We start from the raw sequence: 72,089 nt of genomic DNA, 5'->3' as shown, positions 1-72,089 counted from the left end.
GGAGATTGAGATCAGTCTATAATTAACCAGATCTCCTTGATCAAATTGGGCTTTTTAAATTAAGAGTTTAATTGCTAGTTTGACAGTTTGAGACATGATCTGAAGTGAAGAGTGAGCAATATTGAGAAGGCTTATCAAATTACTTTCAGTAGTTTAGTGGGTATAAGATGGATTTGATGCTTTTGTCACGGGGCAGGCCCCTCAGGCTGCAACCACCCCTAAACCCGTACCACCCTTGGGGAGTCGGACAGCGGCCAGACAAGGACGACAGACAAGGCTTCAAGTAACACCGTATTTTATTGAATATAAAAAGGGAATCTAAAAATAATGAGTCTTCTGGGCAGGGTCGTTCCGTCCTGCGGACCCACAGAGTGCGATATAGGGGGGTGCTCTAGGGAATGGCTTCGCTATCTTCCAATGGGAAAGACGGGTCAGGGCTCACACTGGGAGGAGACTGCTGTAGGACTGTTCAGGTACGTATTTCAGGTGACGTACTCCCTTCTTCCCAAGGGGAGGATGGGTCAGGACTTACGACCGGAGGGTCTGTGATGGGACAGTTAAGGTACGTGTTTTAGATACGTACTCTTCTTCTGCAGATGACAGGCAGAAAACTGACGGCTGAGGAGCTCCACTACCAAGCAGTCCGGGATATATTCCAATATGAAATCCTCTTGATGGGCTGGCAGACACAGAGCTTACAATAGGGGAAGTTCACTGCAAAGCAGACAGGTGAATACAGAGATACGTAATCCTCTTCTTCAGCAATGACAGACAGGGAACTTACAGCTGGAGGAGCTTCACTGCAAAGCAGTCAGGTGAGTATTCAGGTATGGCTTCCTCTTGAAGGAAGCTGGAGGAGCTTCACTGCAAAGCAGTCAGGTGAGTATTCAGGTATAACTTCCTCTTGAAGGACTGGCAGACACAGAGCTTACAATGGGAGGAGTTCACTGCAAAGCAGGCAGGAGAATACACAGATACGTAATCCTCTTCTTCAGTAATGACAGACAGAGAACTTACAGCTGGAGGAGCTTCACTGCAAAGCAATCAGGTGAGTATTCAGGTACGACTTCCTCTTGAAGGACTGGCAACCACAGAGCTCACAATGGGAGAAGTTCACTGCAAAGCAGGTAGGTGAATACACAGATACGTAATCCTCTTCTTCAACAATGACAGACAGAGAACTTACAGCTTGAAGGGCTTCACTGCAGAGCAATCAGGTGAGTATTCAGGTATAACTTCCTCTCGAAGGACTAGCAGACACAGAGCTTACAATGGGAGACGTTCACTGCAAAGCAGGCAGGTAAATACACAGATACGTAATCCTTCTCTTCGACAAGGACAGACAGAGAACTTACGGCTGGAGGAGCTTCAATGCAGAGCACTCAGGTGAGTATTCAAGTATAACTTCCTCTTGAAGGACTGGCAGACACAGAGCTCACAATGGGAGAAGTTCACTGCAAAGCAGGTAGGTGAATACACAGATACGTAATCCTCTTCTTCAGTAATGACAGACAGGGAACTTACAGATGGAGGAGCTTCACTGCAAAGCAATCAGGTGAGTATTCAGGTATGACTTCCTCTTAAAGAAAGCTGGAGGAACTTCACTGCAAGCAATCAGGTGAGTATTCAGATATGACTCCCTCTTGAAGGACTGGCAGATACAGAGCTTACAATGGGATAAGTTCACTGCAAAGCAGGCAGGTAAATACACAGATATGTAATCCTTCTCTTCAACAAGGACAGTCAGAGAACTTACAGTTGGAGGAACTTCACTGCAAAACAATCAGGTGAGTATTCAGATGTAACTTCCTCTTGAAGGACTGGCGGACACAGAGCTTACAATGGGAGGAGTTCACTGCAAGCAGGCAGGTAGATACACAGATACATAATCCTCTTCTTCAATAATGACAGACAGAGAACTTACGGCTGGAGGAGCTTCAATGCAGAGCACTCAGGTGAGTATTCAAGTATAACTTCCTCTTGAAGGACTGGCAGACACAGAGCTTACAATGGGAGGAGTTCACTGCAAAGCAGGCAGGTGAATACACAGATACATAATCCTCTTCTTACTTCTTAGAACGTGACAGAAAGCTCAGGTAAGTAGTGGACACCCGGCGGGTTTAAGTTCACACTTCACACATCAAACAGTGCATCACATCACTTCATCACTGCAATTCAACACTCAGTGGGAAATACATATATAGATGGCCGTCGCCCATTTCTGACCTGGCATTCACGTCAGGAAGTCCCATAAACAAGGAAGAGGATGGAGATCAATTGAACTACTCACAGTCTCTCCCAAACAATCTTACTGTCCAGCGATTTCCTCCTTCCGATTGAGTCAACGTGCTCTCTCTCCCAAACTCACAATGCCGTGCCTGATTGCCAGTCCCACTTCCTCTTCTCCACTGCTCACTCTTCCTCCGAGATTCACAGTCCCCCAACAAAAGAAACAAAAAAACGCCCCTTTCAGTGCATCCTCTCTCCTTTTATCCTACCCTAAGGGCAACGTGTTCCAATGTGCACCGCTGCCGGCAATCTTCACTAATCACCCCATTCGCGGGGATTTTTCGCTAAACCGGAACTAGCCTGGTGTTCCGTTGTTATTGGTCCGGCGGGAGGCAATCGCGGCGAACATTAGTTCCGCCTTGACAGTTGGAATTTTTGTCACCTCGTGACACTTTAGTTGGTTTACATGTATAAATGTTTTGATCTGTTGTTTTGTGCCATTAAAGTGGCATTCACTTTTTTGATGTCTTTTTTCACCTTAGACCTGATGGCACTGAAGGAGGAGAGTGAAGTACTGAATGAAATAGAAGATAAAAATCAACATAATCATCATGATGTCTTTGCTGGAGAAAAATTGTGTAGTTGCTCACAGCCTGAAAACAATTCCTCACAAAATATGGCTAAAGATACAGGTACTAGAAGTCATTTCAGCTGCGAACAGTGTGGAAACCAGTTCAAACTAAAAGGAAGCTTTAACAGGCACATGAAAATTCACACTGAGAAGCCTTACACATGTCCTCAGTGTGGAAAGAGTTTCAATCAGAAAGGACACTTTATAGACCACTTGAGAATTCACTCTGGAGAGAAACCCTACACATGCCTTCAGTGTGGAAAGAGTTTTGATCAACATGTAAACCTGAAAGTCCACATGAAAATTCTCACTAGACAGAAGCCTTACACCTGCCAACAGTGTGGAAAGAGCTTCAATCAGAAAGGACACTTTAAAGACCACATGAGAATTCACACTGGAGAGAAGCCTTACACCTGCCAAGAGTGTGGAATAAGTTTCACTATTAAAGGAAGCCTTAACAGGCACATGAATATTCACAATGAATCTAAGCCTTACACATGCCAGCAGTGTGGAAAGAGTTTCCCTGAACATGGAAGTCTTGTAGTCCACATGAGAGTTCACACCAGAGAGAAGCTGTACACCTGCGAACAGTGTGGAAAAAGTTTCACTCTTAAAGGAAACCTTAACAGACACATAAGAAATCACAATAGAGAGAAGCCTTACATATGCCTTCAGTGTGGAAAGAGTTTCACTGAACATGGAAAACTTGAAGTCCACATGGGAGTTCACTGGAGAGAAGCATTATACATATTCTCTGCATGGAAAGACTATTATTCAAGAAAGGAATTATAAAGTCCACATGAAAGTTCACACCGAAGAGAAACCCTACACCTGCCAACAGTGTGGAAAGAGTTTCACCCAAAAATGAAACCTTGACAGGCACATGAGAATTCACACCGGAGAAAAGCCTTACATGTGCCCTCAGTGTGGAAAGAGTTTCATTCAGAAAGGACACTTTAAAGTCCACTTGAGAATTCATACTGGAGAGAAACCCTATACATGCTCTCAGTGTGGAAAGAGTTTCAACCAGAAAGGACACTATATAGACCACATAAGAATTCACACTGGAGAGAAACCTTACACCTGCCAACAGTGTGGAAAAAGTTTCAACCAAAAAGGAATCCTTAACAGGCACATGAGAATTCACATTGGAGAGAAGACATTTATATGTTGTCAAGGTGCAAAGAATTAAAAAAAAAAAAAAAAACACGAGTACCCCACAGGGATTAATTTTTAAGAGAACTGTTTTATATGTCTTCAGTGTGGAATGAGTTACACAGACAGGATTCAACTTAGGAATCGTGTAATAACTCACAGTAGAAAAGCCTTTCATGGGCCATCTCAGTGGAAAGACTTGGCAAACATCCCAAGTGGTTTTTAGATAAATATATAAATATGTGTTGCATTTTTTTTCCTTTCAACAAAAAAATAAACTTGATCAGAAAACCAATGTAGTTTTTTGCACCGGCTAGAGGTCTTCAAGTGTCCACTTGAATCCGAAAACCTGAGGTCTGACCTGAGACCCAAGGAGGTTTGGGTCCAAAACTTCGATGAGTGCCTTGGGCACGGGTCAGGTTCGGTACTGCGTGTTTAGGCAGGGCTTTTCTTTTTTTTTTTTCTGTGTGTGTGCTGAAGCCCTTTGCTGGAGATGAGGTAAATAGCGTTGCAGACAATCCTAACGAATCCATGATTTATTAGGCCATAGATTTAATTTGAACATTTTTCCAATTCAATGGTCACAATTGAAAGCTGAACTCAGAAATAAGTAAATAAATAAATGAAAGTTATGGAGCAGTGGCCAAATAAGTCAGCGGGACAGTGGGATTTTTTCTGACTGACTGTGGGGCTGCAGGTTGTGCATACGTCAATGCCATTTACGTTTAGGTCCAGTCAGCTTCTACAATAAATGATGTCAGACTCAGGTCTAATTTCATCGGGTCTGTCTTAGGTCAGGTTTTTCTTTTAAAAAATGTATTTATGCATGTCGGGTTCAGGTAAGATGTGGGATCTGAGAAGACCTCTAGCACCAGCTCTGCAGTTCAACACTGTAGTCAACTCATGTTGCATTTATTTATATCGCAATTTATAGAATTGATTTATTTAAAGCAAGTTTCTTTACAGCATTAAAGGTGGACTCAGTAGGATTTCAAAAACACTAAGTTAGTCGTGCTGACAACAACTACAAACGTCTAACCAATCAGAATTAGAGGACATTTGATGCAGCTGCTGTGCTGTTGGCGACTAACAGTGAACATTTTGTATGTACTCCTGTGTACTGTGTGTTCAATTTTTGTGCTTCCTTGTCGTTTGTTCATCAATTGCACTTTATTTTTCGTGAAGCAATTTGTTGTGTGACAGCTGTGATAAACAGACATCCACTCTCTATTGCATGTGTAAAAGTGGCCAGATAATGAGAGTTTTGCTGTTAAATCACGGCACACTGACGACCTCTAGAGCATGAGGTGTTAAGCATCATTGATAGTGTATTCGCCTCGCATGCCAGCATCGATCGGGCCAGGGTTCCAGACCGACACAGAGCAGGGTGGTTAGGATTGGAGTGTGAGTTTTGGGGGCAGAGCATTGGGGGCAGAGCAATGAAGAGAGGGGTGGATTTGTTTGGGTTGATTTCAAATATCAACAAAGCCCAACAGCGTTGTTCAAAATCTACTTACCACACTTTTAAACATGGAAAAACAGCACCAGTGTCACTTTCAATTAGAATTACAATTTCATTTTCTATAATAAAGAAGCTCTCATCAAAGAATTTGGAGGCCACTAACCTATTGAAGGGTCACCCTCATGCCGTTCCACACCTGTAAGTCCTTTGTTAATCTTCGGAACACAAGTTGAGATATTTTTGTTGAAATCTGATGGCTCCATGAGGCCTCCATAACCAGCAATGACATTTCTTCTCTCAATATCCATAAAAGTACTAAAAACATATTTAAATCAATTCATGTGAGTACAGTGGTTCAATATTAATATTGTAAAGCGACAAAAATATTTTTGGTGTGCCAAAAAACTAAGTTTGTGTTTAAGGATCACGTCCTTGTCTTGCAGAGAGACATATTTAAGTTTATCCCAATTAAAAAGCAAGAGCGAGTTTTCTGGTTGTGTGGAAAATGACCATGCACCTAGGAGAGAAAATTTTGGGAAGTTTTAAAATAGCTACATAAAAAACAAGATATGGCATAGTTTGTTATTCACGCACCATCTGACAATGAGCCTCTCTCAAAAGTAACAAGCTTCAATCACTTCGAATCTTAATGTGTCTCTTAATTTGGGGCTTGTAATATGGCAACCCATCTTTCACAATGTTTTTTGATGCTCGTCTGACAGTTCTCTTCCTGTATCTGCTTCTTTTGATTGTGTCCAGATGTAAAAGCCATTCTTAATGTAGTGCTTCACTTCAGTGTGCATCTCAAATTTTGCCATATCTTGGTTTTATGGTGCTATTTTCCAGTTCTGGTTCTCACATAGTTTGGCAGCTCCACTCCAAATGCCTGCACAACATGCTTCAGAACCAGGAAACTTCCCACAATCTTCTTCAAAGGGGCATGGTCATTTTCCACACAACCAGGCTCCATGGCCTTTAGCCTCCTGACAAACTTGTTAAGGTTCTCTTTGTACTCTTTGTAAATACTTTGAATGTTGCAATCCTATTGGACTTATGATGGCTACCTGAATCGTAACAAAGCACTGTTCGCCAGAGGAGAACTGTGAACAATTGTATTGTCTCATCCTTTGGCCTTGCATCCAGGCTTGACCATTGTTGTCAGGCAGTCAGACTGCTGAACAAACACTGTCCCCCTCTCCCCCTCTCAATCACTTAAAGTATAGTAGTTAAGATGCACCATCTTCCAATAACCGCAATAACTATGAACTGGACTTTGCATTGCTGCAGCACACTCAATTACACACTTTTTCCGGTTATTATATTTTATTTATCTTATATATTACATTCCTTGTTTGTTACATGTTTTACTGTTCTGTATCACGCACCACCCTCCAACAACTGCAATAACTGAAGATCTGGACTTTGCATTGCTGCAGTACTCTTAACTATCAACTTTTTCTTGGCTACTAGAGGTTATCTATCTTATGTTTTATATTACTTGTTTGTCACATGCTGTCTGGGTTATATATTGTGCTATTGTAGATCTTTTGCACTTTATGAAATCAATTGATGCTCTAATGTAATCTCGTTGTATTCTTACAATGACAACATCTTATTCTGAACATTGTTTAAATCTTTGTTTTTAGCTCATTTTTATTGCCTCTTTAAAGTGATAGTTCACCCAAAAATGAAAATTACTCCATGATTTACTCACACTCAAACCATCCTAGGTGTATATCTTCTTTCAGATGACCACAATCGGAGATATATTTAAAAATATTCTTAGTCCTCCAAGGTTTATAATGGTTGTGAAGGGGTGGCCACATTCTGAAGAGAAAATAATGCATCCATCCATAAAATTAATCCATATGACTCCAAGGGGTTAATAAAGGCCTTCTGAAGTGAATCGATGCATTTGTGTAAGACAAATACCCTTATTTAAAACGTAATAACTTTTAAGACAGCCATACGCATTCAACGTACATCCAAAAAGCATTAACTTTTGTAATGTAGTACACAATGACATGATGCGTTTAAGTGTAGGATGTCATGTCATTTTTAATTAGCTTTGGATAAAAGCATCTGCTAAATGAATAAATGTAAACATAAGCCTGTTTGGAACAATTATTTATTCAAAATTGTCAACTATGTGTGTATTTAAATTTAGTTCAAATCAATTGATTGCAACCACTTGCCTTAAAGAATTAAATAAAATCAGTGAACCATTTTTTATTGAGTATATGAAAATATTTTTTATTTGAGCTAATGCACAGCACTTCCTGATCCTGCAGGTGCACATTTGAAAAGTCTCCCAGAACTGGATCCAGTAGTGACTCGTTCTGGAGATCTGGCAGGAAGTCTAAAAAACCCCCCAAATTTTAGTTTGACGTTCCATTTAGTGACAGACAATAGATGACAATTAAGACAAAATAGCCTAAACAACACTTACCCAGCAGCCCATTCAAGAAGTCTTCTGGAAAAGTGCGTTCCATCACTGGGGTGCCCTCTGTATAAAGAAATAATAATAGTAAATAAATAAAATTCAAATTGAAATAACATTAAAAGACTGCACTGAAAAGAAAAAAAAAATGACCCAAATGACAGCTGAATTCCTCCTCCTGTTTAGTTGTTGGAGGCTCTAATTGGATGCTTTGCTCATCAAACATGGAGGACCATGGGGACAGTAGGGTTTGTGGCTCATAGTGCTTTTAATTTCTCCATGGTCACCAACCACTCCATGTCCCATGTCAGCTTCTTGACCTTCTCATACTAAAACTTAGTATGAAAAGTTACCAAATGATGTAGAATGATGTGACATACAGCAACAACAGAGACATTGTCAGTGATTTACATCAATTGTATATTATTAATTAGATTTTAAACTTTTTTATGATTACTTACTTTTCATTCTTTGGGACCCTTCTTAAAGTGTATCTCATTGTGAGAGATCTTCTGGAAGCAAACAGGGCATTTCCTTCCTCTCAGTTTCACCCTTCCTCTGGCCAAGTTTAGGAGAATCCTCCGCTCTTCTTTGTTCAGCATCTTGTGAGACAAGCACAAGTGTTGTCCCAATTTGATCAGGCTGGTGGGACACAGTGGGCAGTCCAGCATTTTCTACAAACAAGTGGAAGCATTAGTAGTGCTTTTGTTGTTTTTTTTTTTTTTTTGTAAATTTCAGGCACACAGAAGTCTCAGCAAATCAACTGAACTTTATTTGAGGTACAACGGGCTAAAGGCGCACTGGGGTAAAAGGCGTATTTGACTTTATTCTTTTCTAAGCCACTAGATGGCACAAAAATTCAGCTCAGCACTATTCTTAAAGTCTGTTTTTAATGATGCAAGTGGAAATTTGGCTGATTCTTGATGCTGATTCTGCACTAATTTGATTTAATATACAATGTTTTTTTTAATATTGTAGATTTATGTAGAGTGGTGGAAATTCACCAATTGAATATATATACAATGCAAATATAGCCTATATTGATACCTTTTACTTTTAGAAGCATTCACTTAAACTTACATTTAATTTCCTGTAGATTAAATGTTTCTTGATTTATCAGGTGAATGCTACTACATCTGAATACATTTTCACGATCACTAAAAGAGTTTGTGCTCTTAATGTGCCTGTAATTATTTGTTATAAATAATAATAATAATTTTAAGCAAAAAACATTTTCCGTGGAGTCGGCCATTTTCTCAGTCGCATTAAGTTGTTGAGGTGAATGGTAGGTGTAAAATCTCTCTCCGGTCGAATCGAAATAAAGTCATCTATGTTTTTATTTCTCTTTAAGGTCAAAATTGTTCTTTTAAAAAGTACTGTATTTCATATTTGAGTCATAAGACGGATAACTGATGTTTATACTGTATTCACTGTTGAGTGCATTAGGAGCACCTGGTATTCGTTGTGTTTCTGTCTCTGTGTTTTCTCGTTGCTTATTTCCTCATGTATGTTTATTTTTGACAGTTATGTGACCAGATGGGGAGTATTTCACGTCTGTATGGTGTCATTTCATATATTCCAGTCCAGTAAACATAATGAGTGAGCTCAGTTTACGTCTCTGTGTGGTCCTTTCCGCAAGGGTCGAAACAAAAAAGAACCAGAAAAGGGGGGTACACTATAAAGACACAGGAAATGTGCACTCGTGGGACATATCTGGCATGGGGCAAAGAATTTATCCAAGATGATTGCTGCGGCAATTTGTCATTCTTGAATCTTTTAATTTTGCTGGTATACATCTAATATTGTGTGCATACTTAGACAGCACAGCAATCTGGACAAAAGACCCTTCTGCACTGGCTGAAAGACATTGTGAATCACTTCTGGTTCTGTTGTAAGATGGCAGACGTGGAGCAGCAGCTCCTTGTAAGTATTACACAGCCCTTTTCTGAGTGGTTCAAAAGCTCACAAGGAACTGGAAGCTATAGTCCTCAAGAAGAGGTAGCTCAAAGATGTCTCCCGACAGGAAATACCCTCACTAGTGTTTCCAAACTGATATTTGATTTTTATTAGTCATCAGAACTGATCAGATTTCCACTACTCATCAATGTTCAGAATTTTATCAGTTAGTAATAATTTAGTTCTTTTCAAAAACATTTGGTATTCAACTCAAAACATTATTTTATTAGACATGCTGATTGTACTGATTGTATAGTAGTACATGTTGAATAAATCTGTGTATGAAGATATAAATATAAATTCTACAACCAGCATAAAGACAGACCACCACTGCTAAACAAAAAAGGCCAACAGATGAAAGATTATCAAAATTTATCAAGGCATGCTTCCACAACAGGCTGTAGCACATTGTGATTGTCAAATCCTCCAATTTTGCCTTACAAATTTGTACACAACTATTGCTATGTTTGTCATATTCATATCGCCAAAATCATATTTACAACCTAAATATGTTGGTAACACTTTACAATAACAGTACATGAATAACCATGAACTAATACCTGAATTAATAGTTACTTCAACATGAACTCATGATTAGTTAAGATATGAACTAATGAAGAGTGATCCTTAACTACGACAGGAGTCATAGGGATTCATGCATGAAAACAGAAGCCTTAACTACGCGTTAATACATGTTTGATAATTAATGCATTAATTAACATTTAGGGAAATCTAAATCAAACAGTCTCTATAAGAAGGAATAATACATTTTTGGACTTTGAAATAAATTTAAACAATTTATTATTGTCAGAATTTAAACTACTGACATCAGCAGCTTCATTATAAACATTACTGAAAGGCACATGATTAGTTTGCCATTATTTTCACTTATCCTCCTTATCAAACATATAAAATACTAAATACACTATTTATCTTAAAAGGTCTTAATCTGTTTTGTGATATTCTTTCCTATTAAACTAAACTACTGTGACTTACATCAGTTCCTGAGGAATCGGTTCCCAAAAAAATAACCAAACAGGAAACATGAACTAAGGTCAGGGAGCGTTTGCTGGGATCAGATTCAGAAGTTCACTCTCCATCCAGACGCAGGCCGTGATCATATACTGTACCTCCATTCTCTGACTTTTTGAAAAGTCACACAACATCACTTAACTGGGCTGATTACTTATATAGTTGTGTTAGTACATGTGTATTTGATAGTAAGTTAATGATAATCATGAGCTGAATTTGGTAAGTAGTTAACAGTGAATTAATTATGATTGTGCCCCCTGAAGTAAAGTCATGACATAAGTATACATTAACAAACCATTAGTTGATGTTAGTATATGCTTAGTTAATGAGTTAATTATGATTGTGCCCCCTCAAGTAAAGTCATGACATGATGCACATATCACACATCATTAACTAATATATGAATAAATACTATAGAGTGCCATCCTTATTCCTTTACATCCTAAACAGTTTCTGTTTCTGTACAAAAAAAACTAAAATAAAAAGTATTTGTCTTTTATTTTTATTTATATAATTAAACATATATGGACTTGAAAGCAAGCCATAAACATACCTGTAAAGACACACATAAGGCACATTTACATGTAAAATAGCACGCGACCACAAGCTAACGCTAATCAAAGCATATACATTTAAATGACAAAAATACAAATACAGTTAATAACTGCACATAACCTCCTGAAAATCCCAATAAAACATACATGTAAATATGTCTTTAATTATTAATTCGGCTTACCAAAGCAGTCAACATTTATTAGTTTAAAATGCCAGCAACACAACAAACGCGGCAAGAGAACACCTAGCGTGCGCCACTAATGAGTGTCCCGCCAGAAACAAACCTTACATACTTTAGTTCCGGGAATAAACTATGACTATTTATCTATGACTAAATATAAATGAACTGTAAAAATCAGAAAACAGTTTAGATCAAATTAAATTTATTAGTGGTAGTTAGTCTATTTTCCACATTTGATTAGACAGATCTATGTAATTAATGGCTAAATAATCATGTGCCATTGCAATTATTTGTCACAAAGCTGCAGATGGCAGATTATGATATTACAGTGTAAATTATGACAGTATTAAATCACGTTTAATTCAAATTCAGAGTACTTCTTGTTTACTCTTATGGGGGCTGATTTATTTAGTTTACCCCTAAATGTTAATTAATGCATTAATTATCAAACATGTATTAATGCGTAGTTAAGGCTGCTGTTTTCATGCATGAATCCTTATGACTCCTGTCGTAGTTAAGGATCACTCTTCATTAGTTCATGATTAGTTCATATCTTATCTAATCATGAGTTCATGTTGAAGTAACTATTAATTTAGGCATTAGTTCATGGTTATTCATGTACTGTTATTGTAAAGTGTTACCAATATGTTGATATTATTATAATATCATACTTTGCTTTACAGCTTTAGCTGAGTGATTCAGAAAAAAGCAGGAGGATGAACAGTATATGCCTTGAAGTTAAAGAAGGACTACAGTTACATACCAGATCTGCAGGCAGCAATTGTGCGTGAAAGACTAAAGGCTGACAAGAGGATGCCTTTCTCTAACCTCTTCGCACAACCTCTCATCTATGTCGGCCTCCATTGTCACTGTAGCTTGCATGCGTTACGGTGTCATGAGAAATTGAGTTCCCCCAGACATCGGGTCTCCTTCAGGACTTTTAATGGGTAGTATTTTTAGCGCCTGATTACAATTTCCACAAAATAACATCATGATTTATTACATTTAAAATGTGTTAAAATGACCATTAATGTTGTTTAAATTACCTGGTTCATATATTACTGTATAACTGAAGCCATAGGTTGTGAAATCAAGTGTAACAGACACGTCAGGTTCCACCTCACTGCCATACCCACGTACCCAATCACCGGAGTACTAATCACCACCACCTGCCACTCATCAGCACTGCAATCAACACCACTACAAAGACTCTCCACACACACACACACTCACTGTCCGGTCTCGTTTGCACTACTACCTATGTATGCTAACCTTAAGGACTCCTAACGCCATACTTACCTGCTCCAGTCGTCTCATCCATCTCCTTCGTCTCCCGTCCTCCTTGTGTGATTACCTGCCTGTGTGTGTGAGTGTCTCCGCCAGCTTCAACCATCCCATCTCTTCAGCTGCATCTGCAAGACATTATCAGGACAGTATCATATTCCCTTCATCTCTCCAGTACTCATTATCTGCTTACCATAACCCAGTGCTCTGCTTATTATTAATAAACTCACCTGGATTGTTTATACCTCTGCCTCCGTGTCTCTGTACCGTAACAGAAGACCAGACCATAACAACTTTACAGCATGAGCACCAACGACCCATTTCAAGAGCTCGTGGACGCACTGCGCCGAGCACTCACACCACAGCCATCCTCACCATCAATATCCACCACTTCAGCTTCCGCACCTTCTGTCACCTCTCCTTCTCCAGCATTCACCGCCAGTCCCATGGCCAAACCGGCGCCCTACTCAGGATCGGCGGAGGAATGCAGCGGATTCCTTCTCCAATGTGAACTGGTCCTGGAGATGCAGCCGCACCTCTACACTTCCGAAACAGCAAAAATTGCGTTCATCATTTCGCAACTGCAAGGTAAGGCCCTGCAATGGGCAGATTCCCTGTGGACTCAGAAAGGCCCTGTTGTACAATCATATTCGGCGTTTGTCTCTCACTTCCGTGAGGTCTTCGGGAAACCTCTGAAGGATTCTTCTACTGGTGAGAAACTCTACAATCTAAAGCAAAGAAATCTCTCTGTGAATGATTATGCCTTGCAGTTCCGAACGCTAGCCGCCACCAGCGGATGGAATGAACAAGCCCTCATCACTTCTTTCCGTCAAGGATTGGAACCCAACGTGCAGCTGCATCTCGCTGCATACGAGGACTCAATGGGACTTGAACGCTTCATCCAACTCGCCATCCGCGTGGGTTCTCGTATGCAGTCGTGTCTCCTCGAGCACCAGGGCCAGTCACCTGCCACCAACCTCCTCCGCCGGTCTGAACCCGTCAGCTCCCCAGAACCAGCCACCGAACCAATGTTAATCGACCATTCCCGTCTAACTTCCAATGAAAGACAAAGAAGATTGACTCATAACTTATGTCTATATTGTGGATCTCCGGGGCATGTTCTCTCCACATGCCCAACCCGTCCTCCTCGGCCCGTGGTGAGTGCGATTTTCCCTTCCATTCATAAAATGAAACCACTCACAACTGTTGTAATCCTTACTGCTGCAAATACCTCTGTTCCAGTGGTGGCGCTCCTCGACTCAGGGTCTGCAGGAAATTTCATCTCCGGCGCCCTCTGTCGACAACTCAAGCTCAAGATCTCCCCATCTCCGGTTAGCTATCAAATCCACTCCATCACGGGCAAACCCCTGAGCCGTAAGCACATCCGTCATTGTGTGGGACCACTTCAACTCAGCGTGGGTATTCTACACTCTGAAAGGATTCATCTGCTGGTTCTGGAGGAGTCCACCGCTGACGTGGTTCTAGGGCGCCCGTGGCTCGAACAACATAGCCCCAACATCTCTTGGCGCACGGGCGAAGTCCTGAAGTGGGGCGACCACTGCTTTCCAGATTGCTTCCCAACGCTTCCTGTTCCAAAGTCTCCATTCTCCAAGTCTCTCTCCATGAATGCAACCTCTATCGAAAGCCCTGTCGAAAAACGCTCCGTGGATGTTCCCCCGGACTACGCCCCCTTCAGTGACGTTTTCTGCCCGCAACGCGCCTCCAAGCTTCCTCCACACCGGCCATGGGACTGTGCCATCGATCTGCTACCGGGTGAACCAGTGCCCAGGGGACGCATTTACCCCCTGTCAATACCGGAGGAGAAGGCCATGGAGGAATACATCAAAGAGGCCCTCAACCAAGGTTACATCCGCCCGTCTACTTCCCCTGCTGCTTCAAGCTTCTTTTTTGTGGCGAAGAAGGACGGAGGCTTGAGGCCCTGCATTGATTACCGTGCCCTCAACAAAATCACCATCAAATTTCGCTACCCGCTTCCCCTCGTCCCAGCGGCCCTGGAACATCTCCGTGGTGCCACTGTGTTCACTAAGCTGGACCTCCGCAGCGCGTACAACCTCATCCGGATACGCGAGGGGGACGAGTGGAAGACCGCCTTTTTCACGCCCACTGGACACTACGAATATCTTGTTATGCCGTATGGCCTGGTCAACGCCCCCTCCGTATTCCAGGATTTCATACACGAGGTGCTCCGGGAGTTTCTCCACAAGTTCGTTCTGGTGTATATAGACGACATCCTCATCTACTCCCGGAGCTTGGCCGAACATCGCCACCACGTTGCGGAGGTCCTCCAACGCCTACGGCAATTCCACCTCTTCCTCAAAGCTGAGAAGTGCTCCTTTCACCAGCCCTCTGTCCAATTCCTGGGGTACGTAATAGATCACAGTGGCATCCGGATGGACGAGGGGAAGGTCTCCGCCATTCAGTCCTGGCCCACTCCATCTTCAATCAAAGAACTCCAACGCTTCCTAGGTTTCTCCAACTTCTACCGCCGGTTTATCAAGAACTACAGCACCATCGTCAGTCCATTAACCAACCTACTCCGTAACCAGCCCAAGTCTCTGTCCTGGTCCCAACAAGCCACCAACGCCTTCGAGACCCTTAAAAGAGCCTTCACCACCGCTCCCCTCCTCGTCCACCCTAATCCAGAGCTCCCATTCATCGTGGAAGTGGACGCCTCCACCACCGGAGTGGGAGCGGTTCTTTCACAGCAGCAGGGGACACCTAGTAGACTCCATCCATGCGCCTTCTTCTCCCGCAAGCTCAACCCGGCGGAGGTCAATTACGACATCGGTGACCGCGAACTCCTGGCCGTCAAGCTTGCCCTCGAGGAGTGGAGGCATTGGTTGGAGGGGGCTACTCATCCATTCCAAGTTCTCACTGATCACAAAAACCTTGAATATCTAAAAGCTGCCAAAAGACTCAACCCTCGCCAAGCTCGCTGGGCCATGTTTTTCTCAAGGTTCAATTTCTCTATCTCCTACCGCCCTGGTTCTAAAAATACCAAAGCTGTCTCGCCTCCATTCCCCGGAGGAAAAGCCTGAAGACCCAGAAACAATCCTGCTGGAGTCCATCTTCGTGAATCCCATCCAGTGGTCCGAAGAAACCATACCCTCCTCCAATGCCTCCACACGCACTCCGCCGGGTTGCCCCCAAGGCTTGCAATACGTCACCCGGGCACGTCGCACTCCACTTCTGCACAATACCCACTCATCACTTGGCACTGGTCACCCGGGGGTCAATGAGACCCTCTCGTTGCTCAAACAACGCTTCTGGTGGCCCAACATGGCCAACGATGTCAGAAGGTACGTGCAGGGCTGCAGGGAGTGCGCCATCTCTAAGAGCCCACGCCATCTTCCCACCGGCAAGCTCCTACCTCTGCCCGTTCCTGAGAGATCCTGGTCACACCTGGGAGTGGACTTCGTCACAGATCTCCCTGAGTCTGACGGTAACACCTGCATCCTGGTGGTGGTAGACCGCTTCTCAAAGTCCTGCCGCCTGATACCCCTGGAGGGTCTACCTACCGCCATGGCAACTGCTAAGTTGATGTTTAATCATGTTTTTCGTCATTATGGAATACCTGAAGATATAGTCTCCGACAGAGGACCCCAGTTCGTCTCCCACGTCTGGAAAGCCTTCTTCTCCCTCCTGGGTGTGACCGTCAGCCTGTCATCCGGATACCATCCTCAGTCGAACGGGCAGACGGAACGCAAGATCCAGGAGATAGGCCGCTTCCTGCGTACCTTCTGTCACGGCCACCAGAACTCCTGGAACCAGTACCTGGGTTGGGCCGAGTACGCACAGAACTCCCTCCGCCAAGCCACAACTGGACTGACACCCTTCCAGTGCGTACTCGGCTACCAACCCCCACTGTTCCCCTGGGATGGGGAACCTTCCAACGTCCCCGCAGTCGACTACTGGTTCCGGGAGAGCGAGAGGGTTTGGGACTCAGCTCATCACCAACTGCAGAGAGCCCTGCGCAGACGCAAGATGACAGCCGACCTTCGGCGCTCCGAAGCTCCCGTCTACCAACCGGGGCAGAAGGTCTGGCTGTCCACCCGGGACATCAGGATGCGTCTGCCCTGCAAGAAGCTGAGTTCCCGCTTCATTGGCCCGTTCCCCATCATCCGGCAGATCAACCCCGTCACCTACCGTCTTCAACTCCCAGCACAGTACAGTAGAATCCATCCCACATTCCACGTATCACTGCTCAAGCCTCACCACCCTTCTGTTGTTCCCTCCACAGAACCTGACGTGGCAGCCGCCGAGCCCCCCCTTCCACTCATCCTGGAGGACGGCACAGCCTACGTGGTTCACGAAATCCTGGATTCCCGGCGCCGTGGTGGTCGGCTGGAATACCTCGTCGACTGGGAAGGCTATGGTCCCGAGGAACGCTCATGGGTCCCCAAGAATGATATCCTTGATCCTATCCTATTACAGAACTTCCATACCAATCACCCTGACAGACCTGCCCCACGCCCGAGAGGAAGACCACCACGACGTCGGGGTCCGCGGCCCTCAGGAGCGGGCCGTGGGAGGGGGGGTACTGAAACAGACACGTCAGGTTCCACCTCACTGCCATACCCACGTACCCAATCACCGGAGTACTAATCACCACCACCTGCCACTCATCAGCACTGCAATCAACACCACTACAAAGACTCTCCACACACACACACACTCACTGTCCGGTCTCGTTTGCACTACTACCTATGTATGCTAACCTTAAGGACTCCTAACGCCATACTTACCTGCTCCAGTCGTCTCATCCATCTCCTTCGTCTCCCGTCCTCCTTGTGTGATTACCTGCCTGTGTGTGTGAGTGTCTCCGCCAGCTTCAACCATCCCATCTCTTCAGCTGCATCTGCAAGACATTATCAGGACAGTATCATATTCCCTTCATCTCTCCAGTACTCATTATCTGCTTACCATAACCCAGTGCTCTGCTTATTATTAATAAACTCACCTGGATTGTTTATACCTCTGCCTCCGTGTCTCTGTACCGTAACATCAAGTATTTCTCATTCTTATTGTTTGTTTGTTTTTTAGTTAGCTTAAGCATTAGCATAGCATACATCTACCCGATTAGCCTGCTAGCTTTGCTTTAAACTTACTCTACATGTGTTAAATGTCCAAATATTTCATTTATTATAATAACTCTGTAACTTTACATGTCACTTTTCGTATTATTATTAACATGTCATCTAATTAAATAATTTACATTATATTAGGCATCACAGTGTTTACTTATCACGAGAATTTATTTATTCAAATTTTATTATAGTATTATTACTGTCCACCACATTACTATTATTGTGTGAAATTAATATTAAATTACTTTTACAGAACATTGTGTGTTGCAACAAACATGATTTTTTGGTTTATGTTATATCTTTATTCTTAAATAAGATAATAATAGTTTATTAAGTGAAAAAAATACCTTGCATGGTTGTGTTTCCAGTTGTTTAGTCTCAGTAGTCCTAATGAAACCGTGTATGTGTAAGAATCATAATAGATTTTATTTTCCTTTAAAAATAAAACAATGCAATGTTCAAGTATTTGCTTATTATCATTATTATTATGATCATTAACAAATAGTTTGTCAATTGGTAGAAGTTACACTATGATAAGTTATATTATGCACTTTGTTTGTACTTGGTATAACTATTAAATGATTGTTGATAATTACAGTTTTTTCCAATTGCTAACACACAATTTTTCAAACTAGTCTGGTTTTATCAAAACACTTAACACAATTCACAAAACCACACACCCAAACTGCAAAATACCTCATATATCCTGCAAAATGAAGCACTGCAACCGAAACTACACAGAGCATTATCAAAATCAAACTTTTGCATGAAATGGCACACACTTCATTCATATTACCAGATTTTTGCCTAACCACCTACACACTGTTGGGCATAATGAAAAGCACCCCCATCTTTAGTATGCTTTGCCATAATACTAAAATATGTATCAGATTGTTCACATGCACAGAAATATTTGCAGATACACACACATGCTGTTGCAACATTTTTATTTTTTTTCCTTCACTACAGTAAACAAGTCAGTACAACATAAGCACAGCAGATATATTTACATGGGACTGAACAAAAATATTCTTACCAAAAAAAGTAAACTGAAAAAGAAAATTTCTGAAAAAAAATATATATATATATATTACAGTAAAAAAAAACAAAAAACAAAAAAAGGCAAGAAAAATAATTAGGCAGCATCTTGCCGCACAGCCGGGTCTGGCCACAACGCCTCGTCAACATCACAGGCAATATCTTCCCTTGCCAGACATCGAGGGAAGAAGCGCCTTGAGTGCCTTATCCATCCCTGAATTGCACCCACATCAATCTCATCACATGCCTCTTCCATGGCCTGCACAAGAGGCATGCGCACAAAGGGCTGCCGGTCGTATACCTTCCACCGCCATGCCGAAAAGAATTCTTCTATGGGGTTCAGAAATGGTGAGTATGGTGGGAGGTATTGCACGAGAAATGTTGGGTGGTCAGCAAACCAGTTTTGGACTGGGGCTGCACGATGAAAGCTCACGTTGTCCCATACTACAACGTACCGGTTTCTTTGATGGTCTGCATCATTCATACGCTCTGGTGGTATGAGAATGTTGTGAAGTCTGTCCAGAAATGTGAGAATATGGGCTGTGTTGTATGGTCCAAGTTTGGCATGACGGTGGAGGACACCATGCATATTGTAGATGGCAGCGCACATTGTGATGTTCCCACCACGTTGGCCAGGAACATCTATAATGGCTCTGTGGCCAATGAGGTTTCTCCCTCTTCTTCTGGTCTTTGCTAGGTTGAACCCAGCCTCATCTATAAAGATGAACTCATGTGGGATTGCATGAGCATCCATTTCCAGTACTCCCTGAAAACAAAGAACAAAAATCACTCAATATGGTGTTATCCAGTACACTGGGAAACAATGTTGTGTGTAGTGTACTGCAGTCAATATAGTACTTACATCCACATATGCTCGTCTGAACTCTTTGTTTCTTTGAGAGTTTCTCTCAAACGGCACCTTATAAAGTTGTTTCATTCTGATTTGGTTTCGCTTGAGAATGCGAGCCAATGTGGACAGACTAACTCGTTGAATGTTGTTGAATAAGGTGTTGTCTTGGATGATGTGGCTTTGAATTTCTCGTAATCTGATTTCATTATTTTCCAAAACCAAGTTTACAATGGCAGCTTCCTGTACCCCGGTGAACATTTGGCCCCTTCCTCCACCATGGTGTCGTCTCTCAGTCCTTTAGAAAAAATAAAATAAAAATATATATAGGGCTTGGACAATGCAGCCTAAATATTTTCCCCCACAGTAGAGTACATTGTACAGGAAACTTGTACAGTTCATGAATGGCTGATGTCATACACTAAGTAAACAGGTGTCACCCAACTGATACACTATGACATGGGGTATACTACATGTGTACTACATGAAATTTTGGTTACATACCTGTTCTCCAGTCTAAAGGTCCGGATGACAGAGGCGACAGTAAAACGGCTCAAGTCTGTCCAGCCTCACGCATTGTCAACCCATGGTTGATGACATGATCTACTAAGGTTGCTCTGATTTCATTTGAAAGTGTTTGTCTTCTTTGGCCATGAACTCCTCTACCTGCTCTACCCCTACCTCTCACTCTTCCTCCCCCTCTTATTCTCAACCTCCCTCTTCCTCTTCCTCTTCCTCTCTCTGCAATGTCTTCCATTGTTGTTGTAAAAAAAAAGGTTCTCACCTGTGGTCTTTTCATAGTGCTTACATCCTGATTGAAGTGTTAACAATTAACCACTGAGGTGTTTGGCCAGGTGGCACATGTAATTGGCCAATTAGCTCATGTAGTGTCATTTTGAATGGCAGTGTTTTGAAATGGCAAACATGTGACTTTATGTCAGATTGTTGTGTCTTATGCAGAGAACTGTATTTAGTGAATTTAAAAAGTGCTATTTTGAAATGCAAAATGTGTGTAAAACAGAAAAGGTGTTTAGACTTTTGGAGACTTGAGAAGAAGTTTTGCTCTGTGTGTCAGTTTAAATAATTGTGCTGTGCATGTCATTTTAGTGTGTTAGCAATTGGAAAAAACTGTAAAAAAAAAGCTTATTGACAGGCCTATATGGGTCCTCTCTAGGGAGACTGGAATTTTCATTGTTTTTTCTAACGTTATTTGCCCCGCGATGGCACTTATATATGTTGATTAAGTGTTCTGTTAACTGAATGTATCTGTTTGCCAACATAATAGCTAAAAATACCTAAAATAGTACTATAACAGTTATAACGGAGCATTGGTGCCACCCAGTGGATGTTTTTGGTATTACACCTCATAGTGTTCTCGGTAGGTGGCGACCCTATTATTTTCTTTTTTATATCTTTTATTTAATGTAATAAACACGAAAGATAGTTGTAAACAAATAGTCAATCACGGCAGACATTTGACTCTGAAGAAGTTCTTTGGGTAACTATGGCAGAGCAGTTTTGGTTTGTAGCATACATCAAGTAATACTGAATGGACCATTGCTTTAAAACTGTTTATTTTTACAGATTGCCTGTGATTTAACATGTCTTAATGCTTCGTTTTTTTTTTTTTTTTTTTTTAAAAAGCCGTATTTTTCATGATTTACCTTTATTCTACACCTCTGTTTCCATTGTCATTTGAACGGCTCATTTGACTTCCTGCTTCTATGAACCCGCTCCCTCCAAAATACGCAATGTGCTCAGATTGGTCAGCTGGCCCAGTGTATTGTGATTTGCTGAAGCATCCGGAAACGCCACACCCCTTACCATCCGTTGTTACATGTGCTTCAGTGGAAATGTAAATAATGGCATCTATATTGCTGTATCAAATTGAGCAGAATCAGACCCAGATGAAGAGGGTCAATCGTGGCCTTTAAAGGACATTTATGAATGGAAAAGTGTTTAGATATGCTGTCACTGCTGTTGGTTAGCTTTTAATATACGCTTTTATCCTGATTAAAGCTTTACTGTAGCCGAATAGATGACTGAGTAGTTGCATTTTTGTAAAGGTAGTGTTTGTTCGAGAAGTATGCAATAGAATTTAGCTAACTGGCTAGCGAAGCAGAAACGCTTTGGTCTTTGTTTACATCCTTGATGCAACCTAAAAATGGCAACAGAACTATACATTTAAAAGACATGTACAAACAATAAAACGTACTTAGAGTTTGAAGCCAATAAACAACAGCTTCTGCTTTTAAAGTGGGAACTACTCCATCTTTCAGTAATAGCCTTTGTGCATTCAGTAATAGCCATCCAGCATTAAACTCGTGTAGATTCTGGAAGCTGTCTTCAGCACCGCATCCAGTGTATTAAATATCACAGATTATAATGGGTTCTATATCTTTTGACACGTCGCGTCGCGCAGCTCGCGTTCGGTGTAAACAACTCTTCCACTTCCATTATGCTGCGCCACATGGCCTCGCCCACTTTGTTGCGTGTTCCCGGGGGTGTTTTGCAGGGTTTATGATGTCACCAACTCGGGAAGAAGCTCGTTGTAGTCCAAACCAAAAATTAAACTGCCATAACTTTATAAGACAATATCTCCGTTTGCATTGAACTTTCAGTGCTGTAACTTTGCAGATACTATTTATGCTCAAGCAGCAACATTACACACTAACTAAAGTTAAAAAAAGTGAAATCGCATTGAACCACCCCTTTAAAGCCATACCTGATTGGCGTAGCAGCATTAAAGCAATCTCCATTATGAACCGTGTTACGTCTTGTCGCTCACTGGAGAAGTTAATTGTAGAATTTTGCGGAATGTGTTCTGCAAACTGAAGTAATAACAAGACAAATTAACTTTAAAGTATTGTACCATTTTAATGAACATTTAATATGTTTATATAATGCTATATCACACTTTCAAAGTGAACATGCCACATGAAATAGCGTCCCTCTGAAGTGGGTGAGCCAGGCTTTCACACACCCAGTGTGAAACTGAAACATCCTTTGCCATCATCAGGGCTCTACAAACAAGATAGTAGAGTTTTCTTTCAAGCATACATGTTTCACAATAACACTATATCTGATTGTGGTGCATGGAAAATACCTTGTTGCCTCCAAACACTTTTTCTTCTTGATGCGTGACTCTCCAAGTGAGTCAAGCAGAATGTTTTTTTGTTGGAATGGGTAAATAGCCTAGGTTATATGGGAAAAATATCCAGACAACATGATTTTAGAGCAAATCAACATTGAGGGAATAAGAAAACTTAAGGGAAACTGATCTATACCACAAATACTTAAAACCCGGAACCAGTGGTTGCGCTCATTTACAATGCCCACTATTACCTCATAGTTTGCTGGGTCCAACTGGGGAAAAACAAACAAAAAAAACATAAAACATTATGATCTATACCTTGCTAATGAAAACCTTAAATACCAACAACAAATTTACACACAGCCAGAAAAAAAATAGGCATTAGCACAAGTAATAAAATGCAAAATAAGAGCATTAGAATTTGCAGGACACATTGAGCTTCTCATTCTCTGTCATGGCAAATGTGTCCATGTGGTATGCTTTGCCCAGACAGGTGATATTGTGCTGCCTCACCTTTATAACTTTATAACCTTGACAAACATAACAGAATTATAAATAGATTATCTCCACTGTCTAAAGAATAATTTAGAATCATTTCTTACCATCAACTTGGAATTTGGAGCAACTCCTCTTTTTTATGCCAATTGGGAATGAGCCCTGAGTTTTATAAATCATTTTCCTCAAACATTTTTGGATCCATTATTTAAATGTGCCAGCAAGAATAGAAATTCTGGTGACAACGTTGTGTCGTTACCTTCCCAATTTATAACACCATTTATTGATTTAATTGACTGATTGATTGATTTCATTAGTGCCCTTTGAAATTATATGTTAATTATGTTAAGAATGTTATATTGCACCCTTGCATCTTGCATGTGAAAAAATATTAAAGAAGGCAACATATAGTTTTAGCCATATTTATTTATTCATTTTTATTTCATATAAGGAACAAAATATAACATAATATCTGTTTCACTTGTGACAATAATTTGAGGAACTCAAATTTTATCATGTGTACTTTGGTAACAGTGAACATTGTAATTTTTTTTTTAATTTTTATTTATTTTTTTATTTAACCCTTATTTAACCAGGTAAAGACTCACTGAGATCAAAAATCTCTTTCACAGGAGTGACCTGGCCAAAATGGCAGCAGTACAAATAGTTTCATCACAAGTTTACATCATACATACAGAATTAAAAAACACAGAATTAAAAACAATTACATTTCACTGCATCATCTTCCATTTGCCGGATAACTGTTTTAATTTGATCTAAAGACAGCCAATTTTTAAAGTTCAGTTTCGATTGAAGGTGATTCCAATCAAACGGGGCTGCATACACAAAGGCTTTCTTACCAAATTTCGGATTTAACAAATGGAACAAAATAATTAAAACAATTTTGTGAATGTAGGAAATATTTCGTAACAGATTTCTGTTGAAGAAGACAAGAAAGATACGAGGGCAGCATCCCCAAGATGGCTTTGTAGATGATTAAGTACCAGTGTATTTTTCTCCTACTAGGCAAAGATGGCCAACCCACTCTACTGTACAAGGTGCAATGATGAGTTGAAGATTTACAATTAGATATAAATCTAAGAGCACCATGGTAAACAGCATCTAAAGAAGAGAGAAGATATAATGGAGCAAATTGGTACACTACATCGCCATAATCAAGTACAGATAAAAAAGTGGCAGAAACTTAATTGCTTTCTTGCAGCAAATGACATACAAAATTTGTTCCTAAAATAAAACCCAAGCTTAATTTTCAATTTTCTCTTCAGCTGTGTGATATGAGGACCAAAAGATAGAGCATCATCAACATCATAATTCCAAGATATTTGTACACTTTTACTAATTCAATCTTGGTACCTTGTGTGGTCTGTAGAGAAATTAAATTACCTTCAAATTTTTTTTAACCTGAGAATACCATGTACTTGGTTTTATCACTATTCAAAACAAGTTTTAAACTGGAGAACCGTGACTGAATAACATCAAAAGCAGACTGAAGTTTATACAGGGCTTGCTGCCCAGAAGCACTACAGTACATAATCGTATCATCTGCGTAAAAATGAAAGTTAACATCTTGAATGTCATAATCGAGACTGTTTATATAAATAGTAAATAACAGAGGCCCCAGCACAGATCCTTGGGGAACACCTTTAACAGTCTCCAGTGAGTCGGACAAATTACATTCAATTTGTACACGTTGGGTTCTTCTACATAAATATTCTTTGAACCAGAGGATAACAGATCTTGATAGACCAACGCTTTTCAATCTATGCAGCAAAATTTCGTGATCCACCGTATCAAAAGCTTTTGATAAATCAATAAAAAGAGAGGCACAAAATTCACGATTATCAGTTGATCCCACAATATCATTCATAACTTTCAGGACAGCTGTTGTAGTACTGTGTTTTTTGCGAAACCCAGATTGATTAACAGACAGCACTTTGTTTGTCAGAGGTACTAGAAGAATCCGTATTTATACACGAAGGAAACCTAGAGATATTTTTACGGCCTGTTAACAATTTTATATTCTGCCAAAATTGTTTAGGATTATTTGAGTTAACAGCAAAATAATCAGCCTTGGCTTTTCTGACAGCAACTGTACATCTATTTCGAAGCTGCCTAAAGCAGATCCAGTCAGAGCTTGAGTCAGTTAGTCTAGCTTTGGCCCAAGCAACATCACGCTCACGAATAAGAGCAGACAGGGCTTCAGAAAACCAAGGATTGTCCCCACCTTTGATACGAAATCTTTTAAAAGGGGCGTGCTTATTGACAGACGATATAAAGCCATCATAAAAATATTTCCAGGCAGACTCAACGTCAGGGATGAGAAAAATCCTATCCCAATTATAATGTGCTACATCGAAAAGAAAACCTTGCTCATTAAAATGACGCAAACACCGTCTTGTGATAATACGTGGCTTATGTTTAGGTAGTTTGGTATCTCTGACTATGGCAATGACGCAGTGATCACTAACATCATTCGCAAATACAGAGGCTAAAGAGTATTTATGGGGAGCATTAGTAAAAATAAGATCAAGTAATGTGGACTTTTTGTGATCCTTTAAGTTAGGTCTAGTAGGTGTCTCTACTAACTGAAAGAGGTTCAGTGTGTCACAAATTGATTTAAAACTATCAGACCCCGACTGAAGCCAATTCATATTAAAATCTCCTAGAAGAACAAGCTCCTTATAGTTTAAAGAAGTCACCGCATGCATCAGCGAGGAAATGGCATCTTTACTAGCTGATGGAGGTCTGTAACATCCTACTACAGTAAGATGTAAGGTTTTAGAGACAATAAGGTTTAAAGCTAGTAGTTCGTATTTTTTAACTACAGATTCAGAGAATAATAATGTAACTTCAAATCTATCCTTCACGTAAACTGCTACCCCTCCTCCTCTCTTAGGTCTATCAGCCCTGAAAACAGTGTAACCATTAATGTCTATTTCTTTATCCGAAATCGTCTTATTAAGCCATGTTTCAGATATTACTAAGACATCAGGGCTTGTATTTTTTGCCCAAATGCGCAACAAGTCCAGTTTTGGAAGCAAGCTTCTCACATTCATGTGAATAAAACCCAGGCCTGATCTAGATTTAAAATCAGCAGGAACTTTAGAAGTGAGATCGAAATCATTATAAGGACCAGGGTTTGGTGAAATATTTCCAGATATTAATAACATAAGAATTATAAAACTCCGTTGTCTTACTTTATCACTTATGCATCTAACAGACGAATTTAAACAAGTGAAGCGGTTAACAATGCAGTACTCATTATTTGTTAGAGCAGATGCAGAATCATCATACACAAAGTTTGAGAACGTTAACTTCAATTTAAAATCCCAAAGGATATAAACATTTGTGTATACACCATAACCTGACCAATTTGTCAGTTTTAAAACAACGGGGATTTCGTGATATGAAGAGGAGACTGGGTCATACCTGTGACTGATGTTTCCCTGATTAAATATCAAGACAAATAAAACCACCAGAATATTGCAGCTCAAAGTTACACTCAACATTGTCCGTCGAAAATCCACAGCTATCAGCCTTGATAGTAGTAAATTCAAGTCCTTCCTCGCTGATGTGTAATTCAAGGTACTTCAAGTCATCCTAATCCCACGAAACGCTGCCCAGCGCCACGATGCGATAAGAGGGATCCACGCCAAAACCAGACCACAATACGCGGGAGAGACAAAAAGAGGATCACCATCAAAACGACAGTAGCCAGGTAGCAAATGGACTAAGCCACTTGGGCTGTTGAAAAAAAAAATAAGCACTTTCCTTTAATGAAGAAATGGAGAGAGACTCAATCCAATAAACCCGAATGGGCCTGCGTCTTCTCTTCGTTCAGAGTGACAACAAATCCCAGCGCAGTCGGCAGAGAAGGCCTTCACCACGTCGAGTCTCTCGCCACTTAAAATATAAAGAGAGCGATCCTCGGAGATAAAAGAACCATTTTCAGAAATAAAAGACCAACTAAAAACAACTTAAGACAGGCGTACACACAGACACAGACACAGATACACACGTGCTGCCATCTTGGATACAATGGTTCCGACAATGTAAATACATGTAAATACATTTTGTATACTGTATACAAAGTTGTATATCATAAATATGTCATCTCTGCATCTCTTGCAATAATAATAATAATGCTAAAAAAAAGGCAGTAATATGAGGCATCAAGTTTGGACATCAGCATGGGCATAGGCTAATTTGTGTAGGCACAATTCAACTGAATAAATTCAGGCATAAGGCAGCTGGGGGAACACACATTCCAAAGGGAACAGAATCGGCTGCTTCACCGGCCTTAGGAGGCTCGAACCTTGCTGACCTGAGGAGTTGAAGTGAGGTAATTACAGTGGCGAAAAGATATCTTATTTGTCACTACTATTGTGTCTTGTACATGCCTTTGCTATTTTGCTATTTTTTATTTGTTTGGAAATTGTTTTTGTGCTTTACATGTTTCTGTTTGTTTAATGTATGCTTGTCTGACACTTTATGGGATGATTTTGTGCTCTCAACAGCCCAAAGAACACCAGCTAAGACAGTCACCATTGTTTTGTGACATTGATTCCTCTGACAGCATGTGATAAGTGTTTTTGGCCAAACCATAACATGGAAAGTGTAAATGTGTAGGTGTGTGTGTGCTCGTGTCTCATCTTGTTTTCTTTTCCCTTCAGAATTGGGGTACCACTACTAGCTGGTGTCCTTTGTGTGTGGTAGTGGTTCGGCTGTCGGTCTGCAGTGTTCACAACAGGGGTTTTGGTGCTGTGTTGTGTGAGCACGAGTGGTTGCTGTGTTTATCCGATCGGCAGGACGAATTCCCCCCCTCTGAAGTGGTAAAACTGTGTTTGTGGATGTGCAAGAAGTTTTGATTGATGTACCCTTTTTTAATTTTTATACATTTAAGAGATCGGTCGTGTATTTTCTTGAATGTTTATTGAATAAATTGTGTGAAACATTCCATTGTTGTCTGATACCTGTCTCAGCCATGTATCTGTGTGCTTGTTGTACTTTGTGTACCAGTGGGTCCCCGGCCAATTTCTGGGGTGGCGTTATTTGTCATGTTATTTGTTGCCATAATTGGCGCTGTTAAGTTTTTGATAGCAGACTGCCACAATCAGTTGTTTATTTCGAAATCCTTCATTCCGAAGGGCCCTTTGAAGTGGCCAGTTTTGAGCACTTCCGTTTGGAACGACCCTTCAGTATGATGGCCATGATTATTTTCACTCCGAAGTGCCCTTTGGAGGGTGATATATCCTGTTTGGAATGCACCTTGTGTGTGTATTGCTGGCTGCAGAGATGTGTCATAAATAAAGAGACCATCAAGAATTTCAATTCTCTTTGAGTTTTTTTCCATTGTATCAACGTACAACAATGTCAGTGCTGTTTCATCTGGCTTTAAAATAGTTTAAATCACAGAAACATTTGTGTTCTTCACTGAATTTAACCAGTTCTCACTGGTTTACACAGCACTGTTTATTTGTCATGTGATGAAGACCAGTCAGCGAGTAAACGCATCCATGAGCCGAGCTGATAAATGGTCACTGTATGCCACTTTGTTTGGCTTTTTTTTTTGTGTATAAATATTATATTGAACATTTATCATACTTTTGTTAGAATTTTATCAAATATTACTTTTTTTTTTTTGCTATAATTATTATTGTTTATTGCCTAGCTCTATGTGAATTGTTAAATCATTTATAATACATACTGCAATATTCAATAAAATCAAGATCTGGCAATTTGCATTTCATGTTGACTTTAAGGAACTGTAATTCTGGACACAGTTTTCAGTCTGCAGTATTTAGGATACAGAATTACTGAAATTTTAAGGGTGTTGTCTTGCTTCTCCCTAACTTACATTCTTTGAGTGTGTGTCTGAGACTGATTAAAAACAATGAAACACGCGTGTGGGGACATGCATGAAAACTAAAAACTTTGCAGGAATGAGGAAGCTGCTTTACAGATACGCCTGTTTTACACACGTCGCTCAAACACAGAACCAGGAAACAGGAATCACCTGAGTTCAGAGAAACTTAAGTGTAGTTGAGCTGCTGTGTGTTTGTGTCTCTGTATTCATGCAGTAAAATGGCAGAAGCCAGAATTTCTCAGGAGGAGTTCATGTGTTCAGTGTGTCTGGATCTCCTGAAGGATCCAGTGACCACTTCTTGTGGACACAGTTACTGTAAGATCTGTATTACAGGCTGTTGGGATCAGGAGGATGAGAAGAGAGTCTACAGCTGTCCTCAGTGCAGTCAGACCTTCAGTCCAAGACCTGATTTAGATAAAAACGCCATTCTGGCTGAAATGGTGGAGAAACTGAAGATTAAATTTCCTGCTGACTGTTACGCTGGAGCTGGAGATGTGCAGTGTGACGTCTGTACTGGAAGAAAACACAAAGCCGTCAAGTCCTGTCTGGTGTGTCTGAACTCTTACTGTCAGAATCACCTTGAACAACATGAGAGTTGGTTTAAAGGAAAGAGACACAATCTGACTGATGCCACTGGACGACTGCAGGAGATGATCTGCCAGAAACACGACAAGATCTTTGAGGTTTTCTGCCGCACTGATCAGAAGTGTATATGTGTGCTGTGTACGATGGATGAACATAAAAACCACGACACTGTATCATTTGCTGCACAAAGGACAGAGAAACAGGTATGAACTTAGAGGTCCCATTATGCTCATTTACAACATTTTGTTTATGGGGTCTACTGGAATACATTTACATCCTTTACTGTTCAAAAAATGTCATTATTTTTCTTATAATTTACATTGCTGCAGCCCCTGTTTTCACCCTCTCTGTCTGAACACTATTTTAGTTTCAGTTTCTTTAAGACCCGATTTCCAAAAATCACAGTCTGCTCTGATTATTCAGCCAGACCCAGTCTGTTGTGATTGGTCTACTGCTTAGTCTGTGTGTCGGAAATGTAACACACTTTACCATAAATGGCAATTATCAGCTGCAAGGCTTCTTGAGACGCTACAAACACTACTGCATTAGGAAGGCCGAAACAGTGTCTCTTCAAAATGGTGAAAACACGCTACTAACTAAACCAGGCCTTGTCCCCTTTAATTTGTGTATATGTTGGGCGGGAATTATTTCAATGGGGTATATTGTGAAGTGTTTCCGGAAGAAAACTCCCTTTGGAGTGACTTTGTGCTTTTTAACTTTGCAGAGATTTTTCAATGTCAAACACTAAAGAAATGTAGCCCAGTGGTAAACTCGGGTATTATAGTGTAAGGGAAACTGGGTGGGTTATGATTGATCCCTCTTATTCTCAAAACCCAGTCACATGACTATTAAAATGTAAACGTTTATTTACTTTAAATAAATAATAAGTGACAACTGATTTTCAAATAAGTAAATACTAATTTTACATGATTAAAGGGAGATTAATAATTCGTCATTTTATTTCATGACAGTGATTAAAACTAAAGGTTAAAGTTTATATTATTTTGCTAAATAACATTATCAGAGGTTTTATGCAGCTATCCTTTTATTACTTTATCCTTCCTGTGTTTATGTGACCGCTTTTTATTGGTCATTTGAGTATTCACGCTGTATTGTCAGTAGTGTTTGGCTGCATGCACGTAAAAACGTGGTACACGTGACTGGATAGAGCGACGCGGATGAGAAAGTACTGGAAGCCGTTTTGTTCCTCGCTCGTTGTTTTTGCTCGCTCTCTCGCTGGACCCGTGGGGAGCACGGGCTCGCACGTTTAGAGAGAGGAAAAAAGGCGTTAAAAAGAGCGATTAAAGTCGACGAAACTGAGAGGGAGGTTCAGAGAAGGGGACCGCAGATGTTTGTGACTGTGAGAAACGACAGACTGAACGAGAGACGAGGCCGGCAACCCGTCTGACGGAGCGGACGCCGCGATCGGAGGTAGCCGAGCTAACGTTAGCTAGCCATGGCGGGTGCATGCGAGGCGGAGCTGTTGGTTCATCACACCGCACCTGAGTATCCGGACCAGTCTTTTCAACGCTCTCAATGTTTTGTAAGTGTTTGTTCAGCGCACTCAATGTTTTGTGAGACCAAAACAGGCCTGCAACGTTGTTGTTTTTTTTTCGTCTTCTTCGTTTGAATCAGTACCTTGAGTAAACTGAAACATGCGAGCATGTTTGTGTGACTGGGCCCAACACTGTATTAGCTAACACTTGTTACAGGACAATTGACACGTTTTTGTAAAGTTCTCTGTGCATTCTCAATATTTAGGAAGGATATAAGGGAGGAAGATTTTTACACCCATTATTTTGGTATAAAACGTGTGATTTAAAGGGATTAAGGTTATTATTTAATTGTTTGGGATATCTTTTGGTTATTTATTTTTGTACATTTTGTCAGAATTAGGGACTTTTATATTGTGTTTTAGGGGAAGTTTTATATTTCATTTGCCAAATCCTTTTGATTCATTAAACAAGGGTTTTACCCATTTATTTTCTAAACTAAAAACCATCTCTGGGTCTCATTATTGTTAAATATTCCTGTCAAAAGGTTTTACAATTGATTAGAAACTCATTAGGTGCACCTTCGTGGTATCCACCTAAACTATAAAGAACCCCAAGCACCCCCATTATCACGTATGTAACATACAGAGTGGTTGTATGGGTGCTACATAAATAAAATGGAGGCACCGCTGGTATTAATTTAGTTCAAAAGTAGTTTTAAATCAGCTCTAACTTTAGTTTGACCCAGAGATTTTAAATATTTTGTTTAAAAAGTAGTTTAGAAGCAAAAGCTGGCTAGTTGTTAACCCATATGTAAAACCATATTAAAGAGTATCTATTGAGAAAACTTTGAAACAGCAAAAGAGTTCTACTAAGCATTTTAAGCCACAAAAATGCAAATTAAGATTTATTGGAGTTAAAATACAACTAAAACTTACCAAATTTAGTTCTGACAAGTGATTAATGTAAGCGCACAACCCATGGGGATGGCTCAGTTGAAGAACTGGTGTGTTGGAGAAGGCATAGACCCGGTGAAAGCCTTGCTGGTTAAAGATGTACCTCCAGAAACTGAAGTTGGTTTCATTGAAGAAACGATGCAGACAATCAAAGTACTTGGGAGAGTCAAAGTGAGAGGAAGGATGTATGACCCACAGTCTCGAAGTTTAACTGTGCTATGTGAGTGCAGGCAACAAGCCGTACACCCAAAGCCATATACGCCAAAAGTGCTGCTGTGACCCCTGACACAGAGTTAAAAGAGTTGAAAGCCGAAATACACCAACTCAAAGTATGTGAATTCTCTGTCTCCGCCGCCATGTCAAGTCACCGTTCGACGAGCGCTCCGCCTTCAGTCACTCCGGCGGCAGAGAACTCAGAAGACAAGAATGTTCAAGCTTTAAAGAAAGAAGTAGTCAAGCTCCGAAAGCAAGTCTCTGTCATGTCAGTTAAGCCTAAGTACAATCCGGCTACTGAGACCTGCCCACAAGAGACCCAGTCCAGACCCTGGCAGCCAAGACCTTCTACCGCCAGAGACCCAAGTGATTTTTTTCTGCTATCGGTGCGGCGAAGACGGGCATTTTGCAAATAAGTGTGCATCTCCTGAGAACTGTCCCAAAGTTATTCAGAAACTGCTGCAAGCTCAAAGAAAGTACAAGCAGAACTACAAATCTGATAATGAAACAAGAACAAAAAACACAAATGCGAGTGTCAAGAGAAGCTCTGTAAATGTACAGACTAACAGTTTGCCCAAGGGACTCATGGGACCACCCTCCACTGCTCAAGTCAAGATCAATGGTAACCCCTGCACTGCGCTGATGGACAGTGGCTCTCAAGTTACCATCATCTTCGACAGCTGGTATGCCGAACACCTTTCACAAATTCAGTTAAACTCTGTGACCGGTCTAGCCATATGGGGTCTAAGTGAGTCAGAGAGCAGTTACCCATACAAAGGTTACATCCAAGTTGAGCTGGAGCTGCCACAAATGTCCAAGTGCTACAAAGTAAAGTCTGTTCCTGTCCTGGCCCTGGTGTGCCCTGATCCACGTTGCTCAGAGTCTATACCTGTCCTGATCGGCACAAACGTCAGGGGGGTTCAGCCTTTTAAGACCAGAACAAAGACAGAAGACACAGAGAACTTCAACTCAATCCAAGTTCAAGAGAAAAACCACTTACCTGTTCCTGCAGTGATGTCTACAAAAGACAACAAAGACTTACTGGTGGCTGAAGTTAAGTGGTCTGGTCCTGGTCCTCTCAGCATCCCTCCTGGCACTGAATACGTTGCTATCTGCAAAGTCAAAGAAAAACAAGACATCGGAGACAGCATACTCATCCTTGAACAAGCCCACTCACCTGCTCTTCCGTCAAGTGTACTGGTCCAGCCCGCTGCGCTGTTCTCCATGATGCTAGATCCAAACAACTTCCTGGTGCTTCTGCGTAATGAGTCTCTAAAACAAACTGCCATTCCAGTAGGCACCGTTATCGCTTACCTTCACGTCGCTGACATTGTGACAGATTCACCAAACCCTAAAGTTGAATCTGTTCCAGCTATGGATCCCTCTCTGTTTGACTTCAGTGAGTCCCCCATCAGCAAGGAGTGGAAAGAGAGGCTTGCCAAACACTCCAACGTGTTCTCTGTTGAAGAGTGGGATGTCGGTTAGGCTAGAGGGGTAGAGCATCACATCCGTCTGAACGATAACACTCCTTTCAGAGAGCGATCTCGACGTATTGCCCCTGCGGATTTGGATGATCTTCGTCACCTGCAAGGTTTGTTGGCGGCTGGGATCATAAAATAATCAAGAAGTCCATATGCGTCACCCATCGTCCTTGCAAGTAAAAAGAATGGTCAACTTCGTATGTGTGTCGACTACCGCACCCCGAACCGCAGAACTATCCCAGATCAGTACACTGTACCACGTATCGACGACGCTCTCGATTGCTTATCTGTCAGTAAGTGGTTTTCAGTGTAGGATCTGCGCAGCGGCTACTATCAAATCCCAATGGCTGAGGAGGACAAAGAGAAAACCGCCTTCATTTGTCCTCTGGGATTTTTCCAGTTTGAGCGGATGCCGCTGGGGATCACAGGGGCCCCTGCGACATTTCAAAGACTAATGGAAAAGGCAGTCGGCGACATGCACATGCTTGAAGTCATCGTCTATCTTGATGATCTCATTGTTTTCGGCAAGACTTTGGAGGAGCATTAGCAAAGACTACTCAAAGTCATCACTCGTCTTGAAGAAGCTGGACTCAAGTTGTCCCTCGACAAGTGCCAGTTCTGTCGCTCACAAGTCACCTACGTCGGACACATTGTCTCCGAACATGGTATCGCCACAGACCCGGACAAAGTTAAAGCAGTGAAGCGGTGGAAGCAGCCAACCGACCTTTCTTCTCTGCAGTCGTTTCTGGGGTTCTGCGGCTACTACCGCAGGTTTATAAAAAACTATTCCATCATCGTTCGACCACTTACAGAGCTGTGCAAAGGTTATCCTCCCACCCAAAAGAAGCGACAGTCTACCTCTGCATCAGACAAGACCTACTACAAAGTAAATGAGCCTTTTGGTGACCGGTGGGACCAGTCTTGTTCAGAGGCATTCCAAAAGATCATCCACTGCCTCACAAACGCACCGGTGCTGGCATTCGGCGACCCCACCAAGCCTTACATACTTCACATTGATGCCAGTTGTCATGGGCTCGTCGCTGTCCTCAAACAAGAGTACCCCGAGGGCTTGAGACCTGTTGCTTTCGCAAGCCGCAAGCTAAGTGCCTCTGAAAAGAACTATCCAGTATACCAACTTGAGTTTTTGGCACTTAAATGGGCAGTGGTCGACAAGTTCCACGATTACCTGTATGGAGCACAGTTTACCGTGAGAACCGATAACAACCCCCTCACTTAAATCCTCACGACTGCCAAAACGCGACAGGTCTCCGCTGGCTCTCAGCACTTGCCACTTACCATTTCACATTGCAGTACAGGCCTGGTAGTAGCAACATCGATGCCGATGCCCTGTCACGCAACCCCCTTCCAACCCCAGAAGAAGGCTGGCAAACCGTAACGAATGAAAGTGTTCAAGCTCTGTGTAAGCAAATCAAGTGCTGTGAAACTCCAACAGAGCTCACAACTATAGCTGAGTCACTCGGATTGTCACCTGATGGTATACCAGAGTGTTTCGCCTACCCAGTCCGGCTGGATCTTGGTTCTTTGAGTCAGCTCAGTCACAAAGATCTTGTCACCGCTCAAGATGTTGACTCTACTATCGCTCCAGTCAAACAGTCACCTCGTGGTGGTCCATCATTCACCAGCCTCGACAATCCAACTTCAGTCCTGTTGAACAAAGAAGCAAGCAAACTGTTCATTCAAAACAATCTGCTCTACCAAAAGGTTGAGAAAAATGGAACTGACGTAAAGCAGCTGGTACTGCCCAGAGAGTATGTTCCAATTGGTTTTGAGATCTCTGCATGATGAATCTGGTCACCTGGGCATGGACAAGACCATCGAACTTATTAGAAGCCGGTTCTATTGGCCGAAGATGGGAGCTGAGGTTGAGCAGTACATCAAAAACTGCGGCAGATGTATCACTCGCAAAGCCCTTCCCCAGAGAGCTGCTCCCTTAAAGCAGATCACTAGTCAAGGCCCTCTAGATCTCGTTTGTATCGATTTTCTGTCACTTGAGCCAGACTCCCAAGGTTTCGCCAACATCCTTGTAGTGACAGACCACTTTACTCGATACGCCCAAGCTTTTCCCGCCAAAGATCAGAAAGCGACCACCGTGGCCAAGATACTATGTGAGCGCTACTTTGTACACTATGGACTCCCTGCCCGCATACACTCAGATCAAGGCCGTGATTTTGAAAGCAATCTGATCCAAGACCTTCTGATGATGTTGGGCATTCGCAAGTCAAGAACATCGCCTTACCACCCACAGGGAAATCCGCAACCAGAAAGATTCAATCGTACACTCTTGACCATGCTGTGCACACTCGACCCAAAGCAAAAACAAAAATGGAGTCAGAAGATCAGTCAGCTGCTAATGTTCGGCAGAGAAGCTCGCTTACCGGTAGACATCTGTTTTGGTGTGACCGAGGACAACCAAAAGACAAAGTCTTACCATCAGTATGTTGCTAAGCTCAAGAAAGATCTCCAAAGAGCCTACAGTCTTGCCACAGAATCGTCAGACAAGAACCATCAAAAAAATAAAAAAGCACACGACAGGCACGTCAAAGAGCAAGTCCTTGACAAAGGCGACAGGGTGCTGCTGAGAAACTTTGGAGTCACAGGCAAGCACAAATTGAAATGCAAGTGGCGACCCTCACCATATATTGTTGTGGAGAAGCTACCCAACTTACCTGTCTACAAGATCAAGCCAGAGAGAGGCATGGGAGCAGAAAAGACTATTCATCGTAACCACCTGTTACCCATTGGATACCTTGTGAGACTCCCTGTCGACGAAAGTGAAGTGGTGCCGCAACAAAGACCTGTGACCAGAGCATTCCAGCAGAAGACAAAAGAACAAGTACAGACAAACAACCACGATGAAGATTTGTCTTCAGAATCAGAATATGATGAAGTATACCTGCCAAGACCCGTTGAGTTCGACTGGGAAAAGTTACTGACACATCCAGAACTGTCCACGAAACAATCCCAGCCAATCGTCCCCGAACCTGAAAGACAAGCTCAAGACCTGGCTGAGATAGAGACAGTGGTCAATGATCTTCCAAACATGCCTTCCAATGCTGATCCTGAAGTCAACGTTCTAGAAGGGGGAGCAGACATCAACCCCTATCCAGACACTCAAGCTGAGATTGAACAAGTTGAGCGTTCAAAAAGAGTCATCCGTCCAGTGGTCAAGCTGAGCTACGATGAACTTGGCAAGCCCTGTGACTACCCTGTGACAGTCTTAAGCCATGGAGTGTTGGTGGGAAGTGGACTCTATGGAGACTCCAGAAGCCGTCAATGTCAAACTCTCTGGTGCCACCCCATGGCGTTGTGTTTCACTTGTTCAAATCTGGCCTCTACCCTTGACTTTAAGGCTATTAGAGTCCTCTAAGGTTTAATTTGATGAAGGCATCAAAATTGTCTAGAAGGGGGCGGGTGTAGCCCAGTGGTAAACTCGGGTATTATAGTGTAAGGGAAACTGGGTGGGTTATGATTGATCCCTCTTATTCTCAAAACCCAGTCACATGACTATTAAAATGTAAACGTTTATTTACTTTAAATAAATAATAAGTGACAACTGATTTTCAAATAAGTAAATACTAATTTTACATGATTAAAGGGAGATTAATAATTTGTCATTTTATTTCATGACAGTGATTAAAACTAAAGGTTAAAGTTTATATTATTTTGCTAAATAATATTATCAGAGGTTTTATGCAGCTATCCTTTTATTACTTTATCCTTCCTGTGTTTATGTGACCAGTCATTTGAGTATTCACGCTGTATTGTCAGTAGTGTTTGGCTGCATGCACGTAAAAAAACATGGTACACGTGACTGGATAGAGCAACGCGGATGAGAAAGTGCTGGAAGCCGTTTTGTTCCTTGCTCGCTGTTTTTGCTCGGTCTCTCGCTGGACCCGTGGGGAGCACGGGGCGCTCGCATGTTTAGAGAGAGGAAAAAAGACGCTAAAAAGAGCGATTAAAGTCGACGAAACTGAGAGGGAGGTTCAGACAAGGGGACCGCAGATGTTTGTGACTGTGAGAAACGACAGACTGAGCGAGAGACGAGGCCGGCGACCCGTCTGACGGAGCGGACGCCGCGATTGGAGGTAGCCGAGCTAACGCTAGCTAGCCACGGCGGGTGCATGCGAGGCGGAGCTGTTGGTTCATCGCACCGCACCTGAGTATCCGGACCAGTCTTTTCAACGCTCTCAATGTTTTGTAAGTGTTTGTTCAGCGCACTCAATGTTTTGTGAGACCAAAACAGGCCTGCAACGTTGTTTTTTTTTTTTTTTTCGTCTTCGTTTGAATTGGTACCGTGAGTAAACTGGAACATGCGAGCATGTATGTGTGACTGGGCCCAACACTGCATTAGCTAACACTTGAAACAGGACAATTGACACGTTTTTGTAAAGTTCTCTGTGCATTCTCAATATTTAGGAAAGATATAAGGGAGGAAGATTTTTACACCCCTTATTTTTGTATAAAACGTGTGATTTAAAGGGATTAAGGTTATTATTTAATTGTTTGGGATATCTTTTGGTTATTTATTTTTGTACATTTTGTCAGACTTAGGGACTTTTATATTGTGTTTTAGGGGAAGTTTTATATTTCATTTGCCAAATCCTTTTGCTTCATTAAACAAGGGTTTTACCCATTTATTTTCTAAACTAAAAACCATCTCTGGGTCTCATTATTGTTAAATATTCCTGTCAAAAGGTTTTACAATTGAGTAGAAACTCATTAGGTGCACCTTCGTGGTATCCACCTGAACTATAAAGAACCCCAAGCACCCCCATTATCACGTATGTAACATACAGAGTGGTTGTATGGGTGCTACAGAAAGATGGGGAAAGCATAATAGGAGCCCTTTAAATATAATATTTTAAAATATTATTCTAATCTGGTATGACTTGCTTTTTTTCTGAAGTACACAAAAGAAGGTATTTTAAGGAATGTCTCATCTGTCCGTATATTGAAAGTAGCATAAAAGATCCATACAACTCCAAGGGGGGTAATTGACACTGCGTCCCAATGTGCATACTATCTACCTAATCCGCCCTAAATAGTATTGAATATTACTAATGTCACATACAATTTAGGATGGATAGCATGCACATTGAGATGAAATCTGAGTCTTCTGAAGCTAAAAGAAAAATAAAAAAATGGTGTTTATTCATGTGACATGCATGAGCCAGTGAGGTTTGCTGTTATTCATGTGTCACCATATTTAATTTGGGCTCTAGAAACAGAGACATTCTTCATAATATCTTCTTTTGTGTTCTGCAAGAGAAAATCATACAAGTTTGGAAAGATATGAGGATGAGGAAACAATGAAAGAATTTACATTTATGGGTGAACTATCCCTATAAAACTAGGCTTTGATGAAATAATGCTGGCACTTATGACTGGACCTATAACCTTATCATGCAAGATCTTTAACCCCTCAATCTCAGCACTGATACTGTATTCATATCTGTTTACTTGGTGATTTATGTGATGTTTCTCCTGTCATTGGTTTGTCCTTTAGCACCAGCTGGAGGAGATGCAGAGGTCATTCCAGCAGAAGATCCAGCAGAGAGAGAAAGATCTTCAGCAGCTGAGAGAGGCTGTGGAGTCTCATAAGGTGAGTTTGGAGAAGAAGAGAAGTTTGAGAAGTCTCAGTCAGGACTCACTGAAGCCACTGTATGATTGTGATGTGTGTCCTAACAGCGCTCTGCACAGACAGCAGTGGAGGACAGTGAGAGGATCTTCACTGAGCTCATCCGCTCCATTGAGAGAAGCCGCTCTGAGGTCACACAGCGGATCAGAGATCAGGAAAAGACTGCAGTGATTCGAGCTGAAGGACGACTGGAGCGACTGGAGCAGGAGATCAATGATCTGAGGAGGAGAGACGCTGAGCTGGAGCAGCTTTCACACACACAGGATCACATCCATTTCCTGCAGGTAACAGAGAACGAGAAGAACAGGATCATAGTGGACTTGAGCAAGAGACTCACAAAGAAACATTTCATGAGAGCAGAATGAGCCGTTGACTGAAGTGTTGATCTGTGTGTTCGGTTATTATATAATCATCAGTCAGACTCTCATCTGATCTTTTTCTTTTGAAAGAGACGCACTTACAAATGCAGTTCAGCTCTGGAAATCTCTTAGGAAACATTTTCCTGAAAGATAGATTGAACTTCCAGACAACAACAGTTCAAAGCTTCACTAATAGTTAAACATTTATTTATTTTTACAACAAGGTGAAATCCATTAACATGATGGTACCATCTTCACCCAGCTAAATTTAAATCATCTCTTTACCTTTTTTTTAACTACAAATTCTTTTTTTTTTTTTTTTTCAAGTATGTTTATTGAGCACCAAAATATAGAATGCATACAATAAGAAACAGTACCTATAAATATACAACAGTGCTCACATTTTTTCCAGTATCTCCCCCCCACACTTCCAACATAACACTATCCCTGTCCCCTACATGGGGTCCCAGACCCTGATGCCCCCCACTCCTAGATAACAAAAAAAAAAAAAAAGAAAAATTAAAAAATAATAAGTAGCATTGTTGTTAGTTACACTGTATGTCCAAAGGACATAAACATTTCACTCATCAGGAATGATATTTACAGAATCTATGATGGAAAGCAAGGGGTTCCAAGTTTTGTCAAATCTCCTCAAGGAGCCTCTAAGGGAGAACCTTAACCTCTCAAGTTTTAAGTTATGTAAAACTTCCTTAATCCATCTATCATATGATGGAGGTAAGGCTTGCTTCCAGTTAAGTAAGATCAATCGCCTAGCAAGCAGAGTACAGAAGGCCAAAGAATGTTGTGCTTCAGCTGTTAGAGTGCTGCCATGTGAAATACCAAAAAGGGCAGACAAAGGATTTGGGTTTGATATACAATGGTAGGCTGTGTGTAGAGTGTTGAAAATTTTAAACCAAAAGTCTGTTAGCTTTGAACATGACCAAAACATGTGAATGAAATCTGCAGGAGATTGGTTGCACCTATTACAGACATCTATAACATTGGGGTAGAACTTAGACAATCTGTGGTTAGTGTAGTAAGTCCTATGTATTAGTTTACATTGAATCAACCCGTGCCGTGCACAGATGGAAGAGTTATGGACTAGCTCTAGAATCTGGTCCCATTGATCTTCCTCAATGTGCCCCAAGTCCTGTTCCCATAGATCTCTGTTTTTTTGGGGGAAATTAGAGAGAGTGGAATCAAGAGCTTTAAAGATATGAGAAATAGCTCCTCTCTGATTGGGGTTTACTTTGAGAAGGGTGTCTACCAAAGTCTCTGGTGGTAGATTTGGGAAGTCAGGGTAATTTCTTTGTACAAAATGCCTAACTTGAAAGAAGCGAAAAAGGTGAGAGGCAGGGAGTTGAAATTTGGCTGATAGGACGGCGAAAGGCATGAAAATACCATTGTCATAGAGGACTTTGATAGCTGTGATACCTCTGTCGCTCCAGAGTTGAAAGGCAGAGTCCATAATAGAAGGTTTAAAACTATGATTGTGAGTTATAGGGGCAAGGATAGAGGGATGCTTCAGGCCAAAATGCTTTCTAAATTGCATCCATATTTTAAGCGATTGAGTGAATACAGGATTAGCGCTAATGTCAGTAGTTGACATTGGGAGTTGAGAGTATAACCATGATTGTAATGAGGTTTTAGAGGAAGAAAGTTCTACTTGGACCCAGGCTGGCTGAATGGCTGTGGGCTCGACTATCCAGTATAGGAGTTTTTGAATATTAGCAGCCCAGTAATAATGTAGAAAATTGGGGAGGGCCAGCCCCCCGGACCTTTTAGGGAGCTGCAATATGTTTTTCCGCATGCGCACTGGCTTATTACCCCAAAGGAAATGAGAGACTGATTTATCTACTTTGGCAAAAAACTTCTTTGAGATGAGTACGGGGATATGTTGAAATAGATAAAGAAACTTTGGGAGGATGGTCATTTTGATTAGGTTGACCCTGCCAGCTAAAGAGAGGGGCAGAGTAGACCATCTGCTAAAGTCTTCCTCGACTTTTTTAAGCAAAGGGTTGAAATTACTATTAAAAGTGCTTGCCAAGGACCTGGTGATGAAAATACCCAAATATTTGAAGCCTTGGTCCACCCACCTAAAAGGGGCTACATGGTTTGGCAGTTTACCTACAAGGTTGTTGATTGCGAATGCCTCACTCTTCCCAAAATTTAGTTTATATCCTGACAGTTGGCCAAGTTGTTTTAAAATATCTAAAATTACAGGAAGAGAGGAAGACGGGTTGGATACATACAAGAGCAAGTCATCCGCGTACAGTGACAGCTTATGTACCGTACCTTGACATGTAATGCCCTCAAATTTTTCTGCAGATCTTAGCCAGATAGCCAAAGGCTCGATGGCTATGGCAAACAATAAAGGGGATAGGGGACACCCTTGTCTCGTGCCACGGTGAAGTCGGAAAGAGGGTGAGAGCACATTGTTTGTTTGTACAGATGCTACTGGGGATGAATATAACAGTTTAACCCATGATATGAAACCTGAACCCAAACCAAATCTATCCATCATTTCAAAAAGAAACCTCCACTCTACCCTATCAAAAGCTTTCTCAGCATCCAGCGACACCAATATCTCAGGGGTGCTGGAGCTGGGCATGTTCAGAATGTTTAGGAGTCTTCTGGTGTTGTGAAATGAGTGCCTCCCCAGCATGAAGCCTGTTTGATCTGCTGAAATGATCCCTGGCAAAACCTTCTGAAGGCGGAGGGCTAAGATCTTAGCTAGAATTTTGTAATCCACGTTTAGTAATGATATAGGTCTAAAGCTACTGCAAAGTAAGGGATCTTTGTCCTTTTTTAGGAGAAGAGTAATTGTGGCAGGGTTGGAGGAAGTCTGCCAAGTGACAGGGCTTCATTATACATATCACTTAGAACTGTAGAGAGAAGTGGGGCAAATTTCTTGTAGAATTCTACTGTGAATCCGTCTGGACCGGGCGATTTCCCACTCTGCAACGTAGTTATCGCTCCCATGATCTCTGCTGTAGAGATTGGCATAGCTAAATTCTCTGCTAGTCCCTGATCTATTTTAGGGAACTCAATAGAACTTAAACCACTTGTTGAACTGGTGTTAGGGTTATCAGAGGCATATAGTTCAGAGTAGAATTTAGAAAACGTTTCATTAATAAGCTTTGGGTCAGTGGTAGTGGTGCCTGATGAAGATATAATACTAGGAATAAACCTAGATGCTGCTGCAGCTCTAGCTTGCTGGGCAAGAAGTTTACCAGCCTTATCCCCCGACTCAAAAATTCTTTGTCTCGACTTAAGCAGTTGCATTTCTGCATCGTTTGATGTTAAAAGGTTGAATTCTGTCTGATATTGTAAACGCTTCTTATAAAGTGAGGGGTCTGGGTTATTTGCATAGCTATCATCAATTTCCAGAATTTTTTGTGCTAGCTCACTTTGTCTAGACCTGGCAGTTTTTTTGAGGTGGGCTGTGTAGGAAATTATCTGGCCTCTTAAATATGCCTTGAGGGACTCCCACAAGGTGCCCCTCGCAATGTCTGGTTTGTCATTTATTTCAAGAAATAGTTCAATGCTTGATCTTAAAGATTCCACCAGAGGGTCGTCGGCAAGCAAATTTGAGTTAAATCTCCATGGTTTAAAAAAACGGTTGTGATTGGGGAAGTTTATGTCTAGAGACGTTGGAGCATGGTCTGAGATCACAATGCTATGGTAATCGCATGATAAAACATTCGACAACAGTCTGTTATCTATAAGAAAAAAATCTATTCGAGAGTAGGTGCGGTGGACATGTGAAAAGAAAGAAAATGATTTTTTTCCAGGGAATTTGAGCCTCCATGGATCAGACATACCTAGCTCTTCTGCAAAGGACGCTAGTAGCTTGGCGGATTTAGTAAGGGAATGCGGTCTAAGAGACGATCTATCCAAATCGGCATCTTGCACAAAGTTAAAGTCTCCCCCAATGATAATATGATGTGTTTCAATATTAGGAATAGAAGTAAAGATTTTTGAAACAAATTGCTCGTCATCCCAATTTGGTGCGTAGATGCTGGCCAGGACAACTTTAGTGTGACAGAGTGTCCCTGATACAATAACAAACCGGCCATTTAAGTCTGTAATAACATCATCTGCTTCAAATAGAATATTATTTTGGATCAAAATGGCAGCACCCCTGGCTCTTGCACTAAATTTGGAGTGATATACCTCGCTGAACCTACTCCTTTTTAAGCGCATAATCTGACTTGTAGGTAAGTGGGTCTCCTGCATAAATACAATATCTCCTTTCAAATCTTGGAGGTGGGAGATAATCTTATTTATTTTAGTAGGTTGGTTTGCCCCTTTGACATTCCATGATATGAAGCGAATGTTATTCATTGTTTGTCTACTTCCCATTGAGACAAAAGTAGATTAAAATTATAGTGTAGAATATGATGTGCTTGACCAAAAAAAAAAGAAAAAAGGGTACTGCCCCCCCCCCCCCACACACACATACAAAACCACCCATCCACCCAAGCGCCCCCTCCCCCAAAACAAGTAATCTACTTATCAAAATTCTTCCGGAGCTCCTACCCCTTTAAACCTCGCACTCCACCACACGGTCATATGAACACGTTATTTAACTAATATTTCTTTCAAAACACCTCTAAATAATGACTCAGATTTTCCCCTTCCCTTCTTCCTCCCCTCTCCTTATACATTTCATGCCAGCATGGACAGCTGAGTTATTGATACAGTCCAGAACAAAAGAAGACACTTTACTGCAACTCAGACTTGCACTCACGGGATAATCCACATTACTCATTGTCCATGTGTTGACTGTTACATAGCCCATAGTCATACTTATTTCAAACAGGGGTTACATTGAGATGTAGGTTAGAATGAAATTAAATATATGCATGTAAGTATATATATATCAACAAAAACATCACACAGAGAATAAAACTGCCTACCTGCAAGCCCATCAGACCAACTGAGAACATAATTTAACTGGGCTACCAGTCATATCCGTGCATGTGAGTACAAAGAAGAAGAAGAAAAGAGAAACGAGAGAAAAAAAAAAAAAAAACCCCAGAGTCAAGAGTACCATGAGTAGCAAGATGCCTCTTGTAGGGATCAGTCACCACTTGCGATCAATGATCCGGATTTCTGGTATGATGCCAAAAACTGTTGGGCTTCCTTCACTGAGAAGAGGCGTCGTCTCTCCCCGTCATCAGTCTTAATAAACAGTCGCGCTGGATATAGCAGTGACGGCTTGAGTTTGAGCGTAAACAGCTGACGCATGACTTCTTTGTACTCAGCTCGTTGGTCCATCACCTCAGGACAGTAATCGTCGTATAAGTACACTGACTTGCCATCGTATTTTAGGTCGTCTCGCTTCTTGCGGGCAGCGCGAATTACCATGTCTTTGGTCTGAAATTTATGGAAACAAATGATCACGGCTCTAGGTTTACCCCCTTCCGCCGGTTTGGGTCTCAGCGCACGGTGAGCCCTATCAAGCTCCGGTGGAGAAGTCAGCACATCTTGGCCCAGTATGTCCATCAGGAGATTAGAGAAGAATACTGTTGGTCGTGTTCCCTCCACAGATTCAGGTATCCCGATGAGACGCACGTTGCACCGTCTGCTTCTCCCCTCCAGGTCAGTAATTTTGGCTTTCAATTTAGCGTTGTCATCGGCCAAGTTGGAAAGCTGAGATTCCAGTGACTGCATTTGATTCAGCCCAGATTCCAGGTCAGAAATACGTTGTTCGTGATTAGCGATCGTGGTCTGCACACCGTCTAATTTCGCGTCAATGACCGCAAGTTTGTTTTCAAATCTGACGGACAGTGAGTCAGGCTTCGTTAACAAGTCTGCGCGCAGTTCCGCTAGCATGTTAGCCAAAGTAGCATTGTCGATAGCAGAGTCCGGTGATGCAAGTTCTTTCTTTGATTGTTTGGCGGCTTTAGACATAGTTGCTGGCTAGGACTGTCCAACTACTATTTAAAAGGCAGTTATAGCGAGGTTAAGATTAAACTGACTGAATAATACCAAAAATAGAGATTGTGTGGTCGGAGCTTGGAAAAACACTGCTACTCCATCCCACTCGCTAACCGGAAGTCCCTAACTACAAATTCTAAGTAATGTTTACCAAAATCAGATAATCTTCAAACCTGCTGAAACCTTTTAGAATAATTTTCATGAACACATTATTGAATTTGACAGTGAAGTCCTCAAACAGGAAGTGAGGCTGTATATTAGGGATGCTTCAGCATATTTGGACCACAAAACCTGACCTTGGCATCGTGTCCTAAGAGTCCTTGTGAATTAGCAACTAACTGCTCAAAAGTTATAAATAATGATCAATCTACTCATTGCATTTGAACTGCTTTTCGTGATCAAATCTACTCAATCCTGCCATGTGACGCCATTTTTTTTTTAAATTATTATTATTTAACAGGGACCATGCACAACACAAATGTTAGCTAAACAGCTAATTTGCATTTGTAGTCCCTGGGCAGGATGACATAAAATTACAGTTACATAAAATTACAGCACTCCATTACAATCCAGAAGATCAATCACAATATCACAGATTATAATATCAAATCAGATTTAAAAAAAAAAAAAGAAAATCAAATTAATGATCACTTGATTGATTTTTTTAAGCCATATTTTGAGTGCAGTTTTAAAAGTACTAAATGTTGTACATTCTCTAACATGAACGGGCACCGAATTCCATCTTTCTGCTGCTCTAAATGAGAAAGCTGATTGTCCAAAGGCAGTTTTCTTAAATGTAACTGAACAGTCACCTCTAACAGATGCCCTGGTTCCCTTTTGAAAGGGAACTCGCAGTGCATCCTAGAACGCTTATGGGGAATGCCCTCGTGTGACAGGTGTGTGAAACGATAGTCGAAGCATTTCAAGCATTGTGCTGATCCGTGTCCAAGATATCTGACGCACAGGACTTATGCATTGACTGCCTGGGTGAGGAGGATGTGCGTTCAGTTCTCGAGGGATATTTTTGCGTTCATTGTGAGTGTCTGCCTATTCTCGAGGTAAGAGGGACAGGCATCTGCACCTGGCAGCTCGGGTTCTTCTCGCGCCGAGGCCGAGAGGAGACTCAAGTCGTGGGGCTCGCAGGTGGAGCACGCCGAAAAGTTTGAGAAAGGCGTTTCTCTTTCTCGTGATTCGGCGGCTCGGGAGAGTAATCTGCTCGACGAGGGTGCCATTTCTCTGGCATCCTCTGGTTCAGCAGACAGTGCTCTTTTGGTTTCAAGCCACACTGAAGAGCAGATGATGGTTGTTGAGGGCAGTGAGAGTGTTTCATCTGAGTGTATGCTGAGCTGTTGGATGTTATGGCACGTGCCCGCGACAGCTTTAATCTGCCCAAGGCACGCTCCATAACATCCAATTTTTCCTTAGGTTGTAGTGATGCGGTTCTATTTGACTCTCTGCTCCCTTGAGCTCCAGTTCTTCATGACCTGTTTTTGGGTAGTGTTTTTTTTTGTGTGTGTGTTTTTTTGCTCTGTTGAGCATGTTTGCCTCCCCTGTTGTCAGGGTTGCTTCTGGTCGGGGGGCTGCCTTCTGCATTAGACTAAGAATGCGAGTAGCGGGCCCTGCAGCCTCCTCTCCTCTGTTCAGGTTGTTCCTTTACTCCATTGCCATTGAATTTTAGCAATGTTTGAGTATGTAGTTCCCTGCTAGTTTTTAGCATTTAGCACAGTGACAAGCATTGAGCTTTTGTTATTAGCCTCCCTGTGGTCGCTTTAAGCATTGTAGGCTTCCACTTGCTTTTAGAGTGTGCTCTTTGCTGAAGCCTCCGCTCTCTGAGCTTGGTAATCTCGTTGTGAGTGGCCCCTTTATTTTTTTCAAGTTTTTGGTTCAAATGGCTGGTTTACTTGGGTTTCTCCTTGTTGAGGCCGCTATTCATTCGGAGCTAGCTCCTTTGAGTCTCTCTGAGAACCCTCTGGATCTCTCTTTCTATTCAAGCTCTATGCATGCTTTACACCTATACTGCTCAGGTCGAATGCATTATTCTCCTTCCTATTGGTAATTGGAGTTCGCTCCCCTAGAGCTCTAGCATTGGCAATCCAGGCCTGCGGCAGTGTTTTTTGGGAGTAGCAGGCCCTTCTTGAGGCCTCCTCGCCATTCTAGTAGCATTATGTTGTGCTTCCCTTTATTTAAGGGTAGACAGGCGATATGCTGAGCACATGGCTTGTGTTTGCTGTGCGAACGAGTATTCCAAGCTTGCAATATATATTCTCACGTCTAAGTAGTTGGCTCCTCTGAGCCTCCTTGTGTACGTTATCTAGATGGTGTTTGGTTTCACTCTCTGTTTACCTCCATCTCTGAGCTGTTCAGATTCTCCAGGCTACTTCTGGGAATCCTAACCATTTTTGGTGCTGTTTCACAGCTCTTTATTGTTCAAGTTTGACTTTGCTCGTCCCGGTCGAGCTTAGTTCTCCCCTTATGTTTTTGGGTCATTAGGACTTGCTCCCGAAGACTGGTTGCAAGGTAGAAGGACTCTTTTGAGGCCGCAATGAAGGATCTGTATTAGGCTGTTGATACTCCCTTACTGTTTGAGTTCGGTCTATATGTTAGGAGTATTTTCTGTCTCCTACGATATTCCAGTCTCTGTTCCTCCCCTGGCTTAGGTAGAGTACCCAGTTTAAAGTAATTTGCTGAGCTCTACTCCCAGGGATGCCCATCTCTGTTCTGGTGAGTTTGTTACTGCCCTTTTTTGCAGTTCCTCTCACAGGGTTTTCCTCTCTGAGGACGTTTGTGGAGATTCTGTTCTTTCAGACAGATTGTTGGCCTGACTAGCCCTTGGTTGGGCTGGTTCGGCCTCCCTGGTGGCCCTTGGGATTGACTTTTTCCCCCTGGTAAGTGACTGGCCAGAGTCCTCTCGGTTCTCTGGCCATTCTCCCTTAAAGGAACCCCTTCTTTTGAAGCTGTTGGTTCCAAGCCTTTCAGCGGCCTTGGCAGGCCTTCACTCTGTGGAAGCCTCTTGAATGGAAGGGGTCCCTTTTGAAAGGGAATGTCTCGGGTTACGACTGTAACCCTGGTTCCCTGAGAACAGGGAACGAGACACTGTGTCTCATTGCCATGCATCCAGGCTGCCTGCTATAGTCACTTCAGACGAATAGCAGACGACATGTTCTCTAGGTGCCCTAATATACTGTCTGGTCGCACTAGTATTACATCATAGGTTGTCGCCAATAGGATTGGCGTGAATTGACTATCGTTTCAGACACCTGTCACGCGAGGGCGTTCCCCATAAATGTTCTAGGACGCAGTGTCTCATTCCCTGTTCTCAGGGAACCAGGCTTACAGTCGTAATCCGAGACATTTTCCTAGAATTGTCCTTACAGAAAGTCACACATTGTTTAAGAGGTGATGGTGCGAGATCATGAATTAATTTATACATCAAACACATATCAGCAAAAAAAAAAAAGACTGTCAAATTGTCACAGAAATGCCAGGCTCCAACATCCGCCAATCACTAAACACTCCCTCTCCCAAGTACTGATCACTCACACCTGCACGCAATCACCTCAGCAATCAGCCCGCATATAAAAGACACTCACACACACTCACTCACTGTCCGGTCTCGTTCGCACTAAGGTCTCTTCCTGAATGCTTACCTCAAGGACTCCTGTTGATACTTACCTGTCTCCAGTGCTTCCCAGTCTCCTAGTGTGTCTCCATCGTGTGTGTGTGAGTGTGTCCAGTCTCCCAGCTCTCCACTGCTCCAGCGATCTTCCACGGATAACCACCTGCAACTTACAAAGGACAGTATCAGTACTCATTCGTCACTCAGTCACTTTAGCAACGTCTGTTTTGCTCACCTGTGTTCTACGATTCATCTGCTTGTTCAATACATACCTAAACTCTGATCTTCTGTCTATGACCCATCTGTACTGTAACAGAAGACCGGACCAAAACCGTAGATGCAAGCATGAGTCATCCCAATCCATTCCAGGACCTGGCAGATGCATTACGCCGAACACTCATCGTGCACCCTGCACCCACACCGAATTCACCAGCCATCACTTCTGCAAACACCGGCATCACTCCTTCGCCGCTTCTGTATGCCAGTCCCATGGCCAAACCAGTGTCCTACTCTGGTTCGGCGGAGGAATGCAACGGTTTCCTCCTCCAATGCTCACTTGTCCTGGAGATGCAACCGCACAGGTTTTCCCACCGAACAATCCAAGGTGGCGTTCCTGATCACACAACTCAGCGGTAAGGCTCTACTTTGGGCTGATTCCATCTGGACCCAAAAACACCCAGCGACTCAGTCATATTTCAAAGAGGTGTTTGGAAAACCTTCTTGGGATTCTGCTATCAGTGAGAAACTATAATCTTAAACAAGGATCAATGTCTGTTAATAAATATGCTCTTCAATTCAGATCTCTGGCTGCCAAGAGTGGATGGAACGAACAAGCGTTGCTTACCTCATATCGTCAAGGTCTGGATCCACAAGTGCGGTTGCATCTCACTGCATACGAGGATACCATCAGGCTTGAAAGGTTTATCTAGCTATCCATCCGTTTCGCCACTCGTATGCAGTGTGTATGTCTTCTTATGTCTCGAAGAGCACCAGGGCCAGTCGAAGCTCACCACCATCCTCTGCCAGCCAGACTCCGTCAGCCCTCCAGAACCAGCTCATGAACCCATGCAAATTAATTCATCTCGTCTTACACACGCTAAACGGCAGAGAAAGCTGACCCAGAACCTATGCCTATATTGTGGTGCTCCGGTGCTACGTACCAGATCCAATCAATAACTGGTAAACCTGTAAGTCCACGTCAAGTGAGTCGGAGTGTCGGTCAACTACTACTTCAAGTTGTATACTTCATGTGGAGAAAATTTCATTGCTGGTTCTGGAGGAATCCACCGCTGATGTGATCCTAGGGCATCCGTGGTTGGAGCAGCACAACCCCATCCTCTCCTGGAAGACCGGCGAAGTCCTGAAGTGGGGCGACACCTGTTTTAAAGACTGTTTCTCTGCACTCCCTGTTCTAAGATCTCCTAGTTCTGACCATCTTCCTATCTGTGCTACATCCATCGAGAGTCCACTGGAGAAACGTTCTGTGGATATTCCATCCTGTTACGCCCCCTTCAGTGACGTTTTCTGCCCTACGAGAGCTTCCAAGCTGCCTCCACACCGGCCATGGGACTGCGCCATCGATCTGCTTCCGGGTGAGTCAGTGCCCAGGGGAAAAATATATCCCCTGTCCATCCCAGAGGAGAAGGCCATGGAGGAATACATCGAGGAGGCCCTGGCTCAAGGCTACATCCGTCCATCAACTTCCCCTGCTGCTGCTTCTTCGTGGCAAAAAAGGACGGAGACTCGCGGCCTTTTATCGATTACAGAGCTCTCAACAACATCACAGTTCAGGTTCCCCCTTCCTCTCATCCCAGCTGCCCTGGAACATCTCCGTGGTGCCACTGTATTCACCAAGTTGGACCTCCGCAGCGCGTACAAACTCATCTGGATTTGCGAGAGGGACGAGCGGAAGACCGCCTTGTCACGCCCACAGGTCATTATGAATACCTGGTCATGCCCTATGGACTTGTTAACGCCCCCTCTGTATTCCAGGATTTCATCCACGAGGTGCTCCGGGAGTTTCTCCACAAGTTCGTACTGGTATACATCGATGACATTCTTATTTACTCCCGGAGCATGGCCGAACATCGCCACCACGTTGCGGAGGTCCTGAAGCGCCTGAGAGAGTTCCATCTATTCTATTCTATACTCAGTGCAGTTCCTTGGTTACAACATCGACAGCAGTGGCATCCGGATGGACGAGGGGAAGGTGGCCGCCATCAAGAACTGGCCAACTCCCACCACTGTTAAAGAACTTCAACGTTTCCTTGGCTTCACCAACTTCTACAGACGGTTCATTCAAAACTACAGTTCCATCGCTCATCCTCTCACCAGCCTCCTGAGAAACAAGCCCAAGTCTCTGTCCTGGACAACATCTGCCAAAGAAGCCTTTAACACCCTGAAAGTAGCCTTCACAACCACTCCTCTCCTGGTACATCCTGATCCTGACAACGCCTTCGTAGTAGAAGTGGATGCCTCCACAACCAGAGTGGGAGCGGTCCTGTCACAGCAGCAGGGGACCACCTCCATCCATGCGCCTTCTTCTCCTGCAAGCTCAACCCGGCGGAGGTGAACTACGACATCGGCAACCGAGAACTGTTAGCTGTTAAGCTGGCCCTCGAGGTGTGGAGACATTGGCTGGAGGGAGCCAAACATCTGTTTCTTGTGCTCACAGACCATAAGAACCTGGAATATCTTCGAGTTGCCAAGAGACTCAATCCACAGCAGGCCCGCTGGGCTCTCCTCCTCACCCGCTTCAATTTCACCATTTCCTACAGACCCAGATCTAAGAACACCAAGGCTTTTTATTAACGTGAATTCATCATCACTTGATGAATTTAGTAAGAATCACCCTGCACATAAAAGACACTCACACACACTCACTCACTGTCCGGTCTCGTTCACACTAAGGTCTCTTCCTGAATGCTTACCTCAAGGACTCCTGTTGATACTTACCTGTCTCCAGTGCTTCCCAGTCTCCTAGTGTGTCTCCATCGTGTGTGTGAGTGTGTCCAGTCTCCCAGCTCTCCACTGCTCCAGCGATCTTCCTCCGATAACCACCTGCAACTTACAAAGGATAGTATCAGTACTCATTCGTCACTCAGTCATTTTAACAACGTCTGTTTTGCTCACCTGTGTTCTACGATTCATCTGCTTGTGATCTTCTGTCTCTGAGCCATCTGTACTGTAACACAAATGTCAATAATGTATAATTTTTAATAATAATGCAATGATAATTATTTGTTTTTTTTTTGTCTAAAACTTTCACAGCTTCTTTATACAGAGTATACAATGGTTTTAAAGTTGTTACACTTGTTTGAGACCAGCTTCTAACACAGTAACATAAGTGAGGAAGAATCATTGTGTGCATAAGTAATTTAGCAGCAGCCAAAGGTAACTGATGCCTAATATTCTTAATATGCTTGCTCTAACACCTCTAGAAACCTTTTTTTATGTTTCTTAAAATTTAAATTCGAATCTACAATCATACCCAAATATTTAAAATCTTCAACAATATTTATTGCTTCTCATTTAATTAAAATATCTGGTTGATGCTCATCAGTTCATCAGTATATTCCCAGTTTTACTCACATTAAGAGTAAGACAATATTGAGTTAACCAATCTGAGACATTATTCAGTGCAGCAGTAAGTTTGATAGCAGCTTGTTCTTTTGTTTTAGCATAGGTACAGATAACTGTATCATCAGCATACATCTGAAACTGGACCTCTGGACATACAATAGGTAGATCATTAATATATAAACTAAATAAAATTGGTCCAAGAGTCAATCCCTGTGGGACTCCAATAGTGCAGTCAAGAAAGGATGGGTATATGTTATTAATTCTTGTACATTGTTTTCTTACATTTAGATATGATTCCATCTATATCATTGTATTAATAAAAATAAAAAAAACTTTGACAATTTAGATAAAATTACATTATGATTGACAGTATCAAAAGCCTTCTTAAAATCAAGGAAGACAGCACCAACAACACCTCCTCTGTCAAGACTGGATTTAATTTGTTCAACAAAGTAACAGTTTGCTGTCTCTGTAGAATGATGTGCCATAAATCCAAATTGCATAGGATGTAGTGGATAATAGCCAAGATTTAAATACTCTGTTAAATTATTACAGACTACCTTTTCAATTACTCTGGAAACCACTGGAAGAATGGAAATAGGTCAATAATTGGCTACATTAGTAGGATCACCAGTCTTAAATGTAGATGCTCTTAATGCTGACTTCTAAGCATTTGGAAAATAACATTGTTTTATTGATAAATTAACCAAATGAGTAATGGATGTGATATGAACATTTATATATTTTTTAACAAATAAATATTCACAACCAAAATCATCTTTAGCCCTAGAACTCTTAACCTGACCCTTATTATATTAGACTCAGGTACTTCAGAAATATTAATAACAGGAGAATTATAATTTAATGATATAATATCTCTTATACTATAACAATATTTCTTACACTAAAACCTTGTGCTAAATCTTGAACTAAATCTATAAAAAAAATTATTAAATTCACTAACAATTTATGCTTATCTTGAATTAAATTTTCCTGTACTTGTAATTCAGTATCTTTACCTCCTTTGTTACCATTTTTCTTTCGTACATTGATATTTTCCCAAACTTGTCTGCTATTTCCCTAAGCATCATTTATAAGATCAAAGAAGAATTTCGCTTTTGCTTTTCTCAATTCCTTTACAACTTTATTATGTAAACACTGAAATGTCCTTCTGTCATGAGCCAGCCCAGATTTGAGTGCTATTTTTAAAGCATGGTCCCTCTGTTTCATTAACTTCCATAGCTGTTCATTTAACCAAGGTAAATTCTGTTTATTTCTAGAGAATGTAACATTCTTACTAAATTCGCCTTTAACCTTATTCATTGTGGCCATTAAACACTTAGAAGCATCATCTAGATTATCTGTAGACAGAATGTCATTCCAGTTAAATTTTTTACATTTCTCTTTAGATTCATTTAGCAATTGTTTTGGTATAATATTTAGCAATCTTTCTTTCTTACACCTCTAACATAATATAATGAATATGAGAAGAATGAAGCTGATGCTGTGAAAGTGCTGGATTGAGGAGAGTGACTAAAGATCAACAAGAGCTGCTCAAATCTGACAGCAGTGCAGGTTATTGACTGAAGTGTGGAGGTGATGAGCTTTGATTTCTGTTTTCTGTAGAGTTTCCAGTCTCTCTCAGCTCCTCCTGAATCCACAGATGTAAATGACGATCCCTTCAGTTCTCTCTCCTCTTTTGATGGAGTGAGAGAATCTGTCCGTCAGCTGAGAGACAAACTGGAGGATTTCTGCAAAGAGGAGCTAAAGAAGATCTCTGACAGAGGTAAAGTCCTGGAGATTCATCTGCTCTCAGAAATGATCCCCCATCATCTCATATCATGTAGAAGATCATATTAGAAATGTCTTAGGAACGGATGCAGGGATAATTTTCTCTTGACATGATAATCACTCTTTATGTCTGTTGATTTCCACAGTCACGTTCACCAACATTGTTCCCAGAGCCAGGAACGACTTCCTACAATGTAAGTCACTAAGAAAACAAGTAGAAAAACTCATGAAGAGTGTTCATGTTCTTCCTGTAGAAGGTGAAAGAAAACATGACTGAAGAGTTTTATAGTTGATCATGTAAATTAACTTTTTTCAATGGGGGCTGTACTATCCCTTAAGGGGGTGTTCGGAGAACATTGGGGGTCGCTGGAAGCAATATCTTCGAAAGGTGTTCCTGGGAGGTGTTTGTTTAAGGCGCATCAATGCCAAAGACTTACAAGATTTACCTTTTTACCACTATTTTAACCTTTTCTTGGGTTAAATTCAGTTTTTGCTTGCGTGTGCTTATATAAGTATATAAAAAAATATTAGGATGCAAGTTATTACCTTTTTTTAGAATCACTCTTTTGAAATCACTTTTTGTTTTTGTCGAATAAAGGAGACAAAACATTACAGATTGTCTTTACGAGCGGTCACGCTTACGGTTGCCAGATTCCCGAATTTAAACCCCCTATCAGAGCTTTTCTGTTAAAAGAACACATTTTCCTTAATCGTTGCTATCTGGCAACCTCGAGCCCTCTCTACACTGAGGAAGAAGCGCTGATGATCTGAAAACACAGAGAAGCAAACTAGTTCAGCGTTCTTCATTTGAGATTTTCTACTTAAATTAAAGTGTATATTGTGCTGCTCGTTTACTGACTAAATCTGGGACCAGAGTGTAGGCTGATATCCAGCAGTGGCTCTCAAACTGACGTACGCGAAAAGTGCCGTTCATTTTATTATACTCCACCAAAGTAGAGTACGGAAAACGGAACATGTATTTCTAGCAGGTAAAATGTTGTATATACACGTCATTCAATCAAATTACCTCATCTTTCGCGGTCAAAACTGACTGCACCCACACAAGCCAGCATTGCGCTACATTAGTACTGTTTTCGACAATATAACCTTTGTAAAAGTGGGGATTTAGTACTTACTAGCATGAAGAACAAATATAGACATAGACTGCATGTAGATTTAAGATTAAAACTCTCTTCGATAGAAAAACATACCCTTCTGCAAGTTACTGTTTTTAATGTTGATCATATTACCAACAAGAATATTGCCCGAATATAATATAATATATAATATCCCGAATATTGATTTTATACAATAGTTCAACAAACAAAAGGATATTATTAAGTGATGTACATTTTAAACAGCATTGTCAGTATTTTTTCTCTATTTTGCAACGAGAGCCACAGCAGAACTGTAGCACACAAGCTGTGTTTCGTGAACGAATCTGTGGCTTTGAATGGTCATCATTGTATTTATCGAATTAAAAAATATATATATTTAAGGCATTATTTATTTAAAGGTAAAAAATGCACTGGAAAAATCAATTTAAGAAGGCAAATATTGTCCCTTAATGGAAATGTGTAACTGCAGTCTAAGTGGAAAAGAGAGGGTACACAGAACACTCTAGAAAGTTTGAGAAACACTGAAAGAGGATATGTACAATTGCACAAGTGCTACTGCTAAGAGTGCAATGTCAATACAGCTTACAAGCTTAAATGAATTGGTCTAAAGAGAAAAAATTATAATGACAATTTTGTCTAAAGACTACATATAAAATAGCTATCAAAATTAATGTTGGTAACTGTAGTTTGACTAAAAGTAATGACTAAGACTTGACAAAAATGTGATGACTTTTCGTCGACTAAAACTAGACTAAAATATGAAAGACTAAAATGACTAAAATGTGACTAAGACTAAGGAGCATTTTCGTCTGAAGATAAAGACTAAGACCAAATCAAAAATGGCTGCCAAAATTAATATTGATCAGTTCATGTGAGTACAGTGGTTCAAATTTTAATATTATAAAGCGACAAGAATATTTTTGGTGCACCAAAAAAAATAAAATAAATAAAATTATTTAGTGATGGCCGAATTTCAAAACACTGCTTCAGGAAGCTTCGGGGCATAATGAATCATCGTGTCGAATCCGCAGTTCAGAGTGCCAGAGTCACATGATTTCAGCAGTTTGGCGGTTCGACACGCAATCCGAATCATGATTCGATACGCTGATTCATAACACTCCGAAGCTTTGATCTAGAGAGGAAATGTCATTGCTCCCTATGCAGGCCTCACGGAGCCATAGAATTTCAACAAAAATATCTCAATTTGCGTTCCGAAGATTAACGAAGGTCTTACGGGTCTGGAACAGCATGAGCGTCAGTAATAAATGACAGAACTTTCATTTTTGGGTGAACTAACCCTTTAACTGGAATTGACTGTTCGCAAAGACCCCTTTAGTCTCAAATTTCAAATTTTGGAATTTTTAAAGAAATTTAAACAATAAAAAACATTTTGTGGTTCTTTTCTGTTGTGACAGATCGCTGTAGCTCCTCAGTTCAAGCGGCTCATGAACCGATCATCTCTTCCTACTAGTTCATTTATAGCATCAAATCAACATGAATGAACATAATAAGGAATGTTGTTTCAACTGCGGAAAGATGTCAGTACACACCATTTTTCAAGTTCAAGTCCACTGATGTCAGTCTACTAACTCCACTGACTGCTTTGTTGGACAAAATGGTGGATTTGGGGTTATGATTGGTTAGATCGCCTGTCAATCAGACCCTAGGTGAAGGGTCAATTCATCAACTGGCCACTAGGGACAGGCTCCAAAAAAGAGCAGAATTGTTAGGTTACTTGCGTAACCCGGTTCTCTGAGAACAGAGTGAGGTATCTCATTATGGGAAATGCCCATAATCAATTGCCTCCACCATCCAATGGGAAAGGTGCTGTGAGGAGATCAGCTTACCCTTACATTGAGTGGCCCATAAAACGAATAACTAATCATTCTTCCTAAATGATCGTGTCCTGTTTACATAATAGCATAATGCTCGTACAAAGTGTGCAATTTCCGCTCCTCCTCCGAAGAAAAAGGAGGGGGGGGAAAGGCACGCAACTCCAAAGCAAAGCAGTTATAAGCTGAATCACAGACTTTGGGAACGACAGCCGGGTTAGGCAGCAACGTATCCTTGCTGTCATACGGATGAAAATTCAAACACGTCCAAAGAACCGACTGTAACTCACCCACTCGCTTAGCTGAGACTAAAGTAGTAAGTAAGTAGTAAGAGTTTTCAGAGATTAATATCAACACTCTCCAAAGGTTCAAATGGAGCCAGAGTTAAAGCATTCAGAACCATGGACAAGTCCCATAATGGGACCATACGCTTAGATACTGGTCTCAAACACTTCACTCCCTTCATAAAACGGCATATAAGAGGGTGGGAATGCGTATAGCAACACGTTCAGCCACGGGTATGCCAGTGTATCCATACTCAAAGGCGCATTTTTGTCCCTGAGAGAGAAATACAGCGGACACTTTGTATTTGTCTGCAAGGCGAAGAGATCTACGGCAGCCTTGCCGTACATCCCCCAAATATGATCCACCACCTGTGGGTGGAGTACCCATTCTCCGTATAACGGGTTGCCCCTTGAAAGGAGATCTTCCCCCACATTCAGGACTCCTTGTACGTGCAGCGAGCTGAAGTGTGCAGCGCCCCAGACAATCAGTTTGCGCGATAGACTGTGCAATTGCAACGAATGCATTCCCCCTTGGCAACTGAAATATGCCACCACCGTTGTGTTGTCTGTCCTGACCAGAACAAGAAACCCTTCCAAGAATGGGAGAAAATGATTCAGGGCCAGAAAGACTGCCATCAACTCTAACATATTTATGTGACGTTTGCAAAGCTGGGGCGTCCAGTGGCCGTTTACCGAACTGCCCTGAAAAACAGCTCCCCAGCCCAACAGAGACGCATCAGTTGTCACTACTTTTCTCAGCGACACGCTTCCCAAGGGAACCCCTGTGTGGAATAAGTCTCTCATTTTCAGCAAGCCTAGCAGGACCACGGACAGCAACAAAGCCATCATGCCCAAAAGGCAGAGACAAGTCCTGAGCAATACCAATCTTCCCCTGCGAAACTGGGCAAGGTACTGATAAAATGCCATTATCCTCCTTTCTGAGAGCATAGCGCGGCATGCCACAGAGTCTATTCGTAAGCCCAGATACTCTATCTTCTGAGATGGCATAGTTGATTCTGAACCCTGAATTTGTTAGATGAGACATGAGCATCTCTGTGTCCCATTCCGCGCATTCCTACGAGTGAGTGCATATCAGATAATCGTCCAGTTAAGCAGATATTCTGAGCCCCTTGTGTCTCAGCAGTGATAACGCTGTTTCTATGCACCTGCTGAACATGCAGAGAGCAAGGCTGAGCCCAAACAGAAGAGTAACAAATTCGTACACTTCGCTCCGAAAGGAAAACCTGAGATATTTCCTGTGTGCAGGATAGATGCTTATGTGAAAGTAAGCATCCTTGACTTCGACCGCGGCAGACCAATGGTCCCGGCGGATTGCGTGCGTGAAAGCTGCAACTGTGAGCATCTTGAATTTGTACTTCCTCTAGTGCTTGTTTAGAGCACACAGGTCCATTATCGGGTGCAAACCCCCGTCTTTCTTTGGAATTAGAAATGATATGGTGGGCTTCAGAGACAACATCACAGAGAACCCTAATGCTCTTTGTATTTGGAAGCACAATCTAATCTCTTCACAACAGAATGAGCACAAGTTACGTTCATCATATCTCTTCTCTCTAGACGAGCATTGCAATGGGCTCAGCCATTGTGGGAATCTGGCGCTCCGGTGACTGCCACTATCCAAGATTTCTTCAGTCATTTCCAAGAAGTATTTGGACAAAGTTGACTGTCTGTACACATCCAGCTCTTTAACACTCTGAGGTCTGAAGGTATCGCCGGCGATACCACCGTGGTTTTTTCTTATCAGTGTGAAAGAGACTCAAAATACTCTGTCAATGTTGCACATACAATTAAGAGTTATACACCATTTTAATCTGTTGAATATCTTCTTTCATTTGTGTACACAAAAATGTAAAAACAAAATGTTGTGCTCTTTGTAAAATAAAGAAAACTAACATGATGCGTGATCTCTCCTCTCCCTCTAAACGAACTCCAATCTGATAGTTCTTAGAAAATTAACTGTAACTTTAAAAAATTACACTTATGTCTAAAAAAACGTTAAGATGTCAGGTTTTAAAACATGTAAGTCAAATCGAAAACAAACCTTCTGTGTTTATGTAATCTGTATGGAAAGAGAGCCATGTCAGAAGTCAGTGATTCAGCTCATTATCCGCTAATGCGGCCACGCCCACGGAGCCAGCGCTATTCAGACGCAAATTCAGAGGCAATACATGCATACATCATCTCAATCGTGTATTTATTGTCTTCAAAAGTGTTTTGAATAGCCATATTTAGCGATCTCTTGCCTCTGTTAGTTACTTGATTGTCACATGATATTCCTGTTCTTTTACTGAGGCATTTGTGGACAAAAGGGGCAGAGCGCCCTCCGGCTGCAAATGAATTAAAAACACAGCATCCAGCGCTCATAATGATGACGATAAATATAGAATAATAAATATTACTCCTCTGTATAGAAAATTGATATAAACATATGAGAATCCTTCAATATTTCTCCAAATGTGTATGCTTTTAAGCATATTAAGAAATTATGGTCAATATAAGATTTTAAGAGTCAAAATGTGAAGCTTGAGTCTTAGATCTTTTTAATAATGTATAGTTTATCAACTGCACATCAACATTTAGGCTCTATAATATAACAAATATAGTAGCCTATATGAAAGGCCCTAGAGGTAGGAATGTTCAGACGCTTTGCATCACAGAAATACATTATATTTTAAAGTATATTAAAATAGAAAACCATTATTTGGTTAGAGACTTGAGACTTCTTTTAAAAACATTATAATGGCATTATAATGTGTTCAATCTTTTGACTGGTAGTGTAATTTAACATAGGCCTATACAAAATTTTCTTCATATCATGTGCAATAATACGTGCATGCATGAGATCACAAAAATCATGTTTTTTTTTGTCCTGAGTGGACTTTAATCCTGTTATTAGCATGATCACAGAGGGTTTTTTCACAGCCTACCTGACTGAAAGGCCTCATTAATATGCAAGTCATTTCAGGTCATTATTATTCAATTCTTTTGTCTTCTCAGGTGAGAATCACCCATTATACATGAGGATTCCCGCCTCCTCGCATACTGTGTTTCTTGACCAAAAGTGTCTTAGAAAATTTAAATCTTTCTATTGTTTCATATGAAGGAGTAGGAAGGATAATTTTTACTTCATTCTGAAGCAAAAACTCTAGTTTACAACCTCCAATACCTAGAAGTCTTATGAACACAGATTTAATATTCTTTTTTTGGCCTTATTTCAGTGGCTTAAGTTTTTTGTTTTTTCAATAACCACGCATAAACGTTATTCCTTCAAAAACACAAACATGTACATACATGTTCCTCACATATTATTGTAGCCTAGTTTGTGCTGAATACAGTGTAATGACACTTTTTCCATTAATATGTTTATGAACAACTGAAAAAAGCACAAATGTCAGGTCATGTCAAAACTTCTCCAGGGCCCCAAAAATCCTCAGACCCCTGAGGGTTAATCTACGCCAAGAAGAAGAAACTGTGAGAATGTATGCATTACACTTTCGCACACTTGCAGCTGCAAGTGGATGGAATGAAACTGCATTAATATAAGCTTTTCGACAAGGCCTCTCTCCAAAGGTGAAAGAATTAAATTGTAAACGCTGTCAGCAAAACCTCCAAGTTCAGACCATCCAAGGAAAACTGCTGGCCCGTGGTCGCATCACTCACTTCTCCCCCACACTAACGCTCCGCACCGGGTGTCTACACTCGGAAGATATAACATTTATGGTGCTGGAGGGGTCAATTGCTGATATCATCCTGGGACGCCCCTGGTTAGAACAACATCTACCTCATATTCAATGGAACGCCAGGGAAATCCTTAAATGGGGTAACAATTGTTTCCAATCCTGCATGTCTCCAATCCAGAAGTCATCCATGAAAGTTCAAGTCAACTCATCCCATTCCAAGTGTCAACTCATCCCATTCCAAGTATGTACCCCTCATGTCACCTTCCATTGAAAGTCCTGAAACTAACCATAATGTGGAAATTCCTCCAGAATACGGGGCGTTCCAGGATGTCTTCAGCAAATGACTTGCTACTCCCACCTCATCGGCCATGTGCTATCAACCTGCTACCTGGGGCTAATCTACCTAAGGGTAGAGTTTACCCATTGCCCATCCCGGAGCAAAAGGCAATGGAGGAGTACATCAAGGAAGCCCTCAACCAGTGTTTCATTCACCCTTCGACCTCCCCTGCCGCTTCAAGCTTCTTCTTTGTAGGCAAGAAGGACAGAGGCTTGAGGCCGTGCATTGACTACCGTCACCTGAATTCACAGACCGTCAAGTTCAGCTATCCCCTTCCTCTGGTCCCCGGAACTGGAACAGCTGCGTGGGGCTCGCATCTTCTCCAAGCTGGACCTGAATTCGCATCCGCCGTGGGGATGAGTGTAAAACCACCTTTGTAACACCATCTGGGCACTACGAATACCGGGTTATGCCGTATGACCGGTCCAACTCCCCCTCTGTGTTCCAGAATTATATGAATGAGGTGTTCCGGGAGTTCCTCCAGAAGTTTGTCATAGTCTACATCGATGATATTTTCATCTACTCCCAGAACGAGGCCAAACATCGGCAGCACGTCTCCCAGGTCCTCAAAAAAGCTCAGTGAATTCTATCTCTACTTCTAGCTGGAGAAGTGTGAGTTCCACACCACCTCCGTTCACTTCCTTGGTTACATCATCGACATGGCATCAAGATGGACCAGAGGAAGGTGGACACCATTCAGAACTGTCCACTTCCATCCACATTCAAAGAGTTACAACGTTTTCTTGGGTTTTGCCAACTTCTATAGACGCTTCATTCACAACTACAGCCTTCTCAGTGCACCCCTCACTTCACTCCTCAAATGCCGGCCCAAGTCTCTGTCCTGGAACCCATCTGCCCAAGAAGCCTTCCACCTGCTGAAAGAAGCTTTCCAAACCGCTCCAATCCTGGTCCATCCCAATCCCAAACTGCCCCTTCGTAGTAGAGCTAGATGCCTCTTCCACCGGGGTTGGAGCAGTGTTGTCACAGCGGCAGGGTGAGCCACCAAGACTCCATCCATGTGCCTTTTACTCCAAGAAACTATCCTCGGCGAAGCAGAACTACAACATCGGGAACCGGGAACTGCTTACCATCAAGTTAGCCTTGGAGGAGTGGAGACACTGGCTGGAGGGGGCTATTCATCCATTCGAAGTCATCACTGACCATCGTAACATCAAATACCTACGGGAAGCCAGAATACTCAATCATCGTCAAGCTCGCTGGGCCCTGTTCTTTACAGGATTCAACCTCACTGTCACCTATCGTCCTGGAGATAAGAATGGTAAAGCTGATGCCCTTTCTCGCTTGTACCAACCTGATCCAGAAAATACAGACCCAGAACCCATCCTCCCTCCAGCCATGATCGTCAGTCCCATCCAGTGGAACGTTAACCAACAAATTTCCGAGGCTAACTCCACCGACCCTGCTCCACCGAGAGGTCCTGAGGGGCGACTCTATGTACCACCTACTCACCGTCAGCTCCTCATGGACTTAGCTCACACCTCTCCGGGCTCTGGACACCCAGATAGTTCACGTACCCTCTCGCTCCTGCAGCAACACTACTGGTGGCTGTCCGTGCCCCAGGATGTTTCCCGATATGTCAAGGGATGCTTAGTCTGCGCCATTGCTGACACTCCTAAGAAGCTCCCAGAGGGTAAACTGGTTCCTCTGCTTATACCTCAGACACCGTGGACTCACCTGGGTATCGATTTCATGACGGATCTTCCTCCCTCCAATAGGTACACCTGTGTCTTCATCATCGTAGATCGATTCTCCAAAACCTGCAAACTCATCCCTCTCAAAGGACTGCCTACTGCTTTCGAGGACGCGAAAGTGCTATTCCATCATGAGTTCCACCACTTTGAAATTCCAGAGGATATTGTCTTGGACCGTGGACCCCAATTCATCTCTCGAGTCTGTAAGGCCTTCTTCAAGCTCCTAGGAGTGTCAGTCAGCCTGTCATCAGACCCGTCGTTGGCGCGCCATCCGGTTGTCAGGAGCCCCCCGTGGAGGAGGAGGTACTGTCACAGAGTCAGTTCACACCACCAACACAGAGGACGCATCATCACTGGATTTTCACGCTCGCCCACTTGTTCTCAATCACCGGAGCTTTAATCATCGACACCTGAACCTCATTCCCCTTGCACTATAAAGACTTGCACTTCCCTCACATCAAGTCTGGTCTTGTTTGCACTTACCTGGACTCCTTACTCCTCTGATGTCTCCGTGTTTCCACTCCAACATCTCATCTTGTCTTCATACTACCTGTCAAAGAGAAAGGACTCTATCTGTTCAGCTAAGTGATTCATATCCACAATCTGCTTACCAGTGTTGTTCCTTTGTTCGTGCCTCTGTTCAACAGTTATCTACGTGTTAACTGTGACCCTCTTGTTTCCATCTGTTGTCTGACATTTTGTGTGTATGTGTCCGTTTAATTTCAAGGAGTCACGAAACAGAGCTCGATTATGTGTTTGCACGCCATCTGAAAGGTGCCTCTGTGAGCATGCGTGCTTTGAGTGTGTGCACGCAGAAAACGTTTTAAATTGTTCTTCTTGTTTTAAATTGACAAGACTTATAAACACATGCAAATAATAAGCCTTCACTATATAATGGCTAAATGCAGTTAATCCACGAATCACATGCGCTCCGAACCATTGGGCCTGGTTTGTATGGATCACGAATCAACCGCAATCCATTACACCCCTAATATAAATTCTTCTTGTTTGCTGATTGGCTGCAGTTTGTGATAATCTATGTAAATATGGTTTCAGCGCCAAATTTTTAAAGTGATTATTTAACACTCATAAACATAATTTCTATTTACATGGCATTTTTGATCCTTAGAAAACTAATGATAACATTTAAACTATCAAGTCAAATCTATTATGTGGCATGCTTTTAAATTATATATAGATGAATAGTAATAATAATACTAGAATGTACATTTCCTGAAGAAAATATGAGTGGTGCTTGCAGTGGCAAAACTCGGCACTCGGTTGTTAGGGAGTTTCTAGGTGGTTGCTAGGCAGTTGCTAGAGTGATATGAGTTTTTGCTAGGGTGTTGCTAAGCAGTTGCTAAGGCGTTCTGGGTGGTTGCTAAGGTGTTCTGGGTGGTTGTTACGGTGTTGCTTGGCAGTTGCTAAGGTGTTCTGGGTGGTTTCTAGTGCATTGTTAGGCAGTTGCTATGGTGTTTTGCTAGGCAGTTGGTAGTTGTCACAGATGGTTACTATGAAGTTTTTATAGAGTTCTTAGTATGTTTTTAACATTAACACTAATCACTATTCGCATGTAGCTATTCTATGCTAGCATGTGTTGGAAGTCCAGTTTGCTAGCTTGAGTCAAAAGAGCCAACCCCTACGATGTTCTGATGCAGAGATATAGATCTTGCTGAACAGTTGTTAGGGTACTCTGCTTGGTTGCTAGGGAGTGGCTTGGCAGCTGCCAGTAATGATACTCCAAAGGCTGCTTGCCAATATGAATGATATAAACCAATCGCAATCCCTCTCTGACATTCAGATTTGAAGATATCCCTCTATGGGTTTTGTTTGCTAGGGTGTGGCTAGGAAGTGTTGAAGGTGATTCATGATTGGCTGTTTGCTGTCCCAAGTCAAACGAGCCCACCCTCATGTTTCTGAGACTTCCCTTTGATCTCTTTGAATGGAAGTCTAAGGAACTTGTTGCTAGGGTGCTCTAAATGGTTGCTAGGGCATGGCTTGATAGCTTCACAATGATCCTGAGAGACTAATTGGTTGCCTTAGTAAAATGAGCCCCGCTCCCTTGTCTCTATGACATTGTGATCCATATTATGTTCAATACAATATCCCTATGTAATTTACCATAGTAGGAAAAACATGTGTGCAATGGGTCGTCCCTTCACGGGGCAACATTGGGCAGCTCTTGCGTCCCAGTGGTACAACTTACACCCTATTTTGAGGTATGGTCTTACAGAGCCTGCCAGCCTCTTCAAACGTGGTAACCCACATGTTTCTCGCTCTGAGCTATGACTCGTCAAAGTTTGTTGCAATGCAAAGTCTATTGAACTTTTTCAGATACTTTTTCACCCACTGGACGAACATCGTACACCCGATCGCTTATAAAATTCACAGCACACCATTCCTTAATCCGCACGATTTGACGCCTCATTCATGGGTCTATGACAAATGGTGCAGGACCGAAGTTTTGTCCAGAAGAAGAATGAAGTATGCAAGAAACACAAGCACCAATAATTAATAATAATAACATACAAGAAAATATATATTGTAAATAAATATACACCACTGATCTAAAGTTTAGGGTCAATAAGTCTCTTCAGCTTTTTGATACAGTAAAAACAGTAATATTGTAAAATGACTATGATTTTAAAGAAAAAGCTTCTATTTGAATATATTTTAAAATGTAAAATGTATGTATATATTTTTTTTAACAAATAGATTGAAATAAAAATATGAAATAAAAAGATTTGAAATGGAATGAACTTGTGACTTTAAAAAGATGTGAATCAGGACACTGAACTGAGGATTCAATATAGTCTCCAAAAACAATCTTCTGAAACTAATGAATAAATATGATTATTTTTCACTGAAAGACAATTAAAAACATTATTCCAAGATTTAGAGGTAAAATCACAGTAGTAAAAAAGCTCTTCAAGAGTTTCAGGAAAGCAAGAAACTGAAAACTCCTCTGGAAAAATTCCACTATGGATTTATCCAAAACAGGATTTTTTAACAAGTCTCTTTGGGAAAACGGATAGAAATTTAAAGAGTTCAAGATCGCCAAAGTCTGCAGCACTGAAAATCACCAACAATACAATAGACCTACAATGCTTACAAAACATTATACATTAAATTATTACAATTATTGTTGAATCAATTTAATGGTGTCACAGATCCCTTGTCTCCAGCACTCCAATTTCCTTGATCCTCCTGTTCTCCACACCTGCACTCACTTCCCTCGTCATCTCCCCATCATCACTCATCATCATCACCTGGACTTCCTTGTTAGCACTCCCTATATATATGGACTCACTCCCTTCACTCCTTGTCTGTTCTTGTATGTTATTATTGAAGTGTTTGATGTTGTCTCTCTCCGTTATCTCTTAATAAATCCCATCACTTGTGAAAGTCCGTGAACTTCTCGTCTCTACAACACTGACACGTAACAGAAGAACAGACCCAAACCATTGGACTTCCACACTTAAAAGATGGGAATCTTTCTTCAAGCGGTGGCTCCCACTTCTCCAGTGCCTCTCTACACAATGTCTGCAGCGGAACGACTCCTCGGGCTCCTCCAGTATGAACGTTCGCTGGAGAGGTATGTGGAGGAGTTCGTAGAGCTCGCTTATTTGACTAACTGGTCAGATGCTCGTCTTATCGCCCTGTTTCTGGATGGGCTGGATGAGAACACTATCCTCTTTGATGAACCTGACGATTATGTTTCCTTAACTGGGACTATAAATTTAATTTTGTATTTAAATGGCTCCAAATTTCTGGTCGAAGAGGTTCAGGAAAAGTGTTCATCTCATCCAGTCCTTCCGGAAACACGGGTGGCCTGGCCAGTTAGTCAAGCTCCGTCTTCCTCCGCATACCCCTCCAGTGAACTACTTACCAGTTCCACACTGGACCCACACTCCTCCGCTGGGTCCAGAAAGCGGAGGAGGAGGAAGAAAGCAGCTCCAGCCGCCACCGAGCCTGCCGCTCCACCCGGCAGGGGGGCACACATGTGGGTGGGGCTTTGCCATGGCCGCCCAAGGCTCCTGACCCGCCATGGCTGCCCACTGCACCTGACCCGCCATGGCTGTATCATACTGACCTCAAACATTTAAATTGTGTAAAAATAATAATAGGCCTAATAATAATAATAAACACAGAATAATAACCAACATTAATATTCAGGGAAGACTGATTAGACTGGCCCAAAAATGTTTGAGATCCACTGATGTAAATTATGATTTTCACAGGATATCTGATAAACTGTACTGAGACACTGATGATATATTGAACATGAATAGTTCAGAAACATTAAAAGATGAGATTCATAATTCCTGATTCTGATGTGTTTTATCTCCATCAGATTCCCATCAGCTCAATCTGGATCTGAACACAGTGAATAAACGCCTCCGTCTGCCTGAGAGGAACAGAGTGATTACTTATGCTGTCACACTCCAGTCGTATCCTGTTCATCCAGACAGATTTGATGTGTATCCTCAGGTGTTGTGTAGAGAGAGTGTGTGTGGACGCTGTTACTGGGAGATTGAGTGGAGTGGGTATGATGTGCGTATATCAGTGTCATATAAGAGCATCAGCAGGAAAGGATCGGGTAATGAGTGTGTGTTTGGAGGTAATGATCAGTCCTGGAGTTTGATCTGCTCTTCCTCCAGTTACTCATTCAGACACAATGACATAGAGACTAAACTCCCAGTAAAGCCCATCAGCAGGAGAATAGGAGTATATGTGGATCACAGTGCAGGAACTCTGTCCTTCTACAGCGTCTCTGGAGACACAGTGAGCCTCATCCACACAGTCCAGACAACATTCACTCAACCGCTCTATCCTGGGTTTTGGGTTGGTTTTAAATCATCAGTGAACTGTGTTGATGAATCAGTATTGTAGATTCTACCTATGAGATTCTACCCATAATGCTTTGAGCTCATGATGAATCAGTAACAGTGAGATGTTATAGAGTCTCTTACACTACGGGAGTGTTGAATGCTCGAATCTGATTGGTTAAATTGGCTAAAGTAGTTCTAGCAGGTCTTGACCGCATTACAGTTTCATATCACTTCGCCAAATGTTTTCAGTTATTTCAATAGGTCCAGCCTACAACCGTAAAAGAACCAAAACGCACAATGACACCGACCAAGCAAATAAATATAGTAAACAACAGGATGAAAACAACTAATTGTATCCTTAAAGCGCGTACACTCTCTTGCACATGCTCTCTTTCAAACGTACACATGACAGGTAACGTTAGCCTACTGTATAGTACGGACACATACTCACACAGAAACGTTTAGTCAGTGCTGTCCTAACGAATTAATCAGTAAAACATTTTTGCAATCAGTGCTGGGGAAGCTACTCTGAAACTATAGTTTGACAAGCTACAAGCTACTCATGAATTAAAGTACTTCAAGGTACACTTCTGAAAAAGTAGTTAGCTACTGGTGCATCCAAAATGGTTAGTATTCATATTCATGCATTTCATGTTAATCATTTTATAAATTATGGCTTATAATTTGTCAACATTATCTTTAATTTTATATATTCATGTACTCCTACTTCAAATATTAATCCTCATCATATTTACAAGTATTTACTCCTTTATGGTTATTCTTCTTATGTATGCTTGCTATATTCAATTGTTCTTCAAAGCGTTCCACTATGACAGGTCATGTTGACATGTTTGTGGTTAGATATTGGACGCCTGCCAAGTACTGCAGAAGCGATGATGTTTTCAGAATTAGTTGTTCATTTGAACTTGATGTACCTTTGTATGAAAATATGTCTGTTTCCATCTCTGCAGACATGTGATAATGCAAGATCTGCAATATTCTCTTAAGGGTGTCAAAACAACACCTTCTGTATCACTTTTCATCTATATTTTGACATTTGACCAGTCACTATGACCTAGCCATTACACCAACTGTGTCATAATGGATAAGTCCATTTGACCTGTTCTTATTAGACCAAAACATGAGTTTGAGTGGGATGTAAGTTTTCCTATGCTTATGGTATATAACTGACTGGGTCTTTGATAGTTTAGCTTCTCGCATCTCTTCTGCGTCTTCTACTTCTGGCACCTTCTACTTATTCTCTTCTACCTCTCATTTCATCTTATTGCTGTTCCTTGTTTCTCTATATTCTGATCTTTATCTGTTAGATACAATACTCTAAATTTTATTATTAACTATTAATTACTTAATTAATTTGTTTGTCTCTATAATTTTTACTTAGTAAATTAATTATTCCTTATTCAAATTTGATCTCTGACATTGCTGGACTGCCTGGATCTCATTGCCTCAGTTTTTGCATCAGCTACACTACAAGTTACTATCAAAAAGTAGTTACCTACATCAAAACTACTTAACTGAAGAACAGTTAATGAAGAATGTTTAAGTAAAATGTTTGGGGTTTAAAACAACGCAATGCACTACAATTATGATTTCAAAGTCTACTTTTTTATTTTGTAAACTATATCAAAAGATACAATACTTAAATGTAGCCTATATATCACACTGACTGTCAAAGTGCAAAATTGCTACAAATGTCACACCAATACGGGCCCAGTTCTTCTGCTAATCACCCTCAAATGCAAGCAAGAGCACCCTGAGTTGATACTGTAATATCATGTTGGCGAAACAGATTTGGCAAACGCTTCAGTGCATATTTGTGTTTGCGCTCTGGAGAATGTAAAATGTTTCTATTTACAACATGATTTTGCAGCGGTGAGCAACGTAGCCAATCACAGACATAGTTGTTGATCTCTTGATGGCGAATCAGAGGTGTTTAAGTTAGTTAGAATCCGCTCACCAGAAGAAACGCCAGAGTTTTTAATTCAGCACTGAGTTTGCACGCTCCAGAAGCCTCTCATTAACAAAGTATAGACATGATGTAAGAGACTCATTGTGCAGTGTAGACAGCTATAACTGAGATGAGTTACAGCCTTTTATTGATTATAAAGGAAGCACTCTTTGCACGTTTTATATAATATATTCAGAATTTTAATAAAAGTTTTGTTTTTCATGCTATAAGAGGACCAACGACCAACTGCACTCTGCAGTTTCAGAAGTGATATCTACATATAAATGCAGGATTCACACTCAAAAGTTCTACCATAACCATGAAACGGGACAAAATACCCAAATAACAACAACAAAAAAAAACCATTAAAGAATGTAAATGCAGACTAGAAAAATATTTTAATTTTCAAAATGTATCAATATTTTTGAAGTTATATTCCAATTATTTGTAAAAGTAATGGCTTAAAAAAAATTGTAAATTGTCTCACTGTACATTGCTATACTTATTATGGTGGAGCTGTTGCTTACACATAGCATCTGCACTTTACTATAGCACCCTCACTAATTTCAGAAGCACCCTCAGTGATTTGATTGTGGAACCGGGCCTGCACCCATGCAAGAACAAAATATACTCAACTTAAATTGGATACACAGAAAAATCAGGTTAAACTCAAAGCACATGCAGTGATGACGCTTTGAGACACGAATCATGCACTTCTGATTGATCCGATGATTCTTTCATAACATAATTCCAGAAACCCAAACACAGAGGATCTAATTTTCAGCTCCAGCCCTTCTGCAGAAAAAACCCTGCTAGGTACTTTTATGACACCCATGCTTCCTGACTGAAGGAGAGGTGACAAACTGAAGCTATTTGTGACAAACCAAATGGTCACCAAGAAGATAAAGAGTCTTTGATCTCCAGATCAAAAGAGACAAAGGGACAATGCAGGCCTCTTTTGTTTCTCTGAGTGACCTAACTTTACAGAAAGACCAACGAAGATTGTTCTACAACTAAAACTGCATCAAAATTGGAAATGGACTTATCAAACATCTTTTAACTGCATACATTTTATATCATGTCCACACATACTACCTGTAACCAGTTATGCTTTAGAACACCCACAATTCATGTTAATGTGATTAACTTTTGAATGGTGGAAGTATTTAGTGTTGGATATGTTTTTAATTCTCTTCTTCTCCTCTAAATCATGGCTTGAATGAAATCTGTTT

The 72,089-nt window shown here is 41.5% G+C and overlaps 1 protein-coding gene and 1 pseudogene across 1 annotated transcript; both read left to right on the top strand.

Moving 5' to 3' along the window:
• The first annotated feature begins 764 nt into the window (after positions 1 to 764).
• Positions 765 to 4,052, top strand: LOC137025229 (gastrula zinc finger protein XlCGF57.1-like; annotated as a pseudogene).
• A 25,536-nt stretch (positions 4,053 to 29,588) lies between these two features.
• Positions 29,589 to 70,423, top strand: LOC137025228 (tripartite motif-containing protein 16-like). The gene is made up of 7 exons (XM_067393252.1): positions 29,589 to 30,182; positions 39,650 to 39,745; positions 39,832 to 40,065; positions 54,911 to 55,070; positions 55,222 to 55,269; positions 68,411 to 68,894; positions 70,360 to 70,423. Exons 1-7 carry the CDS (start codon positions 29,613 to 29,615, stop codon positions 70,421 to 70,423), a joined length of 1,656 nt encoding a protein of 551 aa, XP_067249353.1. The 5' UTR covers positions 29,589 to 29,612.
• The last annotated feature ends 1,666 nt before the right edge of the window (positions 70,424 to 72,089 follow it).

Source organism: Chanodichthys erythropterus, chromosome 8 (assembly GCF_024489055.1).
Source record: "Chanodichthys erythropterus isolate Z2021 chromosome 8, ASM2448905v1, whole genome shotgun sequence".
In the NCBI taxonomy this organism is placed as follows: Eukaryota; Metazoa; Chordata; class Actinopteri; order Cypriniformes; family Xenocyprididae; genus Chanodichthys; species Chanodichthys erythropterus.
Note: the sequence above shows the minus strand (reverse complement) of the source record. Positions and strands in the feature narration are given on the sequence as shown.

What these genes read in the sequence shown, in the direction of transcription:
- LOC137025228 (XM_067393252.1), top strand. Translation starts at nt 29,613, where the DNA reads ATGGCAGAAGCCAGAATTTCTCAGGAGGAGTTCATGTGTTCAGTGTGT. An exon ending in AGGCTGTGGAGTCTCATAAG is followed by an intron (nt 39,746 to 39,831) that starts GTGAGTTTGGAG and finishes GTGTCCTAACAG; the next exon opens with CGCTCTGCACAGACAGCAGT. An exon ending in AAAGAAGATCTCTGACAGAG is followed by an intron (nt 55,071 to 55,221) that starts GTAAAGTCCTGG and finishes TGATTTCCACAG; the next exon opens with TCACGTTCACCAACATTGTT.